This window comes from Enhydra lutris, unplaced genomic scaffold (genome assembly GCF_002288905.1).
Source record: "Enhydra lutris kenyoni isolate GAN:26980312 unplaced genomic scaffold, ASM228890v2 scaffoldscaffold2, whole genome shotgun sequence".
Classification (NCBI taxonomy): Eukaryota; Metazoa; Chordata; class Mammalia; order Carnivora; family Mustelidae; genus Enhydra; species Enhydra lutris.
The window spans coordinates 89100817-89164969 of NW_019154086.1; the positions used below are offsets into that span (position 1 = coordinate 89100817).

Sequence of the window (64153 nt, forward strand, 5' to 3'; positions counted from 1 at the left end):
TAAGAGATGTACCAACCAACATTCAATATTCTAAAACCTTCAATAATTTGCCTAAAATTATTGGTTATTGCATCTACTAGAGGTTATATATATCTTTTACTTTTTGTAGAACACTCAGTTTTCAAATTTAAGACCAACACCGGATTAAGAGGAAATATATTGGTAGATAACTGAAGCTTATTTAAGAAATAATGAAAAGTTGTTCCTCTAAGCTCTCTTAGCACACATGGACACATTCAGAATAGTAGAAGAGCCTACTGAGTACAGTTCCTTCTCTAGTGATCATAACCTAAGCTGAATGTTTTGGGGTAGTGTGGCTTAGTGGCATCTGCCTGGATAAGGTAATGTCAGATCCATGGTTTGCAGACTTATCAAATGCAGTGAGTATTAGAATAAAATAAAAAATAATGACCAAAAAAAAAAACCAAAAAACAAAAAACAAAACAAAACAAAACAAATAGTGACCAAATGTGATGGTTGAATTTATGTGTTAACTGGACTAGGCTATGGTGCCCAGTTGTTTGGTTAACACCAGTCTAGGTGTTGCTGTGAAAGGATTTTTTTGATATGGTTAATACTTAAATTGGTAGACTTTGAATAAAACAGATGGAAATTGGAATGGGAGGTGAACCATGAGAGACTATGGACTCTGAAAAACAACCTGAGGGTTTTGAAGGGGCGGGGGAGGGGGTGGGAGGTTGGGGGAGCCAGGTGGTGGGTATTAAGGAGGGCACGTATTGCATGGAGCACTGGGTGTGGTGCAAAAACAATAAATACTGTTACGCTGAAAAGAAATAAAAAAAAAAAAAAAGAAAGAAAACCAGATTACACTCCATAGTGTAGGTGGGTCTCATCCAATCAGTTAGAGTCCTTGAGAGAAAAGAATGAGGTTCGCTGAAGGAGAGAGAATTCTGCCTCCATATTGCTTTTGGGTTTAAGACTGCAACATTAACTCTTTCTGGAATTTCTAGCTTGCCCTGCAAATTTTAGACTTGCCAGCACCCACAATTGTGTGAGCCAATTCCCTAAAAATCAGTCAATCTCCTTTTCTGTGTGTGTGTGTACATATATATACATATATACATATTCATACGGATATGAATATATACATATATATATATTAAACACACTGGTTCTGTTTTTCTGGAGAACACTAAGTTAATCACTTACATAAGATTGTGATTTTAACTTTTTACTGACTAAGGACTTAAATAAAAATAAAAACCTACCATCTACTGCAGCTATTACTTTTTGAAAGAAAGAACAATTAATTTTCTATTCCTGTAATAGGAAAGATGTAATCTCAGGATACATGGCAGTTCTGCTGATGGAATAAATGATATTCTACTACACAGATTATCACACTGCTTGACATTTTCATTTTCCGCACACAGGTGCGAATGTCCGAGCCAGGTCTCAGGAGCTGAGCTGCAGGTGATCCACCTTCTGATTGTGTGGCAGAATCATCCCACCCTTACTCCTAAGAGAAATACTTTTCCCGGATATAAGATTGTGGGAGAGTAATAAGGTGTAGGACTTAGTTTTTTTTTTTTTTTTTTTTTTTTGGGTTTTCCTTTCTCCAGACATTACATAGACAATCGTATAGCTGTTTATGAGCCAGGATAATTCTGCCATCTTTTCTCTTTTGTCACAGATGATCATAGAAATATCTTGCTGCAAAAACACCTCACAGTTTCTTCTTGAATGAAACCACACTTCCTTTATGTTCTTTTCAGCTTAGTTCTGCTGTTCATACCAGGGGTGGGGGAGATTTTCCATGACAGCCTTCATAAAGTGTGTGATCCTTTTAGGATATGGGCTGGCAGTTCCCCTAAAGAGCACCGCGTTCAATGCCACTCTTCACAGCTGAGAGCACAGACACTAAGAGAAGAGAGGTAGAGTGGTGCCCGGCAGTGACAGAGTAGGGTTAAAACCCAAGTTCTCCAATGCAGTGTGGCAATGGCCTTCCTCTTTAGAACTTCCTCTTCTACCTCCATCACTTCCCATTTTGTTACTTCTTTCCCTTAGAAGTGCTATCCTCTTTTTACATTGCCTTCTCTTTGCTTCAAAGTTGCAGATCTGAAACTCTGTGTACCTGCACCTCGGCTTTCCTTCACATTCTGTATACCGACTAACTTCTTATAAACTGCCTTTTATGTGGGTTAGACACGTCCCACTTCCTTCTGCTGACGCTTGATAACCAACTGACCTAGAAGGTCTTGGCCTTCACAAGAGTCTTAGTCTGCTCTTCGAATGAAAAGAATTGCTTGAAAAGCTTGCTTGAGTTAAAGCTCCAGAATTGATTTTTTCCCGCTACACACTATCTGTAGTAGCTCTTCGAATTTCTCATTTTTCCCGTGTTTGAAATTTTATCTCTTGGATAAGGTTTTTGTGAATTTCCTTTTTGAGTCACAAATTTATCTGAGTTTCAGATTCGATTTTCAGTAGCGCTTTCAGTTTAGTTTACTCCAATTGCAAAAACAGTCCTACTCTGTATATATTGACAGCAGCAAAATCTGAATGCAAATGGAGAGACTCAATCAACAGCAAGTCATGGACCACAATCTCTCTCTCCTGAACAGTCTGGCAAGGCTGTATCTTGGAGCCAGGACCTCTCTCACTCCTCAGAAAGCAGCTATTTAGCATTTTACCACTTTTGAGTCTCCGACCCGCCATCTTTTCCTTTTCTCTCAAAGAAAATAGAATCAGCCAGGTGGAGGCTTTCTCACCTTACTCTCCAATGAATCTCCCTCAAACACCTTCATCTGTAGTTTTGCCTTCTCTCCAATGTGAAAGCCTGAGATGTTCCTAAACTTCTTCAAAGACAAACCATTCTAGATGTGCTACCGTGTTCTGCCTCTTCCTACTTTACTGCTTTTATGATGACTACTTCTCCATCTGTAGCCTATCCACTACATCTGTCTTCTCAGTATTTACTCATGATCAAGTACTTCTCAACTTAAAAAACATAACCTTGGATCCACAGCCTGACTTCAACTTCATTTATGGTTAAAATTCTTAAAGATCACACCCAGGTCCACTATGTTACCTCTTTACCCACACTTAAATTCATTGTGATCTTTTGCTCCCATAGGTCCGTTAAAACTGTTCTCATTGAATTTTTGGTTGCTAAATCCAGTGGACATTTTTCAGTCCTTATTAACTTAACCATGGGCTGGAATCCTTTTCAGTTGGCCAAGAAAGTCTTGTTGGCTTTTGTATCCCTTGGCCCAAAGCCTACAGGGCTTGTGAAAGTTCCTGGCACATAACCAAGTCTCAATCTGATGAAAAAATTTAAATGGAAAATAGGCAGGAGCCAAATGGTGAAGGCTTTTAACACTGAGCTCTGAGGATTAGTTTTCATTTTATTGGCAGTGGTCATCTAGAAAAGTATGAGCAGGGAAGTAATATTATCACATCTTTTGGAAAGTAAACTCTGGGGCAATGGATGATTGGAGTTTGCAAAGTGCCATGTAGACCAGCAGCATCAGCATCACCTGGGAATTTGTCAGATAAAAATTCATAGGTCCCACCTCTGACCTATTGATTCAGAAACTTTGGAGGTGCAGTCAAGTGACATATGTCCTATGAAATTCAGAAGAACCAGTGTTATAGAAAAGAAACAGAGACAGAACAAGTGTGAGTTACCAAAGGCCTGAAATAGTCATGGAGGTGTTGGGAAGAGTGGGATACGTGGAGAAATGTAGTCAACCACTGGATGAAGGCCTTAAGGCATTTTTTGGGTAACTACTGGTTTACTTCTAAAGGACATGCAATCCTAGTGCTGTCTCTGAGATCTCATTTGCACATTCGTTCAACAGATACTTACTGGGCTGAAGTATTATCAGGGAGCACACAGGCAAAGCCCTGAGCTAAAGTTATGATCTTCACTGTTTATATTAAATCATCTGTTCCAAGATCCTGGTAGATAAAAACCATGAGCACTTTCAGTAATTAGTGGAGAATGGTGTCACCCCAGGTGTGAACAATGAACACGCGTAACAAGAAAATGGATATCCTCATTACCAAAAGTTTACTTTCTTTTCAGAATTCCCCCATCATTTTCAGTTGACCCAATAGGCAGACCAGGGGGTCCTGAGGGCTTTCAGCAGTTCACTTTTAGAAACCAACTGTGTTAAGATCCCAGAACAAGAGGGCATTGGACAGGGGGACCTGGATGGCTCAGTGGGTTAAAGCCTCTGCCTTGGGCTCAGGTCATGATCTCAGGGTCCTGGGATCAAGTCCCGAGGCAGGCTCTCTGCTAAGCAGGGAGACTGCTTCCCTTCCTCTCTATTTGTGATCTCTGTCAGATGAATAAATAAAATCTTAAAAAAAAAAAAAAAAAGGCATTGGACATGGACCCAGTGGATGAAGTGAGGAGTAACTGACTTCTCAGTTACAAGCCAGGGAAAGCAACTAGTTGACTTAGGTGGAAAAGGAATTTATTCAATGGGCAGAGATCACCCAGAATGCTTGGAAACCAGCGGGAACAAAACGTCCAAGATTCATGGGCAGATTTACACAGAGCAATGGCTACACAATACTAAGTGCCAGGAGCTTACCTGCTGCCCTCACTGGATATTGGATACTGGGTGTTTCTCCTATTGATGGACACTGCTGTTCTCAAGATGGATCCTCCCCTACCCAGATTCTCTGCTCTGCCAATCAGGGTAAGGTGTCTCAGATGCAAGAGAGGTTGGGATTAAGTTTTTGCTTCTAGAGGTGAAGGTGGTTTGTGCCATTTATTTTTATTTTTATTTTTTTGGTTTGTGCCATTTGAACAATGGAATGGAATTCAGATGCAGAACACACACACACACACACACACACACACACACACACACATACACACACGAGAGAGAGAGAAAACACTAACACAAACTTGCAAGTCATGTGTAATTTAAGATAGTAGTGATCTAAGATATCATCTGTATCAGAAACCAGAAAACCTGTAAAACCTTTTATAGTAACTCAGAATACCAGTATATGTGATATGAAAAGGACATTATTCTGCCTGCTGCTCTCCCTCCTTTCTATCCAACACATGCACACCTACTTGCTAGGCTCTAAGATACCTGCAAAGAATTCCAGGCCCGATAATAACATTTAAAAATGAGGGAGAACAAATCATTTTATAAGAATTCCCATGAAGGCTTAGAAAGTGGGCAAGAACAAAGGTGATAAAGGAGCAGCAGGCTTGCATTTTACCTACTATTTGCTCTAGCTTGGTGAATTCAGGCTTAGAAAAGTGAAGTGACCAACTTCCCTTAACATCACAAAGTAGTTAAAGCTAGACAGGAGAACAATGTCATTTGTGGTCTGGTGCTCTTTCCAGTATGTTCTTCAAACCAGACTCAATTGGTCTTCATTGCCTCCTCTGGAAAACAAAGTGGTATGACTTAGACCGTTAGACATTCAAAAGAGCTTCAAGGATGGTTCCTGTTCTCTTACAACCCATTAAATGTTCCATTTCTCCATCATCCCTTGTTTTGTATTCTGCCTCTGCTCTTCTGTATAACTAACTGTCCTTGTTTCCTAATTTTAAGCTATCCAAAAGGATATACATTATTTTAAAAATCATTTGTGGGGAATAATTGTTAATTGTAAATAGTCAGATTCATGATGCTAACCACAAGTGACCTTGAATACTTTAATTTCTATTTCTAATTTTCTTTTCACAGCCAATTTAAATGTATTCGCAACAGCTTTATTCATACTAGCCCCAAACTGGAAATAACTCAAATGTCCATCACAGGTGAATGGATAAACAAATTATAATACATTCATACAATAAAAGGACACTAGTCAGAAAAAAAAAAAAAGAAGTCACAACTAGTGATCTCTGAGTTACTATGCAAGAATTTCAAAGCATCCAGTTGAGTGAAAAAAGCCAGAGGCAAGTGACTATAGTATATCCTCTACGACAGCATTTATGTGAAGTCCGGACGCAGCCAAGTGCAAGTCATGGAGCTACATATCAGAACAGTGGAAGGGGGCGCCTGGGTGGCTCAGTGGGTTAAGCCGCTGCCTTCGGCTCAGGTCATGATCTCAGGGTCCTGGGATCGAGTCCCACATCGGGCTCTCTGCTCAGCAAGAAGCCTGCTTCCTCCTCTCTCTCTCTCTCTGCCTGCCTCTCCGTCTACTTGTGATCTCTCTCTGTCAAATAAATAAATAAAATCTTTAAAAAAAAAAAAAGAACAGTGGAAGGAAAATAGGGAATGCAGACACTAGCAAGGGGTGCAAAGATGGATGGTTCTCCAGTTATGTGTATTTGTTAAAACTCCAACACCACACGTAAAATCTGTGTATTTATTGTATGGAAAGTACACTCCAATTTAAAAAGTTGCCCAGACTTCTAACAAGCCACAGGAATCTTACTTCCTGTTTCTGGACTCTTGGGACAGAGGCAATAGTTAACTATCAAAAAGAGATTTTCACAAAACATTAAGATAAACTGTTAGAAAATGATGGTTAAGTAGATTCCCTAGGCCTGCAAAACCAGACCCTTCTTAGAGGTCAACAATTTAAGAAGAAAAAAGCACATTTAAAAATATACGCTGAAGCTAACTGATAACAAAATATTATTTTATTGTTGCAAAATTAAAAAAGTAGACAAGCATATGTAGTTACAGTTCCAAGGCAGAACAATACAAATATATAAATTATTGCAGTTTTAAAAGAAAAAAAATGCAAGGTAATGTCTAAAACGCTTTTAAAACGGACTTGTTTTTCACCACTAGTTTCGTTTTCTTTTCCCAAAGACCCTAGCACAATTCTGTAAAGTAAATTTCTAACAACAAAGAGAGACCAGGTTCAATGGCCACAGTATGGGTTACTCAGCTTCAAAACAGGGTTAACACACACATACAAACTATAAAAGTAGGGATGATGGCACTTAACACAAATCACTATGGAACGTTTTCTAAATTGCCACTTTTGGAGGCAGCAGAATGGAAATACTCTACATGTTTGAAGAAAAACACATTTACTAAAATTCCTTTTGAGGGGTGTGCAGTTGAGGGAAGTCCAACTAACACTTTTGTGGAGGGGGTGAGGGCTCAATATTCATCTTCATGATTTTTTGGTTTTCCTTTGGTAAGCTTAAAATTGTGTACTAATTCAATATTGCCAAAACGCATTAATAATTTGGGTTCTTTTTAAACTAACAAGAATAGTGCATGTATATGTTACAAACTAGGTGCTAAAAAAAACTTAGTGCTAGAGACTTGCTACCATTGTTTCATAGCAAGGTAACCAAGTTGCTGAAGGGGTGAGACTAAACTATAACAAGAGCAATTAGGAAGGGATGAAGTGAAGGCGAACACTGATGTGTCAGAAAAGACCTCGTTATTCCGCAGTAGTAGAACCCTCCTCCAACACCCCTTTGCTTGTGCCAGAGCCCTAGTACCTTATTATTCTGCTAAATAAACTCTTTCCTCCCTACCACAAGACTTAATGTGGCAAGAATAACCTGTTGAAGGTTTTATCCCTTACTGATTCTCACCACAAATTTCCTCAAATAATTATTTCCACCAACCCTAAGTTAAAAATGCAATTAAACACTGAAATGAAAATCAATCGCCCTTGCTTTACAGCTGCATCTGAACAACAGATCTTTAAAAAGTTGGTAGGGTACTAAACTTTTTATTAAGTACTTAAAAATACTCAGATATCTTACTTTGGCATTAAGCAATATCCCAGTAAATCAGAAAAAAAAACACTATAAGAACTTTACACTGTACCATTTGAAAATTTTCATGTCACAACCTAATTTTATGGTCACCAACTGAACCTCCTTCTAAGCTACACAAATAATTTATTCTTTAAAAGTTCTTAAGTTTAGGGGCGCCTGGGTGGCTCAGCAGGTTAAAGCTTCTGCCTTCGGCTCAGGTCATGATCCCAGGGTTCTGGGATCGAGCCCCACATCGGGCTATCTGCTCGGTGCGGAGCCTGCTTCCCCCTCTCTCTCTGCCTGTCTGACTACTTGTGATCTCTGTCTGTCAAATAAATAAATAAAATCTTAAAAAAAAAAGTTCTTAAGTTTAGAGCATATACATTTTGAATTGCATTTTATAATATTTAATAACACAAGCAGATTTCTTCTAAAACAAAATAAAACCCAAGCTGGTAAGCATTAACACACATACAAATAGATCCTCAAAATTAATTTAAAAAAACTTAGCAAAAATTGACAAGCTTCAACAGTGTAAACACCAAGGTAAAATATGTATCAAGAAAAGCACTTTTAGACCATTTTCAGTGGTAAAGAATGTGATCAGATGAAAAACCCAAGAAATCTCAAGATGCCTGTCAAGATGCCAACAAAATAGAAGACAATTTGATTACATTTTTGAAATCACTTTCCAACATGAACTTGTTATTTTAAAAAATAATTCTCAAGTGTATACAAAAATGGGCACTTTGTGGTGAAATGAGCATAAAACTTGAAGAACTAAGAACATTTCTTTGCTCCAACATCTAAGGAACTACATGATGGAACAAAACGCCACTAATACGCTCTCTGCATCACCTGTTACTGGGTCCTAAGTGCATGCCTTATTTTTTTCCTTAACAAAAAAAAAAAAAAAAAAGAAAGAAAGAAAGAAAAGACTAATTTGGATATTAAATGCTTTGATCAAAGGATGATAATCTCAAATTAAAATAGATTTTTAACTTAATTAAAAGTCTGAACAAATTTGAAAACTTTAATCTTGAAAGTGAATAGTCTTGTGTGATCAAAATTGCTTTCAACTTCAAGTTGATTTTTTTAAACTCAATTTGTCTAATTATGAAATCTAACATGAAAAAACATTAGTCTTATTTCACTCTTCCTAATCATTATAAGCTCTGAAAATATTAGTAACAGCTGATTGGCAGTCTTCTTCCTTTTGCTGTTTTTGAAACTGATGGTATATACGAGATTTTCTTCTAAACTTCCTCAAAAAGTACTAACAACTGCACTGAAGAATAGCCAAGTATGGTAACTAATATATGTAGTATTTCATGTTCTCTCAAGATAGAACTTAACTCTGTCCCTTATTTTTATTTTTGCATATACAATAATTGCATATTTAATCAAGAAAATTAGGGGCGCCTGGGCGGCTCAATGGATTAAGTCTCTGCCTTCAGCTCAGGCTCCCGGGATCAAGCCCTGCATGGGGCTCTCTGCTCAGCAGGGAGACTACTTTCTCCTTTTTCTCTGCCTGCCTCTCTGCCTACTTGTGATCTCTCTCTCTGTGTCAAATAAATAAATAAAATCTTAAAAAAGAAAAAAGAAAAGAAAACTAACCCAGGAATCAGTTTACCAAATATGTGGATAAGCTGCTGTACAAAATCCTTCAAGAAAAAATTCTTTTACTACCATATTCATCCACATAAAGTACTAATGTGAGTATCAGCACCACAGATTTTTTTTTTTTTTTTTTTTAACAGCACCTTTCCTTTGAAGAGCTTAGGTAGAAATATCTAAATGGAATAAACCAGAATCTCCAATTAAGACCATAAGTACATGCACAATCGCACCCAATTGTTCCAAACTCAATTAGTAAAGCTACATATTTGCCAGAAACAAAGCAAACACTTTTCTTTGGATTAACACCGTTGCATTTAGGACTGCACCATATGGCTCATACTCTGGAAATAGGCTACTACTGGTATCAAATGCAACACATCCCAAACTTTTACGGCTGTCCCTAAGCGATACAAGTAGAAGCACAAACGTGTGCAAGCACACTGGCTTATAACATTCTTGATGAATTATGCCAAATAAGAGTAAAGTCAAATTAAAAAATGTGACCTAACAACTAAGCACTTTACTGGCATCATCAGGAAATGTCTTTATTCAACTTGTAAATTTATAAAGATTTTGATATTGCACACATTCAGTTTAAAGCTTATCAAAACTAAGGCAATGTATCCCCACTCCCTGGATTTTAAATTCATTTTGGATGACTCAAAGAATCGAGAAAAATTGAAAACATTTTTCAAAAGCTCTAAAAACAGTTACATCATACTTAAAACAAAATCAACTGCGATATCAATTAATACTCTGAGGCAAATTTAACACATCTTAGCATTACAAAAAGTTCTTTTCTACTAGATTGAGGCGTTTCTCTGCTTAGTCAAATACTGTTTGTGTTCAAGACTAAAATCTGACCCCAAGCCAGGGCAGGCTGCCAGATTTAAGACAGAAGTCATTCCTATCTTTATGCACGAAGCTGCCAAGCTAATGGGCTTTTCTGCAGATTCTTTCAAGCAAAAATCTTACCTCATAAATACATTCTAAGCACCAACTAAAAACAGAATTTAGAGCCCATTTTAATTCTGCACTGGTTATAGCTTTTACTACACAAAACATTGTTAAAAAACATATCTAGCTGTTTGAGATGACCAGCTAGTTCAGAATTCTTTGGAAGCATCACAGGCAACTTACAAGAATATCCCTTCGAAATGGGCTTATTTTTTTTGAATCAGTTTTTTCTGTGTCAAGCAGTCTTCTCTTCCCTCCTTTAAATTCTAAAGTTTAGAAAAAAATACCTCACAATGTTTTCTTTGGGCACTAATTTCAGTGATGCTGCTAAGAGAATGTGGACAGTTTAAGGATTCTTGAATTGTATCTGCAGTGGCAAACAGAAGAATTTGAAGCTTTTTACAAAGACGGGACAACAATCTTGCAGCACATTCAATTTGACAGATACTACATTTGACTGACTTGGAAGTGAGGCTTGACTTACTCTGTCCAAATTCTAACACATCGAAGTCATTAGAATGGAAATAATAATGAAGTAGAAGAGGCTTTTACTTCTATGGAGACAAGGTGACATATGAAAACTAGATTAGCATTTTCTTTCTTAACTAACTCAGAACTGCTTTTGCTGGAAAAAAATTACGTCCTTTTTTTTCTTGGATACTTGCTTTAAAAAGTTATTAATTCCTCTTTCATAAGATTTATCAGAAGTCAAAACAATTCAACTAGATAGATTTCTACTCCAAAATACATTTATCTTTGGAAAACAAGGTAACAGTAAAAAGAGTGTATTAAGAGAATAAAATGCAGTGATATGAAATATGGATGAACATATTCACATAGGAAAGTGTAAATATAATATACAGTGGCATTCAAATACACATTTATAAAGAGAATGGAAAGGTACCTAAAATAGCATTTTTATATATAAAACTTTCATATTAAAATATTGCTCATAATAAATAAGAGGTGTATTATGAATTCCATTTCCCTCTTAAAATTATCTTTAGTAGTTCAGACTAACCTAAGGAGTTTTTAAAAATTTTTCTATTGTTTTGATAGGTGAATTACATTAAAATATGTTTAATAAAATCACACTGTAACCATAGTCACATGTGGTAAATTAAGCAGGGCCATTTAGTAATTATGGGAAGAAAGATTCCCAAAACGAACCATAATGATTAATCCTAGAAGACTAAGACTGTAATGATCTGCTTTATTTGACAAAGATGTTAAATACTGCCTTCAGCTTTGCAAATTTAATGACCATAAAAAAATGGACTGTTTAACTTTCTTCCACGTCTTCAAAGTTGGCATGCCTAGCAGACCAATAAATGGTAGGGGCATGAGGGCAAAGGAAGTAAGTGTAAGTTTAGTTCAGTTGTTCATGGGTAGGTGTGACTTCATTCCTGTTCGCCCCACTTGCAGACACGGTAACTTGGAATAGTTCTTGAGAAGCTGTTCGATGGCAACGTGGCGGACATGGAGCTCTGAGGCCAAAGAATCTTTTTCTTGAACTTGATGTGTCAACTCTTCAAAAACTTCTGTAAAGATTTAAAAGGTAGTTGAATACATAAATGGGTTCAATTAGTATCACTATGGCTTATGGATAGGAAGTGCCTATTCATACCCAGGTCTGGAAACCCCTCTAAGAGGCTTTGGAATCAGAGTACCTTCATTTCTGAATTCTTGTTCCTACACTTTTATGAGTCTCAGGCAAGTAACTTAAACCACATTTTCATTTCCTCTTATGTATAACCTCGGTATTAACAGTAAGCACCTCATATGGCTACTGGGAGAAGTAAATGAGATCACACCTGTAAAGTTCTTTCCACAGAATAAGCACTTGATAAGCAGAAATTGTTACTACTATTTACTGTTATTAATTTACGATTATTATTGTGACACTGGCTGTGAAGTTAAGGAAGGAAGGTTATGTAATCCTTAATCTGTAATCCTTAATCTGTGTGATCTCTGTAAGCACTTAATGTCTCTGAAGTGGTTTCCTCACCAAAATGGAAATCAAATATTTAAAAAAAAAAAAAAAAGGGAAACAATTGGGGAATTTGAACACTAACTGTTGTTAGAGTTAGCATACTATTTGATTACTAGCTGTCTTTTTCTTTTTTTTAGGGGTGATAATGAGGTTGTGATTACTTTAAAAGAAAAATTATGTTTTAGAGAAAATCCTGAAGTATTTGTGGAGAAACAATATGTTGTCTGGAACCTGTTTCTGAATAATCCATCCTGGGGGTGGGAGTGGCGCGAAGGTATGGGTGCAAGTAGAGATGACAGAAAATTAGCTATGCTTTTGATAATAGCTGAAGCTGTTAAAGATGGGTCAAGGGGTTCACTATACCATTCTTGCTACTTCTGTGTTTGAAATGGTTTATAATTTGAAAACATCCACAAAACAGGGCTAATACAACCCAGTGGAACTTAGGGAGTACAAGCGTATGGTGCCTGGCACAGTAAACTGTTAAGAAGGGCAGAGGTTCAGCTCAAAGGTAGAGGTCTCCAGGTCTCCATTTTTACTGAAACAAGAAAAACTTAAGTCCTTTTGATTTCATGAAGAAGTTGTTTTCTTATTCTTTTTGCTCTGGAAACTCCAATAGGTTCTAATCCCATTTCCAAATTTAAATGCAGATAAAGCTAATAGTGTCCTGTCACAGGGGATTTTCTGTATCAACATTTTCACAAGCATAAAACATTAACACTGATTCTTTACCCTGTATTTCCTGTCGGAGCTTTGCTTTCAGTTGCTTTACCTCACCAAGAGTCATCGAATTCACTGAAACATGAAAATATGTTAATTATTACCATAGTAACATGGGGAAATAAAACGTCTACATCACTAATACAATAGTTAATTTTTAAAAAAACATTTGCACTTATCTGCCACTACAATATTCACTGGTACTTTAGTAGGAGCCATTCATGAACTCCTGAAGTATGGAGAACATTTTCAACCCACAGTAAGAAACATTTTACGTCACTCCCAGTACGCCTCCACCATCTGAATCAAAAGTTATGCCAGAGAATACTTCGTATTATATCCATTGGATTCTGTTATTTCCCTTTGTTTCAGTTTTTAAAAAGTGCTAGAAGTCACTACTCATCAAGTTGATTATACTTAAGCACTACGTAGTTCATGATGCACAGCTGGAAAAACACAAAAGTACCACGGAAATAGTTTGAAAAACTGATTTGTCTACCTTATTATGTAACCTTAGGTAATTCATATGTAGAATCGAGAAATTGCATAAAAATATACCCAAAGTCCCTTCAAGCTCAAAAATCCCTGGACTTAGAGTAAAAAAATTATCTCAGCTTTGGGGCACCTGGGTGGCTCAGACGTTGTGTTTGCCTTTGGCTCACACCGTGATCCCTGGGATAGAGCCCTGCATCAGGATCTCTGCTCAGCAGGGAGCCTGCTTCCTCCTCTCCCACTCCCACTAGTGTTCTCTCACTGTCAAATAAATAAAATCTTAAAAAAAAATTGTCTCAGCTTCTGTGAGTTTTTGCAGAGATAAACACAAACTGAAAGGCTCAATTTTTCCAACTTTAAAATAAGTGCACATATTACCTTTGTCCTTTAGTGAAATGTATGTCAGATTGTGGCTTTTGAAATGCCACCCCCAGTCAGTTAGTGTTGTAGGGATGAGCAATGGGGTCAGTGTGTGTAAGCCAATGCTTGAAGATGTACTTGTAAAACTACAGGAACTCTGAACTTCCTTCTGTTTGTCAATTGCATTTAGTTTAATAAACTTAAAATGGCAAAAGATATGATGGACTGTAGAATTCGAATGCTTTATGACACAATAAGGAGTATTTCAGAGAACTGATGGAGAATCTAAGACATCTCATTTTTGGGGGGATAGATGAGGAAAGGGCAGACGGAGAGAGAATCTTCTTGGGGGGCAGATGGGGTGGAGAGACAGACTCTTAAGCAGACTCCACGCCCAGCACAGGCCCAACACAGGGTTTCATCTCACAACCCAGAGATCACGACCTGAGCTGAAATCAAGAGTCAGACGCCTAACCGACTGAGGCACCCAGGTACCTAAGACACCTCATTTTTGCTAGGGTGATCCTGTCATTTAATTAAGCTATAAAAATCTATAATTCTACAGCCAAATTCTTGAAATTCCACATGTATAAAAATGTAAAAAGAAAATAAAGTCACCAAAACTGCAATCATTACCTTTCTCCCCATTTTACTTACATTCCTCTCTGCTGTACCGTGGATGCTGGGTCCGGACATCAGCCTCTGGATTAGAGATTATCTCTTCTTTTTTCTGTGCCTGGTTGTGACTGTGAGGCCACAATACACTGTTGTGGCATAGAGTGGCACCTGAATCTTGCAACATTGCAAGCTCGAAGTCTGTATTTCCCCTGTGCTCCAATATGCTTTGTGAACAGTTTGAGAGCCCGCCTGTACTTCCATCTATCCACTTCGCAGAATACTTTGGAACTTGGGAGTCAAACTGTGGGAGTAACTTCTTATCTGGCTTATGCCTGAAATTTAACAAGTGATGCTGGGGATTTTTAGAACATTCAGAATCAGAATCCAGATCCTTATTTTGTGCATACTGTACAATCCAGTTTATCTTCTTACTCAAAATGGTTTTAACTTCTTCATAAGTACTTTTTGAAAGTTTAGATCGAGGACAATCCTGGTTTGCAATCAAATGGTATTTTTCAAAGCAGTCTTTATGGCCCCTTAGTGATTTGGTGTGCAGGAGATTTGATTTTGGTACTCCTATAGAAAAAAAAGAAATAGAAGTCTTAACATTTTGTTTAAAAGTTTCAATATATACAAAAATCTTAGTAAAACACAGACGTCAGTTTGTGGCAGTTTGTATATTAAAGGAAAAATGCTGAAGAATATTGCTAATAATATAAAACATGGTCTAATAATTTCTTTTTCAATTGAACTATATATTCAGTAAAACTAAATTCTTATAAATAATAAAGGCCTTCCCAAGGATGTTGGTCCAGAGGTATGCTATTGCGTAGAATTATAAACAAGTACTACCAAGCCATCAGTTTACATTCACAAAATGTGGGCCTTTACAGTATGGTGCTTTGTTCACTACTTCTCCTCCAAGTACACGCTTGTAATAATTTCTATTGTGAGGCTCTATAAGAGAAATGTGTGACCATTTTTTTCCAATAAACACACAATCATATTCTTAAATTAGTCATGTTTCACTGGATACACCAGAACCAGAAAAATACACACTAATGAAAGCCTCAAAAAGTCAATGAACTGGTTAGATTTATTTTTTTAAGAAAATGAAAGCATCTAAAATGTCTTCACATTTCTGTTTTAGCTTACTAAAACTTTATCAAGATAATTTTACCTTCCAGAAGAAACACATTACACACAATTTTTCATACAGCAATAAAGTCAATCCACTAGGACACAATAACAAGTATAATTCTTTAATTCACAAATGTTTATTATATACCGTAAGTAGCAGAAATAGTCTTATTACACTTTTCTACCTCCCACCATTAAAAAAAAAAATTTATTTGTTTATTTTAGAGAGAGAGAGAGAGAGGGAACGCTGAGTGTGGAGAGCGGCAGTGGGAGAGGGACAGGCAGACTGCCCTGAGCACAGAGCCCAATGCAGGGCTCAATCTCATGAACCTGAGATCACGACCTGAACCAAAATCAAGAGTCAGATGCCAACTGACTGGGCCACCCAGGCACCCTTCTATCTCCCAAGTTTTAAATAGAGCTTAAGTAGGTCATTTCAATTGTTTTTTTAAGATATAGGTATTGAATACATTTTCAAATAACACAATACATTTCTTAACACAGAATACCTTCATACATTTTCACAAATTCAAACTGTATTATTAAAGTCAAACAGCAGTGCTTTTATACTGAAGGTGAGTAAGGGATGGGGAGCTGAAATTTAACACCTGCCAGAATTAACCAGTGTAAATCTGCTTAGTGTTGACAACAGGGTAAGTAGAGAGCCACTCGGTGCTAGGTTAAAAAAAAAAAAAGAAAAAAGGTTTTAGCTGACTCCTCAGAAAAAAATTACATTCTGCATTCATCCTTTGTTTTAAAAATTGAAGCTGTAACAACTTTATTAACTGAACTCCAAACTCTGGGCCTAATAGTAAGACAATGAAGTATTTGCACTTTAATGGTATTAAGTCAGGTATAAAAGTGCTTGTATTAATTTATTCTAAAATGATGTAACATCAGCCAATGGTGGGACCTGCTGAGTCTGCCAAAACCAGTGCAAATGGGCTACTGGTTCCTCCATAAGCAAGCTATGTGAGTGCACCTGCTGAGCAGTGATAATGTAATAAGCATATGGGAAACTCAAATATCTCAGACTTGTGTCTTCCACTGAGCACAAAAACTGAACTTAAATTGACTTTCATACCCATTTTATTTACGCCTTTGCTACTTGTACTGCAGTCGTGTGTGTGGGTATGTTTCTGATTTTAACCAGTTATTGTCTGATGAGGTCAAATTTCCAGCAAAATTAAGATATTTAAAGTGCAAACTCTCAAAGCTCTATTTGATAACACAGTGTACACTCTTGAGACTGCCATACATTAACACAAAAAGGAAATTTACAAATCTGGCTTATTAGAATAAAAACATTAAAGTTTTATTATATATATTTAAGACCATAGGTAAGATAACGAGTAGGTAGTACAAATTATAGACCAAATGAATAGCTCCACTCTGCTATTTGATTCTAATAGTACTGCTCTGGATAAACAGCAGGTGGGCAGAGAGAACCTGAACTTGCTTATTTTACTAATCGAAGATGGATTAAGGAGCCGCCTTACTCTGCAGCCCCCTTCAGTCTCACGGCACACATGCGGCCATAGCCAATCCCTGAAACAGCCAACAGTCTCGCTAGACCAAGGCCACAGCTTAATCCATTGAGCAATGATTTAGTTGAATCTAATAAACACAGTAAGTTATAGGTTTCTCCTTCTGTCTATATGAAAGGAAGTTCTTTGGCAAATAAAACGGGTTCTAAATTATGCTACAGAAATTACTTTTTTGCTGTTACTTTTGTGGGCTTTTGGTATTTATGTAGAAACTTCAAAAACTTATTGATAAAAAAATAAAAAATTATACGAAATGATGAATTTTGTGATATACCCAGCAATTTAACAGCAGGTCAATAGATGTCTATTTGAAGAATAACGTGGGCTTTTGAAGGTAAAGATTTTCCTTATCCAATGTTCCCTCTTAGTAATTTGTGGAATACAACTTTTTTATTTTTTTTTAAAAAAGATTTTATTTATTTATTTGAGAGAGAGAGAATGAGAGCAGGCCAGCATGAGAGGGGGAAGGTCAGAGGGAGAAGCAGACCCCCTGCTGAGCTGGGAGCCTGATGTGGGACGTGATCCCAGGACTCTAGGATCATGACCTGAGCTGAAGGCAGTCGCTCAACCAAATGAGCCACTCAGGTGCATGGAATATAATTTTTCTTTCCTTAAAAATAATTTTTCTTTTAATTTTTACTTAAATTACCCCAATGAATGCTAGGAACCCAGATAAGAAAAGAATATGATTACATGCATATAAATAATCTTTTGAGATAAAGAGCAAATCAGAGAGCTACAATATTCAATTTGCTGTGCAAATACATAAATGTTAACATAAATGTCAGATTCTCTGAGACACTCACAAGAAAAAGTCACCTACAAAAGACATGAAAACAAGTGGTTCCTCAAACAAACCCTGCCTCAACCAAATGCCTTTTCCTCCACTCTCAGTACCCAAATCCCAAATCCATTTCTCCTCCTCAGTCCGGCACCACAGACCGCTCAAGGAAGAAGCCTACGGTCCTTGACAGCTCCTCCCCTTACCCATCCCAAATGTTTTGCCGTCCATTTTGATGTAAAATCTAGCAGTACAGCACCCCAACTCGCTTGACCCGCAGATCACCTCTCCCACGACACTGTCAGGTCACCCCCATCTCCTGTCTAGTTCTTACTCCAAGAAGCTTCTTTTAACCAATACACCCGGGTTGGTTGATCGGACTAGATTTTGCAGGTGCCTCTTCTCCAGCTGTAAGTTCTGTGACAAAGGGGACCATGTCTGTTTTACATGCATCCTCGGCATCATGCCTAGCACATGGTAAGTATTCAAGAAAAGGTCATTAAACAAATAAGGGAAAATTTAAATTATATTTAAAACAAACAAACAAACAAACAAAACTTACTACCAATTATCATTCAAAGTCTACACAATGAACTTTTGCCCATCCAAGTAAAGGGAGCCAGGCTGTGCAGTTTTGCCAGGGTACTCAGAGGTTAATGAAAAAAAAGCCATCTTCCAGTGAAGTTACTCCTACATTGAGTTTAATGGGCCATTAGTCTGAAGAACTCATGAGTGGCGCTGATTAAGAGACGGCAATCTTGTGGCATCATTCAATCTGACAGGCAAAATCATGAACTTCTCCGTGGTATAATTTTAATTGAATATATAAGGTGGCTGTTTTATGCTGACTGTAGCTCAATACCTTTAATTTTGTTAAACTCTCTAACAATTTAAAACTTGACTGAGTTTTAAGGTTCAATTTGAAAATGTCTGTATGGTTTAAAATATCCCACACAGTAGCAGAGTTAACAAAAAATTAAAAAATATAATATAAAAAGTAAAAGTATAACACATTATACTTTTACATTATACTAAATATAAAAAGTAAAACACATTATACATATATAATACAGGGACTACTTCGTATATTTGAACAGATACTTTTTAGTCTAGCAAAGAATGTTGAGTAGCACACTTAATTTGTATCCGCGATATACATGCCATTTTATAAACTCTTGAAGCGATTGTTTTTTTCCACTTCATCAGTTTGAATTATTGTAAGCGAAACAACCACTGCTATTATCAGAGATCCCAGTGAGTTTGCCTACTGACTTTTCAATTTTAATTGCATTTACAAGTGTAAACAGCTCTGAGCACTAATTTGTTCCCTCAGCAGCTTTTGAGAGGGAATGAATCTAAACACAATAAATGAGTTGATATTTTTGAGGAGCTGAGTTATAAGGAGTTTCCAAACCAGGTCAACAAAAATTGCATTACAACTCCCTTACTAATAAAGAAGTTGAAGGCCAATTTGACATCCTAACTATTATGAAAACTTCTTTAAAACATACTTCAAAAATGTCCTTGTAATTTTTTTTGTCATAAGGTCATCATTATTAGAGAACCAAGACTTTAACTGGCAACCATAATTGCTTTTATTAAAGTACTAGTTTCCTCTGGATAAAGGCCAGTTAGAAATTTATATAGGCAGTATATTTCTATATGAACAGTGGTCTTTTAAAAAGTTAAGCTGTTCCTATTCAATAGCTTTCTTTTTTATCTTTTCCAACTTTCAGCTCTGATTTTGTTATACCATTCTCACATACTTTGAAAACTCTCCCACTAACCCATCTGGCATGCTATCCTCATTTCTATTCTTTAAGATAAATTTACTTTTAAGAAAATTTGGTTAAACCCACAGAAGTGCAAAAACCACGCAAATATCCAATTTTTTTTTTTTTTTGGTCTACCAACCACCTTGGCCCTTTTAAAACAAGGATATCTCCATGCTTATATTTAATCTGCCTTTTGTAGTAACATATTTTTCCCCCCAAGTCAGATGATACTCTAAATGGTGCTACAAAATAGGCACAAACCCCAAACACTTATCAAGACCTATTACATGTCCCATCACCCTTGGATTTTACCCCCAGCATCTGGAAGACCTGTCATTTGTGATTTGGTGGTAATGAGGTAGGCTAAGCAATCTTTTCTTAATGTCCACCAGCTGGTCCTGTCAAAGAGCATGCTTCTCAGCTGACTACACTGATGTTACTGGCTTTATGCTTCACACATTCTTGAATCTTATCATCTAGCTGCCTTATTTGTGCTTACTCTCTGTCAATTAGACTTCATTTTGAATTTGATTACTTATTTCATTTCCCAATCAAAGGAATGGCTTCTTCCACTTTGGTGCTCCCCAGGCACAGCGTGTCTAATACAACCGGTAGTTGGATGTAAAGCAGTAATACATGGCAGGAGCAGACTGGACAGCCGAAGGGAGCATCCATGAGTTACTTCAGACATAAAACAGAATTACAGAACTGGCAGTATTGGTTTTCCAAACTGTGGGTTTGTGTGTTCTTTCTTAATATTTAAATAAGGCAAGAAAATGGAGTTAGGAATTTGAGTTCCAGGCTGTTAACATGCTGTGAAGAAATTTTAAACACACTGCCCTCCAATATGACCAACATTTGTGCAACATTTCATGTAGTTCTGCTTCAAAATCTTTTATATGGACGCTCACATTTTGCCCAGTTTAATGAATTTTACGAGTTAAGGTGTTTTTATTTGATGATCTTCTCTTGGTTGCTAAGAGAGCAAGGACAAGTACCTGCACGTTTATGTGCTGGCCATATGAAGAAGAATCCTGAGCTTACGTGTTCACTGTAAAAATGGGAGGGGAGCTAAACTTTGTTGTACCAAGAAAGACTGAATGGATTAAGAGGTTAAGTCTTTGTGAGGATGATTCCAATTTTGGACCAAAGGAAGAGAGGAAAAGCTCTATAGCTCTATAAGCAGGGATAGCACACCCACAGCCATATTGCAGACAAGTCTTGGTTAGCCTACAAGTGTTTGAAAAGAAAAAGAAACACACACACACAGACACACACACACACACATTTGAAAAGAGAAAGATTTATATATATACATACATATATATATCCACTTAGAATTTGGTTTCTCTTAAGAACCAAATCAGAAGTCTGGCAGCAATGGGCTAGTTATGAGAAGAAGCTGTCTGAAAATAGGGCAAGTGCTGTTTAATTTGAAACCGTTTTATCATTTCCTTCATGACCGTGTAAGGAACCTATGACCCAGCAGGTTATGCAGCCGTGTTCATTAGTGACACTTGTACTGTATTGAGACTATGCAGTGATATCAGGTCTGAACTGCTTTGGTATAAAAACTGCTTGTTCTGATGATGCTTTTCTTTTTTTCCCAATGATGCTTTGACACCTAACTTGACCAGGCTATTCTCCATCTGATGAGCAAGGAGGAGCAGCCAAGCTAGGATTCAAGAAGAGTTATTACTATTGTATCTACTGCCCATCACAGCCAATCACAGTGGAGGATGCTCAGATAGTCTATCCTGTTATGAGACTAAAGGTAGGAAATTAGACCAACGGTGGGAAGGCAAGAATAGAAAGTTGGAGCACCTGCTTCCTTCCCACGCCCATGACAAGCTAGGCTTCTATTTTTATTGGTTGTTTTACATGCCTTCATGAGTATGATGGTTCTTTTTTTTTTTTTTTAAAGATTTTATTTATTTATTTGACAGACAGAGATCACAAGTAGGCAGAGAGGCAGGCAGAGAGAGAGGGGGAAGCAGGCTCCCTGCTGAGCAGAGAGCCCAATGCGGGGCTCGATCCCAGGACCCTGGGATCATGACCTGAGCTGAAGGCAGAGGCTTTATCCCACTGAGCCACCCAGGCACCCCAAGTACTGTGGTTCTAACAGTGTCCTATTCCCTCCTACTCCATGCCTTTAGCTGAAGAGTTACTTAAGAGTGTGTCAAATTCAAGTACCAAACATACTGTTTAAAAGTAATAGGTAATTGCTTATCTCTGCATTTAGCAGATGGAATTGCTGGCAACCACAATAAGCCAATACACAGATGGGTTCAGCAACTTGCTTTTCCACATTTGGAGAATCATTGCCCTAAAGAAAGATATACCAACAGGTGGACTTTAGACAGCAGATTGATTGCAGCTTAGGATGTTTACTCCATTCTAAAGTTTTGTGTGTGCTAAGAGAAGGATTAAGCAGTTAAACAGCTTAATCCAGTGAATGAATTATAAGGGCAAATTTCAGTGAGCAGGAGTTCAGAGAGAGAATGTAAAAAGATAAACCACCATCTCTAATAACCAAGGAACTGAGGTCTGGGATGGAAAGGAGATCTATAAACTGCAAATGACTTGTTAAAAAGAGAACCTCTCAGTGAATTTTACTTTTTCATTGTAACAGTTGGCACCCTTGGGAGACATACCTACATAACAATTGTTTATTACTAAAAGTACAAAAAAGCAACAATTCCCTAATTTAGCTACCTGTTTTTTAACTAGCAATGTCCAGTAGAACTTTCTGTGATGATGGACAGGTTCTGTATCTGTGCTAGCCAAACAGTAGCCACTAGCCACTAGCCACCTGGAGCTATTAAGCATTTGAATGTAGCTGATATGACCAAGGAACTAAAGTTTTAACCTTATCTAATTTTAGTTAAGTTTAATTACCACATTGTAGTGAGATTACCAAATTGGACAGGGCAGTTTGTCCAGAGGTAATTAAGCAAAAGGGTACTTGGCATGAGAACATGGATGGAAGCTACCCATGTTCTTACTGATGGTTTCATATGGGATACTAAGCTCACAGTAGCATACAATACAAAAAGCTAAATTTGTTTTTCTAGTACATTAAAATATGTCAAATTTAGACTATTTTTTAAGTGGCACAATTAAAGCTGCACGATAAAAAGTTTTAAGTCAATAATCCAACTGACCCAAGTAAACCCCTACTTGTTCCATTTTCCCCAAAAGAGCTTTAACTGAGTGTAGACATTTACTCTAAAATTGTTTTTGTGCACAAAGCTGTCATAAAAGACTCCTGAAAAGCTACTCAAATTAATTGTAGTATGATTGTGAGCTATCAGTTTTAAATATCTACTTATATGTGACACAGAAAGACTCTAATTTGCAGAACCCCCCCCAACCCCCAGCTAAAATAGAAACTAAAGCTAAAAAAAAGCAATGACAGTTGATAAATCATACCGCAAAATGCTAAAATAGAAAATTGTGACCATGTGTTATAATTGCATCAAAGTAATTCTACAGTAGAAAGAACGAAACAAAGGGGTCAGAGAACTGACATATGATAAAATTTTCCCATCATGAAACAGATAGTTTTTTTTTTAATTGGAAGATTACATGGTATTAATTCAGCAGTAATGGAAGCCATTAAAACAAATGATAGGACTGCAAATTGGGACATGCCTCTGATCTAAAAGTCTACCTCTGGGAATTTAAGCTACAATGGAATGGGGATTTAATCAGACAAGCATAAAAGATGTACATATAAAGATTAGTACTGGTAAACTGCAAGGAAGCTAAACATTCATCAATAGGATAGTGATTAAATAAATTAGGGTACAATGGGATGCAACCTTAAAGAAAGAGTGGTAGAATTTAACATGAAAAAGATGTTCCTAATATTATAAATGAAAAGGCTGCTTATTAGTTGGTATATATAGTTTGATTTCATTTTTAAAATACAATATACTGGGGCGCCTGGATGGCTCAGTCGTTAAGCATCTGCCTTCAGCTTAGGTCAGGATCCCAGAGTCCTGGGATCCAGCCCCCCATCGGGCTCCCTGCTCAGCAGGAAGCCTGCCTTCTCCCTCTCCCACTTCCCTGCTTGTGTTCTCTCTCTCTCTCTGTATCTCTCTCTGTCAAATAAATAAAATCTTAAATACAATATACTATACCTGTATGCACATGCACATACATAATCTACTGCAGAAAATAATTTAGAACATACCAAAAGTATCAAGAGATTGATGGTAGATAGGTGGGCCTATGAATCTTAACATTTTTGTTGCATCCTTTATTTTGAATTTTCTATAATAAGCATAATTTGCTTTTTCAATGAAAAACATTTAAAGAATGCCTGTGAAGAAATACATTTTGGTTTGGGAAAGAACACAGCATTCCTTCGTCCAAGACAAATTATGCTTTAAGTATTGTACTGTATGTTCCAACTGACTAAGTGAAACAATAAAGACTGAGCTACTGAAATTGTAAAAGACACACACATGCCTAAAATTCTCAAGTTTTATCAAGACTGTGAGAATTTTCTTAGACTAAAAATGTATGTAGCAAGGAAAAGGATCTACCTTCAAATGAAAACAGTTCTCCTGCCCCCCCCAAAAATCAGCAGCTGCTACATGAAGGAAATGATGAAAGCTAGAGCAGAAAAACCTAGTGAAATCAAATCACAGAAAGGTAAACTCAGGGGCACCTGGGTGGCTCAGTAGGTTAAGCATCCGACTCTTGATTTCAGCTCAGGTATCGCAGGGTCGGGAGACTGAGCCACATAAGGGGCTCTGTGCTGGGTGTGGAGCCTACTTAAGATTTTCTCTCTCCCTCTCTCTCTGCCTCCCACCCCCCCGAAAAAGGTTAACTCAGAATAAATTCAAGCCTCCTCAATGTACGTAAAACATTATTTTGTCAATGGAGAAGCTGTTCAATATACAAATCACAGGAATCTTTTCAGTACTATTTCATCTTTTGAGATGAAATGCAAACAGAATCCTTCTATATCTGAATTTAAATACTAACATTTGCATCACATACTAAATATATTTACCACAGGGCTTCTATATTCATCATCTCCTCTATATAATACATGTACTCCCAAAAGTTGAGCTGTTGCTTATTAGGAGAAAGGAGAAGTAAATGTTGTTTAGAACAGAGGAAAAACTTAGACAAAGACATGGAAGTGAGAAAGAAAGGAAGGGAATCGGAGTGGAAAGGGCAGAGATGGAGGGGGCACCCCTTTGGAAGAGTAATGAAAGATCCAAGTGGCCAGTTGAACGGATATCATAACGCATCTTAAATGTCATGTTAGGGAGGGGTACCTGGGTGGCTCAGTGGGTTAGGCCTCTGCTTTTGGCTCAGGTCATGATCTCAGGGTCCTGGGATCGAGCCCTGCATCGGGCTCTCTGCTAAGTGGGGAGCCTGCTTCCCCCTCTCTCTCTGCCTGTTTCTCTGCCTACTTGTGATCTCTCTCTGTCAAATAAATAAATAAAATCTTAAAAAAAAAAAGTCATGTTAGGGAGCTAATGACTTAACCTGAAGAAAATGGCAAGGAGTCAGTGGATAGTTCTAGGACAATGAATGACACGAAGAGATCTGTACTTTAAAGACCTTTCTCAATACTGAGAGAGAACTGGGGGTGCAGAGCAGTGATGGGGATAAAGGGATTAAATTTATGAAATGAATTAAGTGGTCTTGAGGAAATACTGGTTAAGGAGGAAAAAGGGCCTGGACAAAATTATAGCAGTGGGAATGAAAAGTAGGGAACAAATGGGAGAGAACTAATAGAACTCAAAGACAGACTGCAAAAAGAGGGTGGGTGGAAGGAGCGGGGTAGCAGATAGGACCTGTTGCTTACTAACAGGCCAATTCGCCTTTGTATATCAGAAATTCATCCCGGCAAGAGCACACAGCTTGAACAGCAGAGCCTAAGTAAGATTTCTGCTCTATACATCCCTGCACCTACAAAACTCTACATGGAAAGTCCTGAAGAACCTGGAACTCTTCATTCACTAATGGTGCTTTTTCAAAGCTTGCTCCTGAGACCACCTGCCCAAGAGTTAGCTGGGATTCTTGTTAAATGCAAATTTCTAGACTCAACTCTAGACCTACTGAACCAAAATCTCTGCATAAGGAGCCCACAGTTTCATGTGAACAAAAGATGAATGAAATATAAATTACATGTGTATATGGAAGTAGAGATAAATTTAGTTCAAGAAACGAATTCAAGTCACATTCAGAATATCTAACTGGAGGGGTCTAGCAAGCAGTTGAATGTACAGATCTGGCACTTAGAAGAAAGATTTGGTTTGGCCTGGCACTGTGTCTGTGGTAAAGTAAAGGTATGCTTGAAGACACTGCAGTGAAAGAAATCGAGGAGTGCAATATGAGAAGACAAGAACAAAATTCAATGAAACACTAGTATTTCAGGGACCTATAACAGTCAATGAACCTGGAAAGACAGAAAACTGAATAGAAATAAGAAGACATATATTTTATCATAGAATCCAGGGAGTCAAGTATTTCAAGAAAGTGGGAAATGTTAAATGTCAGATTTTGAAAATGGTGACCAATTATAGGGCGCTGAAGAGTGAGATGGGAGGACAGACAGAGGAGACCTTTAATGAACACTACTGTTTTAAGAACTATGGTTTAAAGGAAAGAAAGAATTTTCACTTGATTTTTCCTTTTAAATATGGGAGACAAAAGCATTTCTGCCCTTCTAATCATCCTTTTGGTCAATCTGGCAGGGTACAGAGATGATAACTGTAGGTAGGTAAGATGATGAGTAAGCCCAAGTTAAAACAAATGGAGTAGAGGGTAAATAAATGAATTAAGAGTGGGAGGAAGAAGACAGTCTGTAAAAAGCATGAAACTTTTCTACATGTACACTTAACTGGATTAATTAAGATCTTAATTTCTTTCTCAAGACACTCATGGCTAGTATTCATCAGACGCAGTTAATAAATACACTGGTAACCTAAAAGTTTTCTGGAGAACTTTCTGATACAGTATGTAGGAATTGTATTTTATCTATATTGTATTTATTCTACTTTGTAGTAGAAATACAGCCAGAATGTTGCTTGACATTGAGTTGAAAACTGTTGATATCCTGAAAATATTCTGAGAAGCCAAAGTAACATAGTCAAGATTATAAAGGAGACTTTTTAATAATAATAAACAGAAATGTTCTCAGGGTAAATATTAATAGTGCTAATGAGGAAGTAGAAAGAATACAAAAATTTTAACATATTTTATGTATGTGTAAGTATCTTACGTTAATTTTGAAATATTCCCCAATGCCACTAAACTTCCTCAACATGTGGGCTGTTTTCAAATCAGACTGGCAATTTTTGTTCCTTAAATTCATTGTAGATATTATTCCACCAGTTATCCTAAGTTTTAGATATTACAAATGTCATTTAAATATATTTATAGAATACTTTATAGAGACAGGAAGGTGCTTTTAGTGTCTACTAAAATCTCCACATTACTACATAGGAAATGAACATTAAGTGTGAATTTTAAGTAAGATAATAAATGGAAAAATATATTAGTGACTGAATTTATACCTCATAAAGGGAAATAATCCCTTATCCTCTTCTAACATGCTATATAATTCCTTTATTCTACTGTCTTTTACCTCCTCTCAAGTAAATTTTGCAATGGTGGGATTTATGTTTGTTTTGTTCAATGTTTTATCCTCAGCTACTGGAATAATTTCTGGCAGTTGCTTAATTAATATTTACTAAATAACTGAGCTTAAAGAATTGCCATGGACCCAACCACATAGCTTTAATTATGATATTTAGATTTTAATGGGTATGTACAAATCATTATTCTGCCTTACTGGTATACAACTGAGAAAGTAATGGCAAAAAGCAACCAAAAATAGATACACTAATTTAAAATTATTTGTAAATAAACGACATTCCCTTATCACAAACTATAAATCCAAGGCTGTGTTTAATGGATTTATTCCCCTTATCAAAAGCCTAACAGATGGTATGCCAAATTGGATCAGCATAATTTAAATCCACTCTAAGTAGAACTATAGTTAATATCACATTTTCACAATTTTTCAGTGTTAGCCACTTTGGTTTCAATCCCATACATTTTTTCATATATTTGAAAATATCTGAAATTCAACTATATTTGAAATTCACAATGTTAATTTCCTATATAGCGTGGAGATTAAATTTAAGGTGCTGTAAAAGTACCTTCTAATTTCCAAAGTGCTATACAAATATAAAGATATGTTGTTTTTATATATTTAGTAATAAACCCTTGAAAATTACAAGTTTTATTATTACAATGTCAACAGAGGTGCAATATTTCTATGTATGTCCTAAATATTTCTAAAATGTTCTATTGATAGTTAAGTTCATTGCTCATTATCTTCTAAACTCAGAAACTAGAAAACTCACCTCATAAACTACCCGTTTCTCTCTCTCACAGCATCCCCAGGCACTTATTGGGGCTGATGAGCAAAAGGAACATCGTGTGCAATTCCAGAAATGGTGCTAACATTTTCACTTGTGTTTGCACTGACTGCCTCCTTTACTCAGAACCCTAGTTCTTCTTGAGAGAAAGACTAATCAGGGCATGTGAGCCTCCATTACCTGGATGGTTAAGAGGAAGAGAACAGCATTAGAACCACTACCCTCATTACCAGCTGACATCTGCATGATTCTAGCAAATGTCAGTCTACGCTCCACTAGCTGGTCTCTTCTGGGCAGGAATGACAAGACAGTCACATGTGTGTGTCCCTTCTCTCTGATCATTACCAGTCCAACCCAAGAGTTCTAAAAACTGTATTTTCTTGACAGATTGTTTGTTGAGATTATAATCTATATGGAGACAGCATCAGTCCACTCTCTTCGGTCAACAGAAATGTACATTTTCAGATATACCAATGAACATGGATGAATCAAATAATATATGGGTAGAAATAATTTTGAAAATTACATGTCTCTTGAGACCCACATTTCGTTCCTTGCCTCAGTATTCACACTTGTATAATTCATCTCTAACTCTGCCTAAAAGTTAGTTAGTATCTACTAAATTTTAATAGTTCGCATAGTTTTCTTTGGAGGCAGAAATGATTTAGGCACTTGGTTTTTAGAGCTGGAGGCTCTGGGTTTGAACATGTTATCTGTGCAATTTTGGACTAGTTACCTAAACACTGTGCTCACTTTCCTTATTAATCAAATTGGGATAACATAGTACTTCATAAAGTTATATTAAGAAATAAAACAATGCATGTAAAGTTCATAATACTTGACAAACAATACCTATTATTTAGGTAAGTCCCTTATCTAAAGTCCAAGTGCCTTAAGTATCTACTGACAGTTGAACTAGCTTTTCCCAACTTGAGAGTGATATTTCACTTTTTCCATAGAATAGAGAAACCTATCTTTGTCTTCTTTCTTTACAGGCCAGTATTACTTTGCATGCAATAGAAAAATTACTCTTATTTCTGGGTAGCTGATTTCTCCTTATCAACTTTCCAGTAACAGTTTTAAATTATTTTAATCACAAAAATTATATCCCTTTACTGAGAATAATTTTGACCTACATATTAAAGATTTTCAATCTAGACTTATTTCCACATCTCATAAAACATTTTTCATCTTCGACCGCAGGATGGGATGAAATAACTATGAAGTTGAACCAGAATGCCATTTTTAAATATTCTAACTAATCCTTTTTCTATAAATAATTATATAATTATAAAATTATGATGCTATTTCTAAGATATTCTGGGTTGTATATTCTGCTTCCTTGTTTTCAACTTTAAAATACTGATTGAAGGAATATGCTTTTATCACTGATTTAAAAAGGACTCAGGATCATCCAATGCCTTGGGGTCATCATTATGAGCACAAATTGTGCTCTGCTGGGGTGTCCAGAATAAGAGAAATGCAACATATCAAATGAATCTAGAAATCCTCTTTCTAAACACAGCCCTGTTAAAAGTCTTTGGGGAAAAATACTGTTTATCCTCCTGATTGAAAAAGAGCCAATTATCATCAGTTAGTATTACTGGCTACATTTTATTTTTTTGAATATGGTACAAAGTTCTATTAGTAAGATTCATAAAACCTTTAGTAGACTCCAGAAAGATCTCATGAAATTCTGTAAAAGGGCAGAAAAACAGCAGAGAAGTTTCACTGTGAGCAATTTAAAGGGAAAGAAATGTAAAGAAAAGCAGTACTCTGAAGTCTCCTTTAGACTGATTCTCTCTCAGTCAGATATTCATTATTCCTTGACAGTCCTTGTGCTGCTGCTGATTAGGTACTAGCAAATAAAAGAGACTCTAAAAGAAATCCATGCCTTCATGAAATTACAAATGGGGGGAGGAAGCACATCAAACACACACACACACACAAACAACTACAGTAAATAATTATATCAAGTGCCATGAAGAAAAGGGTGCTGTTGAGGAAAAGAACACTGGGGAGAGTAGTGGTGGTGGGGTGAAGGGGCAGTGAAAGGTAGGGAAGGCTGCTTTGAGAAGGAATTTTTTAAGAATTAAGATACAGCTGGGTTCTCTTTGTGGAGGCACCTTGCCTATCTTTTAGCTAGGCTTGTAAAGTCTTCACCTTCTCCACGCTTGACTTCCAGCCCTGATGTTTTTGGTTAAAGGGATGGAGGGGGAATTCGCTTATTTATTCATTCACTCATTCTGAAAAGAGATGTGGATAGGGTAGGAATAATAGCTTAGATCTGGACATTTAATGTGAAGAACTTATGAGTTATACAGATAAAAATGTCTAAAAATTAGCTGCTTATTTTGATGTGTAGCTTGGGGAAAAAGAGGGAAAGGAGGAAGGAGTTATTTTGCTAGTTTTCATTATATAAAAGGTTAGGAAAGCCCAAAGATTGAGGATAAAAAGCCTAGGACAGAGTATGCTAACACTGAAAAAAACAGAAAAACAAAAACCTATATAGATTATCAGAACTAATCAGAAACATCAGGAAAACCACTGAGTGAATGGCATCATTATACAGGCTATGGTCTCTAATTTAAGCTCTTAAAATATGACAAAGGGCAAACAGAAATATTCATTCCCCACAGTGGTAAAACTCTGACATGAGAGACCTGACCTGAATCCCTTGTGTCATTTACTATCAATGTGACTTTAAGGCAACTGTACTTGACCTCAGAGCCTTCATTTCATCACATACAAATGGAACTACTACCACTTACCTCTTAGTCCTGATGGCAGAGCTCTGTTAGCTATAATAAACACTTGATTCAGCTTAAAAATCGTTGGCAAAGTGAGGGTTTCCCACCTTCCTAGTCATTTCTACTGGCACTTTAGCTATATACTGTGTCTCTAAATGGGAGAAAATAAATATTAATCATTTCCTATTTAAAACTTAAATGGGCGGGGCACCTGGGTGGCTCAGTTGGTTAAGCGCCTGCCTTCAGCTCAGGTCATGATCCCAGGGTCCTGGGATCGAGTTCTGCATCGGGCTCCTTGCTCATCCAGGAGCTTGCTTCTCCCTCTGTCTGCTCTGCCTGCTGCTCCCCATTTGTGCTCTCTGATGAATAAATGAATGGAATCTTTAAAAATAAATAAATAAATAAAAAATAAAACTTAGATGGGCATATACCTCTAGCTGAATGGACAGAGTAATGACACCCATAAGTATTTTGCCCAAGTTCTCCCAGTTAATAAATGGGAATTTGAATGCCGACAGTCTGCTCTGGAATGTCTGCCCAATCTGGCATTTCTGGACCTTTGGAGCATGGTCTCAGGAGCCTGTGCTCCTGATCACTACGCTTTGGTGACTGTGCAGCCCCAGCCTGAGCATCAGGAACAAACAAATCTGTGCTCCAACAGTTATTCTGCCAAGTACTCTTCTTGGAACAAATGGCAACAACTGGGTTCGGCCTTCTGAAATAGATTCTGGCACAATAATTTCAAGATTAAGAAATACAAATATGAAACTGCTCTTCCTGGTTACATGTGAGAACCAGTATGACACAGAAACTTAGAGATCTGGATAAGAAAAGCCAACTAGGATATGGTAGGACCAAGATTCAAGGCCAGGTCTGAGTCCAGGGCCCACGTTTCATTAGCAGAGCAGAAGTGGAGCAGTGACAGATGTGTCCAGCTGTAGAAAAGCAATCTTCCTTGTAGAGGTATGAGGGAGGTGGAATTACCATGTTGGTCTATCATCAACAGAGTCAGGGAGAAGGTAGGAAGAGTTTTTCCAAGATTCTAATCTCTAACTTCCTTCATCACACAAGTTTCTAACAGAGTAATATTGGGAGAGGGTGTCTCTTAAGAGCAGTAGCATTAATCATTACATGTTATATACTGAGATAGGTCAAAAACTTGAAAATTCTTAAAGCTTTCTGGCAACAAGTCCACATGTGATCTGGCTGCATACCCATCCTCAGAATACAATCCTTCATTTTGCTAAAATCCCTTCTAGTTCTAACTCCAGGATTAGAAGAATCATTAGAGCATGACTTGTTGGTATGAGCTGGAGCTCAAATAGTTTGTTCTCAATGTGGAATAACCTTTAATTACTAGAAAGGCCTCTCTATGGCTGCTTTTGCCTGTTGCCTACTCAATATTCTTTGTCCCTTTCTTTGAAAAACACTGATTTTACTTGGAGCAGCTTCTCTTAAAGGGCAACGAAATGTGTAAGAAACTACTAGGTGGAAATTCAGGAAAAACTCCTTTTTAGATGCAGGAGACTACTAACAGATGACTCTGAAGGTGGTTAAGTATGTGGTAAGGAAGGTGGGATAGAGAAACAGAAACAGCTCAAGATCTTCTAATCATGGAGCTACCATACCAACTTCAGACTCAACTTCTTTTTATATGGGAGATATAAATATCCATTCTATTTTATTTCACCATTATTACCTGGATTTCCTGTTATGTACAGCCAGATCTCATTCCTAACAGATAAAACTTCCCAACCAAAATTTGTGTACAATCTAAGTCTTAAGTTCATCCTAGACTTTGAATTAGAAAATGTAACAAAGTTAAAAGGGAGGGAAAGTTTGGAACAACTACAAAGCAGCCAGGGACAAGACTGTGGAACCTGGTTCCTCATAAACGGTTTACCAGTTAAGTCCCAAGTCTTCATTAGATGTTATTAGCCTAGACTCAATTATTTTTCTTTAAAAATATTCTACAATTTAAACTTATCACCAGCCAAACCCACTTGCCACTTCCATCCTTCCTCTTCCTGACCATATAATGAGGTTTTACTGTTACTGCCACTAAAAAGTATTCAGTTTATTTAAAGTGTCACAGGTACTTTAAAGGCATCAAAAAGGCAGTTAAGAAAAAAAAAAATAATAACGTCGTGGCTGTATTTCTAAGTACATCAAAGATAACCCAGTTAAAGTTCAAAAGTCACAGTAAGTTTTATATTTAAAAGTGCTCTCTTTACTTAATACCAATGTAAGATACCTGCAATTATGTGACACAAGTGAAAGAGGCTAATGCCAGATTCAGTCAGCTACTTACACAGTTTCCCTATCACAAGGGGTGGTTCCTTTTACTGAACTGGAAAGATCCTGGAATGTCAGAAGCAGGACAGTGGAAGAACTAACGACAGATTCAGTAGTAAATAACCAGTTTTCACATCCAAACCGAATCAGGACTTGATGAGATTCAAACTGTTCCCTGACTACGAACCATGTGAACAGTATTTTGGTCAAAGACAAAGAATCAAGAAAGAACGAGATTAATAGTAATCACTAAGTTCACCAGTGCCTTAACCAAGAAAACACCTAGGATTTTTCTTGCTAGAAAGATTACCGAGGATCTGAATTTGGGCTGGCTTCTAGAAAATTTCCTAGAAAGTTCAACAAATTAGGGGGAGAATGCCGAGATGCACTAGTAAGCATTAGTGATGCTTACTAACCAACCATCAAGTTAGCCTAGAACCTTGCTTGGCATAAGAGGAACTGATCCAGTCTTAGGAAAAAAAAAAAATATCTCCATAGAAAAGAAAAGAAGTCAATTCTTAGAGGAAGGTAGGGATGCTCTAAGAATTATCTGCACAGCTTTTTGGCACAAAATGAAAACAGACAGCATGAAGTAACATCAGAATTCTGGATCTTTCTCCCCTCCAGTTTCATTTTTGACTCTGTTACCTTGTACAACTGAGTCTCATTACCAGCTCCTGACCGTCATGGGCTAACTTTCTCCCAGGCTCAATAGCTTAGGGAAAGGTAGTAATTTCGTCACTAACTGTAGAGATCTTAGCATAATGTACTATGAGGCATATTAGAGTATATACACAAACAGGTTTATAGTGTTTTAAAAGCCATGGATATAGGCCACGAGTATTACGAAGTTTATGCATCTTCTAATCCATAGGCAAATTATTCCAATGGTGAATTACAGGTACAAAGACAAATCAATCTTATGAGCACTTTAAAAGAGTTGAATTCTCAAATACCCTTCTTAGGTCCTTGAAGTATACAAGGAAGTATTCAAAATGTAGGTACTATTTCCTTTTAATTACTATAAAGTCACAGAAAAAAAGGCAATTAAGGCCATGCTCAGACTGAATACGAAATCTAGTAAGATTTAACTGTCTTGTTATTTCTCTTTCTCCTTTTGTTTTCATTTTATAAATATATGCATGCACACAACTTTTAAACAAGAGCCCATTTGATTAGACCAGTTTTGATGTGACCTAATCAGCAATCCCAAAGCCATAAAATATTTTTGCTTACTACAAATGTGTGGACTCAAAATTAGGTAAATTGTTATTATTCCTCAAGAAAATTTTTAACTGGTCTCTTAGCAGAGAAAACAGAATGCTTTAGAGCAAATTTAGCCATTAGTAAACTAAGAAACCAGGTAAGATCAACATTTCCATACTGCAAAATATTACACCAAACTAATAAAGTTAAATGTCATATTTTTACAAGTTCTCTTACATTCTAACATTCATTAATTGACATTGTGCTAACAGCTTTGCAGGGGAAAGAAACCTTAAAAGACTTTAACAGATTTACTGACATGGACAAGAATATACCTTGTTATTTTTCAGATATATGATTACTTTATTATCACATTTTTTTTTTTTAAAGATTTTATTTATTTGTCAGAGAGAGTGAGCACAGGCAGACTAAGAGTGGCAGGCAGAGACAGGGAGAAGCAGACTCCCTGCGGAACAAGGAGCCCGATGTGGGACTCGATCCCAGGACGCCGGGATCATGACCTGAGCCGAAGGCAGCCGCTTAACCAACTGAGCCACCCAGGCGTCCCTATTATCACATTTTTTAATTGACTTTTAAAAACCTGTATACTGATATGAAAACCAAAATTTTGTGTAATTCAGATTTCTCATTTCCCTCCCTTTTCTCCTATAAGTTAAAGTGGTTATAATAGAACTAGCTTGTCACTGGGACACCTGGGTGGCTTAGTGGGTTAAGCCGCTGCGTTCGTTTGGCTTAAGTCATGATCCTGAGGTCCTGGGACTGAGCCCTGCATCCGGCTCCTTGCTCTGCAGGAGCCTGATTCTCTCTGCCTCTGCTTGCGACTCTGCCTGCTTGTGTGTGCATGTGCTCTCTCTCTCTGACAAACAAACAAATAAAGAAAGAAATTTTTTTTTTTAAAGATTTTATTTATTTATTTGACAGAGATCACAAGTAGTCAGAGAGGCAAGCAGAGAGAGAGAGAGAGGAGGAAGCAGGCTCCCTGCCAAGCAGGGAGCCCAATGTGGGACCCATCCCAGGACCCTGAGATCATGACCTGAGCTGAAGGCAGACGCTTAACGACTGAGCCACCCAGGCTTCCCAAATAAATAAATTCTTAAAAAAAAAAAAAAAAAAAAAAGAACTAGCTTGTCACTGCAATAAATATAAAAATGTTGATAACAAATTGAGATGAAAGCTTAATTCTAAAATAATGTTTCCTCATGAAGGTTTTATTCACATTTTAAAATATAAAATCTTGAGTGTAGTAGAATACAAAATGGAACAGTTGTAATTCAAATTGAGAACTGTCTTTTAAGGTAAATGTAACTATTATTTCAACAACATATAACTTCTACTTATATATTAAGGTAAATATTATCAGGGGGCAGGGCGCCTGGGTGGCTCAGCCTGTTTAAGCATCTGCCTTTGGCTTAGGTCACGATCTCAGGGTCCTGGGATCAACCCCTACATTGCCCCATGTTGGGCTCCCTGCTCAGCAGGGTGTCTGCCTCTCCCTCTGCCCCTCCCCCATCGTTCATGCTCTCTCTCTCATATAAACAGAATCTTAAAAAACTAAAAAATTAAATTAAAAGAAATACATTATCACAGGGCACCTGGGGGGCTTGGTTGGTAAGTGTCAGACTTGATTTTGGCTCAGGTCATGATCGCTGGGTCCTGAAATATAGCCCATGCTCAGTGAGAGGTCTGCTCGAGATTCTCTCTCCCTTTCCTTCTGCTCCTTCTGCCCTCCACCCCCCATGCTCTCAGAAAGTGTGCTATGTCTCTGAAATAAATCTTTTAAAGAAAAAATAGGTATTATCAGAAATGAAATATTTACAGAAGTGGTACCTGAGGAGTATTTGTATATTCTCTATATAATGACAAAAAAACCAGTTAAAAGGCATATTTTAAAAAGGCTAGAAAAGCAACTTATGGAAGTTTAGTTTCTGTGGAAATAGTCTATCACAGCACGATCACCACTAATGATTTAGTCAGAAGCACTGGTTAGGAAAAGCTGGCTGCCGGAGTAGCAAGGATAGCTAATTAGGATTCAGGAAAAGGGGTTTCTAATATTAGCCCTATCAACTAAAATAACTACTGACAATAGATCAATGGAATTAAGATCATATATGCTGGAAACAGATCACCAGGCTTCAAACCCCAGCATGTCAATTACTGCTGTGTGACTTCAAAGTGCTCTTCTTAGGTCTCAAAGGTTAGGATCCATCACCTTTAAAATGGATTACAGAAGCCATCTCAGAGCTATTCCGAGTTAAATAAGGTAATCCATGTAAGGTGTTTTATTATAGTGTCTGACCCTAACAACAGCATGGTATCACCACTACAGCAACCTTGAACAGTCCTATTTGGCCCTCAGTTTCCTTCCATGTAAAATACAGGTTTGAGCTGGATCATTTCTAATGCCTTTGCCCACCCCAAATTAAAATCTAAAATGTAAAAGAATATATAGGGCCAACTCTATTTTCAAAGAACATAAAATTAGATCTCTCACTGTAGTATTATTAAGGATATAGTAATTCAGATGCTATACAAGAATCATATTTCTAAGTGAGCCCTTTTAAATTAATTATAATTACTACAGTCATTAAAGCTGAAGTTGTATGTATTCTATTTACCCCCAAGAAATTCAAGATCTTCCATCGGTGATCACGTTCAGCAACTATAATTCTTCTAGAGAGTAAAATGGCAAAACTATTATAACCGATATGATCTTAAATGGAAAATGAGTATCATATAATTATGTTTTATTATAAAAATATAAAGATTCTTTTAAGAGTCATAAATATTTTTAAAAAATCAAGATCCATAACATTAAGATTAAAGAAACACCTCCCACATGTTTCTTGAGGGCAAACTATTCATGTCCATACACGCATCAACTGTACGCCAATCCAAACAAATAGTACATGGTAACATATTTTTTTAATATTTGGAGAGTTCTTTTTCATATGCTTTCAGAGATAATATTAAGAAATGTAAAAAGAAAACCTTTTTAATTTTTAAAAATTATTAAATGTGTGTGATTATTGAAAAGAGCTTATCTAAAAATTTTAAAAAGTTTTCCCAGATAAGACAACACTAGGGAAAAGAGTTCTAGCTCATCTCAGTCAGGTACCAGCATGGAAGACCAAAGGAATTCAATTACATTTGCCCATCAAGGTAAAGAACAAAACCATCCACACAGGTCAGTTTTAAACTTGACAACTGAATAAGGTCTCAACTCAGAAAACATGTTTACTAGTCAATACTCATACTTTGTTTTTAGATTAGCAAAAACGGTATTAGTACTGTGGGACTTAAAAAGAAAGAAGATTTTTAAATTCACAGCGGTGAGAACTTCAGCTTCCTTTCCATAAATCCTTATCTTTAACAGATCTTCACACATCATACTTGGCACAATTTCCAACCATTCAAGAAATTTTATTTTACCTTATAAACTAGTTCAGCAAAAGTAAAGTTTATGCCATAAAATGATCTACGCCGTGTCCTTACCCTCAATATTTAGCTCAAAACAAACGTGGCAGAAGGAGAGGGTTTCTTTGTCTGTTCCCAGTTTACAAACACTGCAAATGTTGTCGTCATTCAGATCAATGTTTACAAACTGCTCCTCTTCGTTCATAGTGCCCCTGTTAAGAAACAGAAAGGGAGAGTTATGCAATTTCCAGAACTTGACAGTACGGTGGTACCAGGAACTTCTAGGAGAAAGATGCTGTTTCTCTAATGCAACAGACTCATCAAACAAGCATCGCCATACTTGCGCTTCCCTATCACTCTTTCTGTGTAATGACACAAAGCTGGTAAAACTTAAAGGCTTGCCATAGGCGTCATATGCCCAAGTGCCTTTTTCTGATTCCTGTATTTCATTCGGCTGAGGAGGGGATCCGAAGGAAAGCAGTTGCGGGGGTTTTGCTCTGCCCCATCCCGGCCCAGGCACAGAGAGCTTAGCGGCGCCGCCAGGGGTCTTTCAACCTACTTAACGCTGTTAAATGCAAGAAAAACGACCTGTTCGGGACACCGCTTTGCTAACTTCATTGTGGGAACCCTTGGATGCGGTTCGCTAACTCGACGTAGCGAGGCTTCCTATCGAAGATGCGCGGCAGGAAAATACACGTGGAGGCGCGAACACCCGAGGACGTCCCGGCAGCGTCTCAAGCACCGGCACGGAAGGCCGGGCAGCGGCTCCCCCGTGCGGGTCCGGCACCGCTGGAGCCGGGGTGTCCAAGCCGGGCTAGGAGGTGCCTTGGGGTCCCCTCGCCCCGCACTTTCTCCCACCCAGGAAGAAGGCGTCCAAGGGCCAAGTCAGCCCTGGACTCAGCGCCTCGGGTAGCCAGGCCCCCACTCCACATCCGGCGTTGGGGGCGCGCGCCCGCCGCTCAGGATGCCGCGGACCGGAGTCCGCCCTCCTTCCGTCGGGGCGCCCCGCGCGAACCAGTGCGAAGGGCCGCGGGGCTCGGAGCGCGAAGGCGGCGGGACCGCGGGACCACGGGGCCGAAGCGCGGGCGGGTCGGGAACCGGGGCGCGAGGTCTTTACCGTGGGCTCCGCGCGCCGCTGGAGCAGTTCCGCGGGGCTCGGGCTCCTCCACTATTGTTTCCGGCCGCACCGCAGGCGGCCGCGGCGGAGGCTGCAGCCGCGCGCCCGGCCCCGCCCCCTCCCGCCGATGCCATCCCGCGAAGGCTTCTGGGGGGAGGCGCGGAGAGGCACCGTCAACGGTAAAGCTGCGCGCTAGCGCGGCGGCTACGGACTCTCCTTTTCTCCACCTGCACCGACGCCGCGTCCTGGACTAGGACTTTCTCGAAACTCCGCTTCTCTCGGCCGTATCTCTCATGGTTCTCCGGAACCAGGCGGCTCATACGGCCCCTCTTCGAGGCGAATAGATAGAGGAGTCCGTTGCCACCTCCTCCTTCTGCGTAGTGGAAACTACTGCCCCGGGGCGGGGGCTGAAAAGTGACGGTTGGATGGGAGAAGGGGACAGAGATGCGTGGGTAGGATTTTGGAAATAAGTAGACTGAAGCAGTAGTATCACTGAACGTCGAGTTAGGTTCCAGTTGAAATGTGTAATAAGGGAAATTTTCGTATTTCAGGTTTCATAATTTAGGGATAATTTAAATACAGAACCTTACTTTTTAGATGGGGCTCCCCTCCCCTATAATATGGTCCATTCCTTGCACGCCCACGGGGAAAATCCTAGGACACCCCGTCCCCATTACTTTTAGGTCGCGCCCAGTATTCAAACTCTGTTACTTAAATTCCTTTGCCCACTTTGCTAGAGGTTTTAAGCCTTTTTTTCCCCCTTTAGGTTATAGTTCATGCAGTACTTTCACTTACATTTTCTATGTAATCTTTACAACAGCCTAGAGAGGAGAAACAGAAACTATTCTCTTATTTTGCAGCCTAGGAGTGACTAACTCAGATTATAGTTGGTTGGAACAGACCTGGGACTTGAACTCTAGGCTGCTGATGGAAAATTACTGTTACTTTCAACAGCATCGTAAGCACCTGGACTGGCTACATTACTAAATAGGAAGCGGGCTGGGTTGTCAGTCTGCACCTGATAGTAGGAATGGATTCCATAGGTTCGAGAAACTTCTAGACCAAACTGGTGCCTGATACAAACCATCAATGCCTCAGGAAAATGATGTGTTCTTGCTGCTCAAAGTGCAGTAAATGAACCAGTGACGACATCATCACCTGGTGTTCTGTTAGAAATGTAGAACCTCAGCCCTTACCCAAGATTTCCTGAATCAGAACCTGTATTTTAGTAAGATCTTTGGTGATTTCTATGCACCCTAAAGTTTGAGAAGCATTAACTGAAATAGAATAATTTGTGCTTTTTCTATTTGAATTTCTCAGTCTAGGTAGTTATAACTAAAATGTCTTGCATCATGGATTCTACACATCTTTTCAATGAAAGTGCTTTATAAAATCACCAAGACTTTCCCTATAGCGAAACAAGTTCTTTTCAATTTTCAGAGTTATCTGTTTTTTTCTGTGACATTTTGCCCTGTTAAATCTTCCTAAAACTCCTGACCCTTGTTTTTTTTTTTTTTTTAAGTCAACAAATCCAGTCCTAATTTACAGAAATAAAATATTCACACTGTAAAGGTAGGAATTTTGACAAATGTATACACTGTGTAGCCACCACCCCAATCAATTTATTCACTATTTCCACAACCCCGGAATTCCCTTGTGCCTCTCCCCAGTCAAGCACCCCCACCTCTGATCTAATTTATATCACTAAAGGCAAGTTTTGCCTCTTCTAGAACTTCCTGCACATGGAATTAGATGGTATATATTCTTTTGTGATTGGCTACTTTGAGATTCATGATGTTTTGTAGTAGTTCCTTTTTACTATTAATATTGCACAATTTGTTACCCCCTCAGTTGTTTTTAGTGTATGAATATTCATTTAAAAATCTCTTTACGTGTTCATGTTTTCTTTCTTGTAGGTAAATACCTAGGAGTGGAATTGTGGAATCATATGGTAAGTACATATTTACTTTTAAAAGAAATTGCCAAATGCTTTCCCAAGGAGTTATGCCATTTTATGCAGTTAGTACTGTTATGTCTCTTGATGAATTAACCCTTTTCCTTTTATCTGTGGTAATAGTTCTTCTGAAATCTTCTTTCTCTGAGGTTGATATAGCCACTCCTGCTTTCTCATGATGAATGTTTCCATGTGTTTCTTTCTTCTCTTTTTATTTTTACCTCCCCTCTCTTTATAGTACTACATTTTTTTTACACAAACATAGTTGTGTCTTGCTTTTTAAATTCAGTCTGACAGTCTCTGTCTTTTAATTGGTGTGTCCAATCCATTTACATTTAATGTAATTATTGATATATTGGATTAATCTACCATCTTGCTTTTTGTTTTCTATTTGTCCTATATGTTCTTTGTTACTTTTACCTTTTTGCAGGGCTTCTTTGGATTAGTTTTTTGTTTTGTTTTGTTTTTCTGTTTAGTATTTTGTCTCTATTTTATCTCCTCTACTATCTACATTTCATTTATGTGTAGGTGGATATATGTATGTATTTGGGGGCTGGAATATAGGCATGGTTTCGTGGATTCATCTTTAACTTATCATAACCCACCTGGGATAAAATTATAACATGTGATGTAAAATGTAAGAAGCTTACAATAATATATTTCTCTACTCTGATCATATATTGCTATATATTTTATTTCAAATGTGTTATATACTCCAAATGCATTATTTCCTTAATAAGCTATATTTTAAGTAAATTGAATAAGAGAATAAAATAACTTTTATATTTATCCACGTATTTACCAATTTCTTTCTTCTTCTGGTTTATCCATATTGCAGCTCATATCATTTTCTTTTACTTGGAGAACTTCCTTTATTATTTTTTTTTGTAGTGTTGCTCTGTTGGTAACAGTTTCTTTCAGCTGTCATTTGTCTGACAATGTCTTATTTCACCTTCAGTTTTGAAGGAATCATTCTGTATATATAGAATTCTAGGAAGATGAAGATAGCTTTTTGTCTTTCAACCTTTTAATGATGTTGTTCCATGTTCCCTAAGATTGTATTGTTTCTTAGGAGAAGTCATTCTCCATATCTAGTAGTGGATCAGCTTGATCTTTTGAGACTTGTTTTTAAACTTTCCAAGGATCTAGATTATCCTTTTGTTTTAAGGATTTTCTTGTCCTTTCCTGAAGAATTTTGCTTAGGCTTTCTGTTGTATGTAGCAGGTCTTCATCGAAGTTTCTATACCCTCATTGGATAAAACTCAAATGACTCCTTCCTCTGTGAGTTCCATTTGTTCAGATTGTAGTTCCCCAGTAATTCCCCCCCACCCCGGTAGTTAATTTTTGTCCAGTCTCTCAGAGCCCCTCACCCTATGCATGCATGGCTTAGTATCCAGGTACAGACTTAAAGAGTATTCTGAAATTCTTTCTGTATAGTTCTTCCTTTTGAAAACTACTTATTGCAAATTCCAGACATCTCATTCTCCCCAAACTCAGTGTTTGTCTCCTCAGCCCAGCTTTGCATCTCCCTATGTTGACCATGGTCCAAAAGTATCTCCGGGCATAAAACTGGGGTAAACTGTAGGAGTAAACTGTAGGGCTCATCTCATTTTTTTCTTTTGTATTTGTGAACACATCTTTTGCTTTCTTGTGTTTTAGTATTTGAAAATAGAGATTTCATCTATTTTGCCCAGTTTTCTAACTTTTAACAGCTATTCTGGTGCTCCTTACTCCAACCTGGCTAGAATGCCTTATTTTGTCAGTAGATCCTTCATTCACCAGTTGAGTGCTTCTTCACAGGGTCTCTTTGCTTCTGATCCTATTCTTTCAGTTCACTCATCACAATCCATCCTGAAACAAACACAGATGAAGTCTTCTTCCCAAAAACTTGTCATGACTTTCTCACTTTTTCATAACAGTAATACATAAATCTGTTTATCATTTAGACGGCTACAGTGGGCTTCCCAGTTTACCATCTCATTTGATAAAACCTGACTTCTTGGACAGTGAAGGATTTTGTCTTCAACTGCAATCCTTTCAACTCTGGTAACTCAAGAGAGTGTGCAAAAAATGTGTTATAAGCTGTAAAATAATGTACAAAGACCAGGTGTATGATTGGTTCTTGACCTGAAACAGATATTAACTCGACTTCAGGCCTATGGCAGGTAGGAATTCTTTCCAATACAAGTAACAGAAAACCTGATTAACAGTATCTGAATCATTTGTTTCACAGAACAAAGTCAGAGGAACCAACTGCTGGCTGTTGTTCATTGGCTAATTTTTGTCAAGACTATCCTCTCTGGAACTATTCTGGGTATTCTCTGAAGAGTGGAGAATGTACCCTACAATTAGGTAACCTATTTTCTAACAGGCAAGAAGATAGTGATGGAAGTGTAGGGGAATTTGGAGGGAAAGCCGCCTCTTTCATTTTTGCAAGAAAGGAAAAGCTTTCCTGAGAAACTCTGGTGGATTTCTGATTATATCTGATCACCAGAACTTAGATGACAACTGTGGATTCCAGGAAAGTGAGTATTTAGATTTTCCAGCCTCTTTGACAGAAGCCAAGGAAGAGAGATTGATAAACCAACAATGACTGCTAGAGAGTTTACATACTTTTCTAAAAGTCATTTTTGTATGTGGAACAATGAAAATAATCCTTATCATTCAATGAATGTCTGCTATAAGGAATTCTCTCGTCTTCTCACTTTTCTGAATCCCCACAACTCTTGCTCATGCCACTACTCTTTTTGGTATTTTTTTCATGCATTGTTCCATTTTAAAGTAAAGCAGTCAATATACTTAGTGTATCTGTCCCTTCATCTCTCACCCTCTGTCTTCAGTTCTTGTCACATTATCTCTTTCTCTGCTGTTGGTGATGTGCCTCCATTTAGCCTGGAAGATGGGGTGCTGCTGCCACTGGCTTAGAGCCTTTTAATACCATGACTCTGAAGGTACTGGGAACTCAAGATGTGGCACAATTTGTTACGTTGTCTTTTCTACTTCTTCATACGCTCCCTCTACCACATGACCTTACAATTCACTACATTGGGCATAATATATTTTCCTACTGTAATGGAATGTTAACAAACATGACAGTGAGCCGAGACCTTAAATGTGCTTGTGTGGTTTAGCTGGGCTTCCTGTGCCTCTGCCACATGGCCAAGAATTTCACCCAGATGGTTGCTGGTCCAAGCAGTAGGAGAGATGTGGAGCAGACCTGGGCTTAATCTGCAGCCTAAAGCTATGTAGGCCCAGCTGACCTAGAGACACTGGATAGATGTTGGTTGCTATAAGCATTGAATTATGGTTTGTTTTGTTATGCAATACATTGCAGTGATAGCTGTTAATGCAGTGGGACTCTAAATGGCCAAGTTCGATCCATGTGCTCATTCCTGAATTTGTTACAATGGCTGGTACCTTAACTGGCCAGGCTTGGATTACCTTCCACTTCTTCCTTCTCTTCCACCTCCCCAAAAAACTGAGGTTGGCTGAGGAATGGGGTTACAGGTATTAAAATTTGATCCTGTGCTGTGGGAGAAGAGTTACTCCAAAAGAAAGTGGTTGGTGTAATCAGAGGAGGAGAGTTGGTTTGAAAATGTAATAAACAGGCAAAAACTGTCGTAATCTACCCTGGTGCTCTTTATACTCCGTATTCACTGCTAAATTTTAAGCTGATGTGTGCAGGAATTCTGCCTTACTCATTTTGTGTTTATTCCAACACTTGAGGTATCTCACAAATGTCTTAAATCAGTTAAGATTAGGTTTCACCACAAGTACCGTGAGACGGGCAAACAACAGTGACTTTAAACGATGGGAATTTTTTCTTTTGCCTTAAAGTCTAGAGGTGGGCAGTCTAGGGTGGGTGTGGTGGCTCTGATTCGCCAAGTCCTTAGGCATCCGTGCAGCTTCCAGCTTTCTTCTCAGTCATCCTGCGAGGTGAGGCTCCTCTTGGTGCGCAGACATAGGTTCTTTCATCGGCACCGCGTTCCCAACAACAGGGTGGAGGAAGGGGAGAGGGCAGAGCAAGAATGCTTGCTAGCTGCTTTAGGAGCATCTCTCAGAAGCGGCCACATAACATTTCTGCTCACCCCTCACTCTTGTGGTTGGAAGAGCCTTGCTGAAAGGGAAGCTCAGGGAACAGGTCTTTCCTCCAGCATCTGTGTGCCCACCTAAAAGCCAGGGCTTCTGAAAGAGGGGGTGGGGATTTTGGAGTAGACAACAAGCTGTCTCTGCTGCAGTGCTCAATAAATATTTGTTGTATCAGAGTGTGAGTGGCTGAATCACATATTAAAAATTAAAGTTGGTTAATAAACCCCGAAGAGGGGACGCCTGGGTGGCTCAGTTGGTTAAGCAGCTGCCTTCGGCTCAGGTCATGATCCTGGCGTCCTGGGATCGAGTCCCACATCGGGCTCCTTGTTTTGTGGGGAGCCTGCTTCTCCCTCTGCCTCTGCCTGCCAATCTGTCTGCCTGTGCTCGCTCTCTCTCCCTCTCTCTCTCTGACAAATAAATAAAATAAAAATCTTTAAAAAAAAAAAAAAAAAAAAAACCCCGAAGAGTAAACTTTTGTCCTTAGATGCAAGGCAGGCTTAAAGAAGACACTTGAGGTTTCAAATGCCTATTTAAGCAGTTTCTTATTTTTAGAAAGCAAGAAAGCGAAAGTGGATGATTTGTTTTAGAATTCTTTTTGCTCTGAGTTCAAATTGAACAGCGTTGGCAGGCTCTTTTCAGTTTTCTTGATCCATTTTCTGAAAGTCTAACCCTCACAGTATTCCGGACAGAGTCTAGTGCTGCCATATTGGAATCCTTAACTGTAATGAAAATGTTTCTCTTAAAATTATGTCTCCTCTTATGCTTAGACAAGCGTCCCTTTGACAGCTTGGGATACAGGTATTTGCATTAAAGGGATTTACCACCTATAGTTTCAGTAATGCTGACATTATGGGTTAACTGTCTGCTGATCCATTGTCCTGTTGTGCAGGCAGAACAAACCAAACCTATTTCCAGTCTGTGGATAAATTCACTGTTGGCATTGCTGGGAGGAGATCGGGAGTTAACTACCAAGCTATTGATTCTTTTTTCACTGTGGGCCAAATCCAGTCTTTAGTAATGTGCACAGTTCCCACTATTAAATTCAAGGTGATAAAAGGAAAGTTGGGGATTGATATCTGAAGTTAGAGAAGAGTCTGTTTCATAAAATTTTATTAGATGTTTATTTTTATATTTCATTGTATAAATATCAGATGTCTGGGTGTGGAATACCCCAGCTAGAAATTGAAATCCAGACATATTTCTGAGTGAACTGTTGGTGTGCCTGTTGAGTTAGATATACTTTAAAATTTCAGAATTTTACATTTCTAATTTTCATAATTTCCTTTATGAAATAATCCTTTAGCATTAAGGGTAAGTGAGAAAGAATACAACTTTTTGTGTCTGTTTTTCTGGTAAATGTGGTACTTTTTCGTAAAAGTAAAACTAATTAAACATTTTATTTTTAAAAGATTTTATTTATTTGAGAGAGAGCTGGGGGGTGGGGCAGAGGGGAAGCCGACTCCCTGCTGAGCAGGGAACCCAGTAAGGGTCTAGATCCCAGGACCCTGAGATCATAACTTGAGCAAGAGGCAGGCACTTAACCCACTGAGCCACCCAGGCACTTCAACTAATCAAACATTTTAAATATTTTTTCAGTTATTCATTGAACACATTTTTATTAAATGCTCATTATATGTGAGATAATATGGTAGGTATTAGTTATACAGTAGAAAGCAAAACAGTCCTTCCTCTTGAGAAATTTATCACCTAGTGGAAGAGACAGGCATTACGTGATTGCTTTTGGACTGGTTTTTTCTTTTTCTTTTTTTTTTTTTTTTTTAAGATTTTATTTATTTATTTGACAGAGAGACAGACAGTGAGGGAACACAAGTGAGGGAGAAGCAGGCTTCCCACTGAGCAGGGAGCCCTCTGCGGGGCTCGATCCCAGGACCCCAGGATCATGACGTGGGCCGAAGGTAGATGCTTAATGGCTGAGCCACCCAGGTGCCATGTGAACTGGAGTTTTTAATGATATTGAAATATACTTGCATTTTAAATGTTGTAGCACAATAAAGATGTCTGGGTACCACATTGGCAAATAATATTTTTCTGTCTTCTGTTATTTTTCTAAATTTTACATGTTTAGGAAGGATTCATTTATCTGTAATCTTGTAGGAAATGAAGGGTTCCACCATAGTTTTTTTTTTTTTTTTTCCAAAATAACTGGAAAATAATGGTCTCAAAACTTTAAAAATTTTGGCTATTTTGAAAGGAAGCTATAATAGACTGAATGTTTATGTCCTCCCAAATTTCATATGTTGAAATCCTAACCACCAATGTGATGGTATTAGGAGAAGCCTTTGGTGAGGTGAGGCGAGGTGAGGCCTCATGAACGGAGCCAGTGTCCTTATAAAAGAGATCCTAGAGAGCTCCCTTTCCCTTCTGCCACATGAGGACATAGCAAAATATGTGTGTCTATGAACCAGGAAGTGGGCTCTAACCAGACACCAAATCTACTAGCCCCTTAACGTTGGCTGACAGCCTCCAGAACCCTGAGAAGTAAGTCTGGGTTTTTTATAACCATCCTAGTCTAGTATTCCATAATGCAGCCCAAACTGACTAAGACAAAAGGTTTCTGAAGTGAATTATATTCTTTTTTGCCATCTTAAAATAGATAGAAGATAACTTTTGTGTTAGCCAGGGAGTTAAATTTCTGTGTTAGAGTACACTAAGTTGTTGTAAAAACAGACTTGGAAATTCAGTGACTTAAGGAACAAATAATAGTTGAGGGTGCTGCAGATGGGTAGCAGCTCTCTTCCACTCTCTTGAATGTTGCCAAGGACCAGGATTCTTCCGTCTTGTGACTCTTTCATCCATCACGACCTTGTCATCAGGTGCGTGGTCAAGGCTTGTTCGCATCCAGGTTTCAGCCATTGGAAAGGGGAACAGTGTGGAAGAGGCATACCTCTCTTACAGGCCCCAGTCCTGAAGAGGCAGGCACATATCACATTTACTCATGCATCCTTGCTGAGAATTTAGTCTCACAGTTGTGTCAGTCTGCAAGGGAGACTGGGAGGTAACTAATTATGTGCCTCGGAAGAAGGGGTGGATGACTATTGGTGGGCTACTGTCTCTCCCACAGCCTGCTCTCCTAGCTGCCAAGTCTGTGGGATCCTTCTCACATTCATCCTTTCTCCAGGCAAAACACATTGGACACACTCACCCCTTCTCAAAGGAGACAACTCTGAGGACCATCCAGCTGCTGTATTCAGCTCAAATCCCACGCTTCCTGGTGATGCTCAGTCCTTTCATTCAGGTCCAGACGTAGCTCAAATGGATCAGAAAATTAAAACTTCTATTCAGAAGAGAAAAGAATGAGAAACAGTAGTCACTGGCTCCTGGCACTGATGGAGATCAGCAGGGCAGGAGTCTCAAAGACCTCTGCTCTGGTCCTGGATGAGGCCCTTGATTGGATCCGGTTTCTGCTCTCTGGAAGGGAATTCTTGTCCATTGCTGCCTGTAGCCCCTGCTCTGTTCTCTGGAAGGACTTAAACCTTGTCTGTTATTTTTCTTGGTCACATCTGGAATTGGCTTTGTTCTCCCTGGGCGGGAGATATATTGGCAGGTGTTTATAGGTCCGTAGGTTGCTCTAAGCTTCAAAGAGTCACATTCCTCCTTGGTTCTTAGGCTCATAGATTCTTTAACAACAAAATTTCCTTGATTTTAGTAAGCGCCTACTTTATTTGCTTCCAATATGTGTCTAAGTACCACCCCAAATTTTCCTTTTTTTTGAAAGCAGTTTTTTTTTTTTTTTTTGTAAAAGTAGGCCCCACACCCAGTGTGGAGCCTAACTCAGGGCTTGAACTCAAGACCCTGAGATCCAGAGAGTTAGGTGCGTAACTGACTGAGTCACCCAGGTGCCCTCCCCAATTTTTCTGAATATATTCTGCACAGTGCTTCAGTTTCTGCTCTACCTCCGATATGGTCTTTCATTTCAATGGCAGTTATCTTGAAGCCATCTGAGAAATTCGGTGAGCGTGGGGAGGCCACAATTGGAATTTTGGCCATTTAGGATCCAGAATCAGTCAGTGATTCAGGCCAGGGGTCTTAATCTTTTCTTTTTCACCTTTCAAATCATTGTCTCTTTCTCAAATGGACTTCTCTGATCACCCTATGTAAATGTTCTACCCAGTCCCACTTTACCCTGATCTTAAAAAAGACAAACACCTTATCACAATGTAAGGGCCTATTTAGCCAGAACGATTTCGTCTTGGTTAAACAAGTGATTTTGTTGTTTTTGCAGTAAAACTTAAAAAAGTAAAACTTAAACTCACTCTGGCCCCCCCACTCCTCCCCAGGAGAACTTACTTAAAAGCAAGTCCAGGAAACCAGTAAAATATGGTTGACCAGTCCCTAATAACAGAGCCCAAATACAAGGGCGGGTCAGGTCAGGTGGAGATAACAGAGCCCTGAATGCAGGGATGAGTCAGGCCAGGTGGAGACATCCAATCAGTGGAGCGCGCAAACTATCTCCCTAGCTACCAAGGAGTGAGGGCCCCGCCTTTTGGGCACCAGTTCTGACCAAGGTGATAGGCTAGTTCAAATAGCTACTATGGGGTGAATTGTAATTCAATTGGCCACCCATGTGGGACCTAGCATGACTGTGCAGCTTTCTCTGTGTGTTGCAGTCTCATTGGCCACCTGTGTGTGGCCAGGCTCAACCATATGGCCTTTGCTGTATAAAAGTTAGTCTATGAGGCTGGGAGTCACTCACTCTCTCTGTAAGAGGTGGCCGTGAATGGTTGGTTCGATTCTTGATGCTTGGCGTGAAATAAAGCTTTGCTTAACCTTCGCTGTGTATCAGTCTCGGTCCTGTGATCATGGACCTATCACACACATATATATATACACACACACATATTTATGAAATATATATATATGAGATATATATTTTATTAATTGTCATACTTATTGTTTATTGTCTATTTTCCTCCTCTATAATGTAAATGCCATGAAGTTAGGAAGTTATATTTTTTTCTATGATATACTCCATGGATTGAGAATAGTGTCTGTCTGGCACACTGTAGGTGCTCAACAAATATTCATTGAATGATGAATGAATGGATGATTTGAGATTATGCAGACTCTTTAAGATCTTCTACATATCATGCTGTTAGTAAGCTCTGCAAATAGTGGTTTATAGCCATTTCTCCCCCTTCCATGTAAACAGAATCTTTGTTTTGTTTATTTGGTAGAGTAGGCAGGGAGGATGCATCTTTGTTCCCTGTTCTCTAATCATAGACATTCTATGCCAGTTGTGGAAATTCCATTCTTCTTTGTTCAGCCTAACAATAGACAAGTGACCCAGTCTTGGCTTTGTGAGAGGTAAGCAAAAGTGTTGTAAGATGGAGAACATCTGGAAGAAGAAAGTTGTTTTTTTCCTGCTCACTCCCTTCTTGCTTTGGCTGCTGTTTATTCTTGTGATAGTGAGATGTTGAGGCTTTAGCAGCCATCTTGTGACCATGAAGGCAGATATTGCTGAGGTACTGAGGTTGGAAGATGGAAAGATAAAAAGAATGGGGACTCATGACATAATTGAATCACTTCTGTTTAAAGTGAGATAGTAAGTATCTACTTTATTTAATCCACTTTTTGTCTGCTGTTCTGTTACTTGTTTATTGCAGCTGAAAGCATCCTGAGTAGCAGTGTTTTTAGTAGCTGCTCAAACTAAGTGGCCGCTATACTGCTGCTCATTTAACCATTTGTCCATTCACTCATTAAGTGTATGATATACCAGGATATATGCAAAACTCAGAGTAAGAAGGTTAATAAGATACAGTTCATGCATATCCTCAAGGAACTGACAGTAAGGGTACAAACAAAGAGTTATGTAACAGCCTCTGAGTTACAAAGGTATGAAAGCAATATGGCATTCAGTAGAAGTCATACTTTGAATTCTGAATTTTGATCTTTTCCTGAGCTAGTGATATGCGGTCCCATACTGTGTCATGACACTGGGCAGTAGCAGTCACCATGGCTCCTGGTAAGCCACACGATCACCAGGTAAACAACAGGTACATTTACAACCACTTCGTACTCATATAATCATTCCGTTTTTCAATTTCAGTATAGTGAATAAATTTATATATATATATATATATATCCATATATATATATAATTATAGATAGTAAATAAATTTCACAAGACACTATTATTACTTTATTGCAAAATAAATATACTTTATTATAAAATAGGCTTTGTGTTAGATGATTTTGTCCAACTGTAGACCAATTTTAAGTGTTTTGAGCATGTTTAAGGTAGGTTAGGGTAAGCTATGGTGTTTGATGGGTTCATTTTATTAAAAGCAATTTTAACTTAAGATATTTTTAATTTACATTGAATGGGTTTATAAGGATGTAACCCCATTGTAAGTAGATGATCTATATCTAGCACATTGTTATCACAGAGCACATGTTTATTAACGTTCAGATTCAGTATAACTAGTAGTTGGTTGGTTTTCTGGGTAGTCCAACATGGGTAGAGGTGGTCCATCCTGTCATCTCTGCAATGGGTCCATGTAGAGTTTACTCTCAGTCACCATTTGAGGGAGGCTTTTTTCTATTGTCAAAGAACGAGTAGCGCCGATGTAGGCAATTTTGACCATATTATTTATTTCCCATTTATTCAGGCATTAACTCATGGGTGAAGAAGATAAGAGAGTTAATGAATCAGCTGGGATAGTGGGAATCAGGGATAGTTTGCCTCTTTCTCCTCCACATCCCTCAATGGGTCCTTCTTAAACACCCAGGAGAATGGAACTGACTGTGGTTAGAATGTGTTGATTAATTTGTGGCAGCTTAAGAATGCTGCTTGCTACATGCTATTGATAAAATTTTCATGTGTGCCTAGAGAATAAATTAGAATTACAGAGTGTTAAATATTTCAGTTTAATCATCTGGAAAACTAGTGTTTTTGTTTGTTTGTCTGAAAAACAACAAACAAAACTTTGCAGTTTTATCATCCAAAGCTAGCTGTCTAGTCATTGATGTATTGAATTTTTTTTTCTTTTTTCTTTCTTTCTTTTTTTTTTTTTTTTGCTAAGCCATTCAGTGTGCCAATGATAATGTTAAGTGCCAAATGAGGATGTGGGCTGTATGCATAGAGCTCAGTAAGGGAAGTTGACTGTATCCAGCTCTTTTTCATAATTAAATTTCAAATGACAAATGCATGTATCCTTAGGATGAGTATTAATCTCTCAAAAGTGTATTACATAATATTTGGTTCACTGACTTACATTTTATGTTAGGCTCATTAAATGTTTACGTAGAAAAAAAGCTTATATGGCAAACTCAAGAAAAGGTAGTGACTCAGGGTAATACACTGACTTCTGACAGATTTAATAGGTAGATTAATTTCTGTGCCCACAGAAATTGTTCAGGAGGTACTCTTGGTTTGCTTTATTTATTGAAAGTTTACACTAAGTACCTTTAAATCGAAGAATCCTTAACTTTTTCGTTCCTGTTTCGGAATATTTTCGGAATTTCCATTCTTTATTCCTGTCTCCTTGGGGGTCCCTGACTTCTCTAATGGTATTTGACGGTTTTCCTTGTTTGCTTTTGCTTTGTGAATTATAATAGCTAGCTGCATTTAGCCAAATGTAGAAGAGAGATTATAATTGTCATTTGTGATACATGTAAACTTGTTATTTTAAAGAGAGGAACCACTTATATATGTACCTGTGATGAAAATACAAATGGAGGATATAAAAAAATGTCAGAGGTAGTAAAAAGAGCAACTATGCCTGAACCAAAAGTGTATTTTGATTTTTATAATGATTTTCTTGTAAGGAGGTTGAAGTATTTCAGGTATTATTTTATGTTTATGACACTCTTACTATTGTATAGAAGCAAATACCATCTGTATATTGTGGCATTGAAGAATGATGTGTCCATAGGAGAGAGATGAGAGTGTTTCCACCAACAATGAATTTCCCATACCCATGAAAGACCTATTTATTCCATAGATGGTATCCGGTATTGTGAACTGAGTTATTGCCATGCCCACCAGAGTTGTCTCTAAAAATTCTCACTCACAGGACTTCCATAGAGTATACTTGGCATCAGATTCATTAAGAGGAATACAGGCTAGGAAATGGAACTTGCTAGAAGTGCAGCATTTAGCACCCCTCTTCAGTAAGACCTCTTGCAACGCTCCTCACACCAATCAAGGGGCATAAATTGCCAAGTCCCTGCAAGGGGCCTGTCAAATTAGTAGAATCATCACACTCAGGGAACCTAAAGCTATGATTTTCCACAAGGTATTTATGGTTCATTTATAGTTTTTCTCCTGCTAGATGCAATTTGTCCGTTTTTATCATAAGAAGTTGTTGCTTAGTAGTACCACTTCCATTCTACTTTTTTCAGGTTTCCAGAGAGACAGTGTCATAAAGTTAACCCAAGGTCGGATTTGTTCATAAAGGACAAAAGGTTTTGTTAATGCTTTACCCACAGTTATGCTGCCTCTTTTGTACTATCAAGACTAGGTTGGAAGCTTAGCAGATATCCCTCACTCAACGAGTGATATGCTTTCTCTGGTCCTTGAGAAGATGGAGTGGATTACATTTAATTTTATAGCACGGGAGATATTTTTCAACTTCGTTATTTTACAAATGAAATTTTATTAAGCCATGTTCTGTATTTACAACAATAGTTAGAATTATCTTTTGACAAGCCAGTAGTACAGATCTAACGGGGAGAACACAGCCCCACTGTTGAGATTCCCACATTACAAAATGTTGTAATCCAGAATGTAACCACTTCTAGCACATCAACTGACTCTCCACTTGTATCTTAAAGGGCACAGTCAAGGACAGATCTTTCCAGGTATATAGGAAAAATATGAGAGAACTTCTCTCAGTTTAACATTTTCCAGCAGAATGCTTGTGACTTGTAATACCAAAATGTCATTAAATGCATGTATCTCTCTCAGCTCTGCACATTTAGGACAAATTTATACTGATCCTTCTAAAATTCAGTATGGTGCACATTTTGTGAGGCATAGCTTACATGTGGTGAAATGCACACATCTTAAGTGCACAATTCATTAATGAATCAGTTTGTCCATGTAATCCACACCATTGTCAGGGTGTAAAGCATCTATTACCTTAGAAATTCCCTTGTACACCTTCCTGGTCAATCTCTTTCCTTTCCCTGCACCATAAGGCAACTATTATTCTAATTTCTATATACATCAAATAGTTTTTACCTGTTTTGAATTTTGTCTACATGGGACATGAAGCAAATGCTATCTTGTGTCTGGCTTCTTTTGTTCACCATGTTTTTTGCTTCATCTATGTTACTAGATGCAGCACTAGTTCAAGTAAATACTTGGAGTGGAATTGCTACGTCATAGAAGTATGAGTACCATCATAACAACCTCCCAAGAGAGTGTCCAAAGTGCTTGTACTATTTTGCACGCTCAGCAGGAGTTTATGACAGATTTGGTTGCTCCATGTCCTTTCTTGCATTCTATGTCATCAGCCTTTATTTTTAGCCGTGCCAGTGTGTGTAAAGCTCCTGGAAGAAAGAAACCCAGGGCTGTCTTTGTGACCTTGAGGTAGATAAAGATTTCTTCTAGAAATCACTAACCATAAAAGAAACAATTGAATAATTGGATTTATCAAAATTCAAAGTTTCTGCTCTTTGAAAGACACTTTGGGAGGCTGTCGGGATCCTGCAAGTGGTTAAGCTTCTAACTCACCTCTAGAGCAGATTTTTCAACCATAGCATTATTGAAACTTTGGGCTATTACTGCTGTTACTGAGGACTGTCTGTCCATTGCAGGACATTTAGCAGCATCTCTGGCTTCTACCAGAGGTGGTGCCAATAGCACTACCTTCAGATGTGACAATCCAAACCATCTCCAGACAGTGTCAACTCTCCCATGGGGAGCAGCCTCCCATCGCCAACGACCAGCTGCTTCTCTCCACTTTACCCACCAAGAACAAGTGCTCTAGGGTTTGTCTTAACTATCAGGCCAGTTTTGGTACCTAATGCACCTTTTTGGAGTCCTCTGGACTTCAACTGACCCACGAATGGACTGGAAATCTTTGAAATGCCCCGTACTGAAGAATATCGCTTAGAAACACTTATCACTTTGGTGACCTCCACCCAGCATTAAATTAGAATCAGAGCATGCCTCAGAGAGAAGGCCAGGCTTGAAGAAAATAGCAATTGACTTTGTTATTTTCAATTTAGTGTTGAAACACTTCAGTCAATGACTTATTATTTTTAAAATAAAATACAGTGTAATTCCCCTGAGAGAGCTTTAATCCTCTTAAGAATACAGTAAACATGGGGCGCCTGGGTGGCTCAGTGGGTTAAGCCGCTGCCTTCGGCTCAGGTCATGATCTCAGGGTCCTGGGATCGAGCCCCGCATCGGGCTCTCTGCTCAGCAGGGAGCCTGCTTCCTCCTCTCTCTCTCTGCCTGCCTCTCTGCCTGCTTGTGATCTCTGTCTGTCAAATAAATAAATAAAATCTTTAAAAAAAAAAAGAATACAGTAAACATGGACCCTCAACTCTATGGTCAAATAATCTTCGACCAAACAGGAAAAAATATACAGTGGAAAAAAGACAGTCTCTTCAATACATTGTGCTGGGAAAACTGGACAGCTATATGTAGAAGAATGAAACTTGACCATTCTCTTACACCGTACACAAAGATAAACTCAAAATGGATAAAAGACCTCTACGTGAGACAGGAATCCATCAGAATCCTAGAGGAGAACATAGGCCGTAATCTCTTCGATATCAGCCACAGCAACTTCTTTCAAGATATGTCTCCAAAGGCAAAGGAAACAAAAGCGAAAATGAACTTTTGGGACTTCATCAAGATCAAAAGCTTCTGCACAGCAAAGGAAACAGTCAACAAAACAAAGAGGCAACCCACGGAATGGGAGAAGATGTTTGCAAATGACAGTACAGACAAAAGGTTGATATCCAGGATATATAAAGAACTCCTCAAACTCAACACACACAAAACAGACAATCATATAAAAAAATGGGCAGAAGATAGGAACAGACACTTCTCCAATGAAGACATACAAATGGCTATCAGACACATGAAAAAATGTTCATCATCACTAGCCATCAGGGAGATTCAAATTAAAACCACATTGAGATACCAGCTTACACCAGTTAGAATGGCCAAAATTAGCAAGACAGGAAACAACATGTGTTGGAGGGGATGTGGAGAAAGGGGAACCCTCTTACACTGTTGGTGGGAATGCAAGTTGGTGCAGCCACTTTGGAAAACAGTGTGGAGATTCCTCAAGAAATTAAAAATAGAGCTTCCCTATGACCCTGCCATTGCACTACTGGGTATTTACCCCAAAGATACAGATGTAGTGAAAAGAAGGGCCATCTGTGCCCCAATGTTTATAGCAGCAATGGCCACGGTCGCCAAACTGTGGAAAGAACCAAGATGTCCTTCAATGGACGAATGGATAAGGAAGATGTGGTCCATGTACACTATGGAGTATTATGCCTCCATCAGAAAGGATGAATACCCAACTTTTGTAGCAACATGGACGGGACTGGAAGAGATTATGCTGAGTGAAATAAGTCAAGCAGAGAGAGTCAATTATCATATGGTTTCACTTATTTGTGGAGCATAACAAATAGCATGGAGTACGAGGGGAGATGGAGAGGAGAAGGGAGTTGAGGGAAATTGGAAGGGGAGGTGAACCATGAGAGAGTATGGACTCTGAAAAACAATCTGAGGGTTTTGAAAGGGCGGGGGTGGGAGGTTGGGGGAACCAGGTGGTGGGTATTAGGGAGGGCACGGATTGCATGGAGCACTGGGTGTGGTGCAAAACAATGAATACTGTTACACTGAAAAGAAATAAAAAATTAAAAACAAAAACAGAACAAAAAGAATACAATAAACAGCTTTATACCTATTGTAAATATAATTTTCATAAGCTCTAAAGTCATACAAGTGGAACAGGTAACATTTTATTTTTTGAGCTCAGTTTCGACTGTATGCTCCGTTTTTCCTGATGCTATGAAACTATATGTCGGCATTTCTAGGTGAACTTAGTCTCTGTCATGCTTTTTCAGTCAGTTCAAGTTTAAGATCATGTCATTCCTGGATTTTACCTTTTCCTCCTGTTCTTAAGGGTGACACTCCTGCCCCAAGGTTTATTTATGGTAATGACAGAGTGGAAGTTGGGAGAGAAGGTCAGGGAGGGAGGGTGTCAGCTTTCTAGTGGTCCTGGTATTTGGCACTCTTCCAAAGGCGACCTTGTGAAATCTCTGCAATTGAAAGGCCTCGGTTGCATGATTCACACTGGCCTTTACAAATTCAAGTAATTTGGCCCTTGGCCTTCTCCTTTAACTAACATCTGAACCCTGCTTGGGGAAGTGGGGAAAGTGTATTGTCCACTGCTCACTGATGAGCTTAAGGTAGAATCAGAGCTGTTGTAGGAGCCTCTTTTTTCCGTTCCGGATGTCACACCCAGCCATGTCTAATTGTTGGCCTGATGTCTCTTGGTGCAGAGAGACCCACACTACCATTTCTTCCCTGATGCTAGGATACCAACTTGATGTAACACACTAGAACACCATGCTTTTCTCCATTTTCTCTCTCCCCAGGCTACACACCTGGAATGGAGGGTCATATTCAGATCCTTCCTTTATATTCAGGTAGAGTGGGGAAAGAGGGTGGGGGGAAGTCAGAGATTTCCCAGGGCAGAGGAAGAGGAATTATTCATATAGAAAAGGATAAAGATATGTTTCAAGCCTGAGTTTCAGCATCCATAAGGCAGTGGAGGTGTGAAATATTATGTATGGTACATATGATAGGAACTGTTTTCTGTTTTGATGATCTAGCATCTGAACACACTTCCTACATTGGAGAATTTTTTATTTTATTAAACAGAACCCATATCCAGTTGTAGAGGCTGGATATGAAGTAGTGGGCACGTGACTTAAGTTCTATCAGAGCTTTCTACAGACTTTGAGTTGAAGGTAGTGATACCAAAAAACATTGAGACACGGAATCCATTCTGGTGGGCCCCAGCAGTGGTGGTGGCAGCTTCATCTCCCTCCCTCCCTCCCTTCCTTCTTTCCTTCTTCCCACTCCCCTTCTTCCTTCCTTCCTTTTTAAAGATATATTTATTTATTTTAGAGAGAGAGAGTGAATGTGAGCAGGGGGAAGGGGCAGAGGGAGAGGGAGAGAGAGTCTCAAGCAGACTCCATACTGAGCATGGAGCCTGACATGGGCCTCCATTTCACGACCTTGAGATCATGACCTGAGCTGAAATCAAAAGTTGGCCACTTGACTGCATGCACTTTTCATGGGCACTAGGGGCAATGCTTGTGTCCAGCAGTATAAGCTGCAGTTTCTAGGTCTGGAGGAGGAGGTGGTAGAATTTCTACTGGACCAGTCCTATGGCTTCCATTTTGTATTATTTAGATTTTGTTATATAAGAGACCACCCTAAAACTAAGTGACAAGTAACAGAGACTCTCTTCTTGATTAAAGTTTAAGCAGGCTCCTCTGAGTTCTCTTTTCATCTAGGCCTCAACTTTAGCCTATAAAAACAGCAGACGATAGGGACAGATGATGCTGTCTACTTCCTCTCCCCGTGCTACCATGCACACTAAAAGACTTGAACAAACACTAACATTTTATACTCAAGGCCACATCCCTGAGATGACCTCACCCCCTTGGTGTGCCTGCCTGAGATAGTCAAGACTGCCTGACAAATTACTGTTTGTTCCAGCCCAAACCTGGTAATAAGTAGATAGGTTTCTGAACCACCTTTCATAGAGCACTTCCTTTAGAAAGCTTGTAGTTGTAAATCCTTTCTTTGCCCCCTTTGAGCCCTAGCTCTTCTGCCACCAAGAAGACAGTTCTCTGACCAGAAAATCATCTCTTTGAAATGCAAACAGTCAGGGAAACAACTTTTCTCCCTGCCAGGTTGGAGGGTGCTCAGCTCTAACTTACACTACTGCCTCCTGGCATAAAGCTACAAGAAATTTCCTTCTCCTCCACATAAACTCCAGTTAACAGACCTGATCTTTGCTTGTTCTCCTGTTTCTTCCCTCATTTCCCTTTAAAATTCCTAGTCCACTCTGCGCCGATCAGAGTTCAGTTCACCCTGGACCCTCTTCCTCACTGCTGCAGTTCCTACTGAATAAAGTCCTTCCTTCCCTCTTCAGCTAATCTCCAGGTCGATCTTTGAACAAGCTGTCTCAAAACTTGATAGGCTATTGAGTTCCAGAGTCTATGGAATCGTCAGTTTGGACCAGCTTTAACTGGCTAGCTCTGAGCCCACTCATATCTGCAAGCCGCTTCTGGTCAGTGAGACAGCTCTGTTTCGGTGATGTGGGTGACAGTCAGCTGAGGTTATGGAGACACCTGGACTCTATGTCCCCATCACCCAGGAGGCCAGCCTAGGCTTATTCCCATGACTGCACAGCACAGCTCTAAGGAGTGGCCTTGCGAAGCCTACAGTTAGAACTGATGTAAATTACTTCTTCTGCTTCTGTTGGTCAGCCCAGAATCAAGAGGTTAAGACATACACTCTATCTCTTAATGGGAGGAGCTCCAATGTCCCATTGTCAAAGGGACAAGGATATAGGGACGGAAATGTTGGAGCCATTTTTGTGGACAACCCGCAGACATGCTATGTAACTGTGCAGACTCTAAGTGTGGTTCTTTGAACCAGGTTTTGGAGCCTCCTTTATTTTTCAGTGAAAACTTCTTTTGCTGATATCAGCCTAAATTTTTTCTGTGACATATAATTAAACATCTTGTTGAATATACTTAGTCACATCCACATTCCTCCCTGAGCACCCTCCATCCTGAGGTAGAAAAGGTGAGAGGTGAGAGACCCTTGGAATGGAGTCTTGCCATAACATGGGAATCATCTACCACTAGTTGGAATTGAATTGGAATCAGTGATGGACTGGCACGTGGCAATGCCCGTACTATGTATATATTAATAGAACTTGTGAAATAAACATTAAGTAACACAGGTCCTACGTGATAAAGTCTTTCTATACAAATGTGATTCACAACAAGGCCTACGAAAGTCATGTTGTGGGGAATTTTAATTTTTCTAAGGGAGCTCTGTAGAGATTTTTCCCCTCTTATTGCATATTAATTATTATTTCAGAAATTTAGACAAATCTACAAGGTAGATTTTGATTGAGCTATCTTTAATCAGTTCTTTTGAAGGGGTAGCACCATAAATTTTATATTAGAATCTCATAAGAATATGGTATACTGTTTTAAAAATGCACATTTGGTATTGTGTTTCATATATCCTCTGACCTTCAGAAAGAAGTTTCCAATAAACTTTGTAAGTTCATTTATTTCTGTCATTCCCTGCTGAATTTCTAGTGCAGAGTTCATTTTCAAGTCATTTATTAGTACAGCAGATCCTCCGTGAATGGTAGAAACTGAGCACATCACAGACTGGACAGCTCCCATTATCTGAAATAGCTGTAAGCTGCTTTAATGTTAGATATTTGCCTTAAAGGATTGTCCTTTGGAAGGCTGGCTGTGGTTGTTGTGAGGCAGAACAAATTATAAAATGATTATGGCTTCAGAGATGTATGTTTCTAAATGATTGCTTCACCAGTCCATAAAATGTCTATTTTCAAAAAACAGGTGAAATATGAGAGCCTTAAGAGATAAGATCATTGGGATACTATTAAAAATGTCTTTATAGGGCCTGGATGCAGGGCTACTGGGTTATATAACTTATCATGAACACTGGCAGGAAGTCATCAGCCTTACAAAAGAAAGGCACATTTAACAATGAGAAAGAAAAGGCCTTAAGAACAAAATAACAAATAAAACTAACTTAGAAAAAGAGTTGAAAGGGTATAGTCCACAAACTGTTAAGTGTGTTTTCCTCTGTAAAGTCCCATGGATTTGGGGGTACTCGGGGGTGACAGAGGCAAGACCAAAGAAGCTTTCTTTCCCCTCTATATGCTTTGGTATGTACTTGAATTTTAATGTACACAAATGTGTATACAGTTGGTGCAACTGAAAATAATCTTAAAAGGGAATATCACTAGTAGACTTACTTCTCAATTTTATCCTGTTGTTTTTACCTCCAATCTAACTTTCAAGTCTAATAACATGCAAGAAATATTCCCTAGGCATTTACTGAATAAGGGAGGGACTCTTAAGAATGTTTGATATTGGGGCGCCTGGGTGGCTCAGTGGGTTAAGCTTCTGCCTTCGGCTCAGGTTATGATCTCAGGGTTCTGGGATTGACACCCGCATCGAGCCCCGCATCGGGCTCTCTGCTCAGCAGGGAGCCTGCTTCCTCCTCTCTCTCTGCCTGCCTCTCTGCCTGCTTGTGATCTCTGTCTGTCAAATACATAAATAAAATCTTAAAAAAAAAAAAAGAGGACGTTTGATATTGTCAACAGTTCCCTTTTGCAGTTAGGGGTACATTTTACCTTCTCAACGTTTTCTTCAAAAATGTAAATTTTACTGTTAAATATGATTTTATGCCTGTCAGACTCATTCTGTGCAGTGAAGGCCATGGTGCCTTGTGCATTTAATAGGCACTCAACAGAAGCTTTTTAGAAATTGCTATGATGGAACATCTACCTGAAACAGAGAAGGAATATTTGAGAAGCAAGGGGAAACTAAGTTTTTTTTTTTTTTTTTTTAACATTTTGCTATTTCCCCCTTTCATCTCTTATCAATATTTAAAAGTTATTTATTCTTAAAAAAAAAACAAAAGTACTTGTTCTTATTACAAAAGTGATACCTGCTTTTTAAAAAAAGTTCTGTTTGGGGTCTTGCTTGGCTGGTTTCATTGGAGTTGCCTCTCTCCATAACATTTGGCTGAAGGAAAGAAGTTAGAGGGTTGCAGTATTTTGACCTTTTGGCCTTTCCATTCCTGATTCCAGCTGACTGAACCAAACAAAGAGCCCTGATTCAAGCTGAGCCAATCACCTTGCCTCTTGTACTTTTGTCTGAGAAAGACGAAGACTTAGTGAGGTGATGTGGTTTCTAGAACTGTGAGCAAGAGCAAGAGCAGCCATGTTAGGCTCTTGTGCACTGATCTACAAACAGGTCAAGGGAATGGTGCAGATACCCAGAAGGAAGCAGACATAAGAGATGATGTTCTCAGAGAGAGAAGGGACAAAGGGAATTATCTTGTCTTCTTGCTTTCAGATTTAAATTTCTTGTCAGACCTGGCCCTCATTCCTGCCTTTGGTTATATGGGACAGTCTTGAATACTAGCTTACTTAAGTTAGACTGGGTAGACATTGATTTTTGCAAAAAACCTTAGAGAATATCTAAGAAAATAAAAATTGCTGGGAAAACTATACACATTTGTAAATTTCCTTTCCATGTCTGGATGGCTCAGTTGTTAAGCGTCTGCCTTTGGCTCTGGTCATGATCCCAGGGTCCTGGGATCTAGCCCCGCATGTGGATCCTTGGTCAGCAGGAAGCTTCCTTCTCCCTCTCCTGCGCCCCTGCTTGTGTTCCTTCTCTTGCGGTGTCTCTCTCTAGCAAATAAGTAAATAAAAACCTTTTTTAAAAAATATTTTGTCGGGGCGCCTGGGTGGCTCAGTGGGTTAAGCCTCTGCCTTCGGCTCAGGTCATGGTCTCAGGGTCCTGGGACCGAGCCCGGCATCGGGTTCTCTGCTCAGCAGGGAGCCTGCTTCCCTCTCTCTCTGCCTGCCTCTGTGCCTACTTGTGATCTCTCTCTGTCAAATAAATAAATAAAATCTTAAAAAAATATATTTTGTCTGTCTTTTTCACAAAATTGGGAGAGTTTTCACATTTTCTTAATCCCAGCCCTGGTTAAAGGCAACTGTAATTTTATCAGAGTCTTTCCTTGTATGGCTGAACAGATCTGGAGAAAGAAAAACACCCTTTGCTTACTGGTCTCACTTTTAATTCACACTGATACTCTCTGGCAACCATACTGTATTTCACTATTCCTCTACTCCTCTAGTCCTCCCCTCACTCAATTCCCAGGCACTATTTTCTTCTTCCTTCTTTCTCCTCAGTTTCTTCCCCTGGCCCTTCCCCCATTCTCACTCTGCTAAGATATTTTTTCCTATTTTACTGGAATATTAAAAGCCCCCAGAAGATATTTCAGCATGTTTCTGCCACCACATCTCTCCATCTCCTGCTTGCTCTGTGCCCACATACTCTGTTTTTCATTATTTTTTTTAAGCTTTATTTACTTATTTTAGAGAGATAGGGAGAGAGAACAGGGAGAGGGGCAAAGAGAGGGGGAGAGAGAGAATCTTAAGCAGACTCCCCACTCTCAGAACCTGAGATCAGAGCCTGAGGCAAACAAAGAGTCAGATGCTTAACTAACTGAGCTGTAAAGGTAACCCCTGTTTTTCATTATTATGAGTGAACTTTCCATAGTCCTAGTTAAAGCCAGTCCCTTCCACTCACTCATGATTTTCCATCCTCTCTCATGTGTTCAAGGATATCACATCTTCAATTGGCTTCTCTCCTCTGTATAATCACGTTTCCTTTGTTGCTTGCTCATTTTCATGAGTTTATGCAATTCTATTATTTCTCCTATCTTAGGGAGGCAGAATTTTCCAGACTCTCTAACTGCCTTCGGTTACTGGATCACTTCTCTGCTATTGTGAAAAGCAAATCTTCTCAGTAGTTATAGCTACTTGATATCTGCAATTTACTTGTCTCCCATTTTCTAATCAGGCATTCATTCTCACGGCTTCCGCGAAACAGCTTTTGTGAAGTTGCCATTGGCTCTTCTACATGGTTAAAACCAGTGCTTGATCTCAGTTTTCATCTCACTTGAGCTCTCAGCAGCATTTGACAGGGTTGATCACTTTTCCCTTAACTGTTTTCTTGACTTTTGGGACTTCGTTACCCTCCTTTTCAAGTCTCCTTTGCTCTGTGCCCCATTCTCTGGGCCTTGTTATACATCTCCAACCTCAACATTGACATACCCCAGACTCAGTCTCAAATCACTCCTAAGCCCAAACCTTTTTTTCTCTTCTCCACATTCACATACCCACACCCCTACTCAGAATTTCCTCTTTGATGTCTAATAAGCATCACAAATCCCCAAATGTCCAGTGACTCCAGAGCTCAAACCTTACAAGCTCAAACCTTACAAATTCCCCTCCCTCCTTCCTTTACCCCACCTTCCTCCTTCCCTCCATCCCTTTATCTCCCTCCCTTCCTTTCTTTCTTTCTTTCTTTCTTTCTTTCTTTCTTTCTTTCTTTCTTTCTTTCTTT

At 38.7% G+C, this 64153-nt stretch overlaps 1 protein-coding gene across 2 annotated transcripts; it reads right to left on the bottom strand.

The window, feature by feature from the left end:
* Nucleotides 1-11448: 11448 nt before the first annotated feature.
* On the bottom strand, nucleotides 11449-38930 carry LOC111152077 (chromosome unknown C21orf91 homolog). Of its 2 annotated transcripts, XM_022510376.1 has the most exons (5): nucleotides 38896-38930; nucleotides 37857-37990; nucleotides 14472-15008; nucleotides 12975-13037; nucleotides 11449-11790 (listed from the first exon to the last, which is right to left on the bottom strand). In XM_022510376.1, the coding sequence occupies exons 2-5, from the start codon at nucleotides 37981-37983 to the stop codon at nucleotides 11624-11626; spliced, it is 894 nt and encodes a 297-aa protein (XP_022366084.1). In that variant the 5' UTR covers nucleotides 37984-37990; nucleotides 38896-38930; the 3' UTR covers nucleotides 11449-11623. The 2 variants fall into 2 exon arrangements, with proteins under 2 accessions (XP_022366084.1, XP_022366093.1); XM_022510385.1 differs by lacking the exon at nucleotides 12975-13037 and having other exon boundaries at nucleotides 11740-11790.
* Nucleotides 38931-64153: the final 25223 nt, after the last annotated feature.

Coding starts and splice junctions, on each gene's coding strand:
- LOC111152077 (XM_022510376.1), bottom strand. CDS start 37,983: ATGAACGAAGAGGAGCAGTTTGTAAACATTGATCTGAATGACGACAAC. Junction 13,038..14,471: donor ACGGTACAGCAGAGAGGAAT/GTAAGTAAAATG, acceptor TTCATGTTTCAG/TGAATTCGATGACTCTTGGT. Junction 11,791..12,974: donor GCTCCGACAGGAAATACAGG/GTAAAGAATCAG, acceptor AAATCTTTACAG/AAGTTTTTGAAGAGTTGACA.